The sequence below is a fragment of the Argiope bruennichi genome, chromosome X1, assembly GCF_947563725.1.
Source record: "Argiope bruennichi chromosome X1, qqArgBrue1.1, whole genome shotgun sequence".
NCBI lineage: Eukaryota > Metazoa > Arthropoda > Arachnida > Araneae > Araneidae > Argiope > Argiope bruennichi.
The window spans coordinates 58,914,221-58,986,309 of NC_079162.1; the positions used below are offsets into that span (position 1 = coordinate 58,914,221).

General features: G+C 27.1%; 1 long non-coding RNA gene across 2 annotated transcripts; it reads right to left on the bottom strand.

Moving 5' to 3' along the window:
* Positions 1 to 17,576: 17,576 nt before the first annotated feature.
* LOC129959125 (uncharacterized) lies at positions 17,577 to 28,572 on the bottom strand. 2 transcript variants are annotated; one of them, XR_008783405.1, is made up of 3 exons: positions 28,347 to 28,572; positions 25,063 to 25,170; positions 17,577 to 17,656 (listed from the first exon to the last, which is right to left on the bottom strand). It is a non-coding gene; the product is annotated as an uncharacterized LOC129959125 (long non-coding RNA). The 2 variants fall into 2 exon arrangements; XR_008783406.1 differs by lacking the exon at positions 28,347 to 28,572 and adding an exon at positions 27,068 to 27,131.
* Positions 28,573 to 72,089: the final 43,517 nt, after the last annotated feature.

The window sequence follows — 72,089 nt, forward strand, 5'->3', positions numbered from 1 at the left end:
AAATATATATCAAAGAAACAAGCTAATTGTGCAAGAAAATAAGTATTTCAAATAGTACCTAAATCAAAACCAAAAAAGGGTTTTAAATAATAGGTTAAAGTGTTGGAAAATAGGGAAAATCAATCATTCTGTTTAATCTATTAATTACATAAAGTCCAATTTGATTTTCATGTGAATCATTTATGATTCTTGGTATCATAAAAAACATAACAAATAATAAAATCCATTATAAAAGAGATGAAATCTTAATAAATACTTAACAAGAAAAACACAATTGCCATTTTAAGAGAAAATTTTGACTCCAAACAATATAAATCAGACTCCTTACGATAATAATAAAATGAAATAATAATAATCTGCATGTAATCAATGGCTTTTAACACAAGATTATGTAATGACTGAGTGAAAAAAAGTGAAAGTAAGAAAATATAAATCAATAATTACACAAAGAAAATGTGTGTTGAACATTAGTTATTATTCAAAGTTCATATGAATATAAACCCACTTAGCGATAAAGCATTATATATAAATGGAATAATATAAATGGAATAATTTTCAGAGAAAATTTTGTCTCCAAACAATATAAATCAGACTCCTTACGATAATAATAAAATGAAATAATAATAATCTGCATGTAATCAATGGCTTTTAACACAAGATTATGTAATGACTGAGTGAAAAAAAGTGAAAGTAAGAAAATATAAATCAATAATTACACAAAGAAAATGTGTGTTGAACATTAGTTATTATTCAAAGTTCATATGAATATAAACCCACTTAGCGATAAAGCATTATATATAAATGGAATAATGTTGAATTCTAATGAAATTAAAATCTAAATAAGATTTGACACCAACTGGGCAGTAACTGAAAGGAGAGTGAGATGTGCAATATAATATTATGTAAGTTATCCTTGATATGTGGTACCAAGCAATATATATCAAAGAAACAAGCTAATTGTGCAAGAAAATAAGTATTTCAAATAGTACCTAAATCAAAACCAAAAAAGGGTTTTAAATAATAGGTTAAAGTGTTGGAAAATAGGGAAAATCAATCATTCTGTTTAATCTATTAATTACATAAAGTCCAATTTAATTTTCATGTGAATCATTTATGATTCTTGGTATCATAAAAAACATAACAAATAATAAAATCCATTATAAAAGAGATGAAATCTTAATAAATACTTAACAAGAAAAACACAATTGCCATTTTAAGAGAAAATTTTGACTCCAAACAATATAAATCAGACTCCTTACGATAATAATAAAATGAAATAATAATAATCTGCATGTAATCAATGGCTTTTAACACAAGATTATGTAATGACTGAGTGAAAAAAAGTGAAAGTAAGAAAATATAAATCAATAATTACACAAAGAAAATGTGTGTTGAACATTAGTTATTATTCAAAGTTCATATGAATATAAATCCACTTAGCGATAAAGCATTATATATAAATGGAATAATGTTGAATTCTAATGAAATTAAAACCTAAATAAGATTTGACACCAACTGGGCAGTAACTGAAAGGAGAGTGAGATGTGCAATATAATATTATGTAAGTTATCCTTGATATGTGGTACCAAGCAAAATATATCAAAGAAACAAGCTAATTGTGCAAGAAAATAAGTATTTCAAATAGTACCTAAATCAAAACCAAAAAAGGGTTTTAAATAATAGGTTAAAGTGTTGGAAAATACTGAAAATCAATCATTCTGTTTAAGCTATTAATTACATAAAGTCCAATTTAATTTTCATGTGAATCATTTATGATTCTTGGTATCATAAAAAACATAACAAATAATAAAATCCATTATAAAAGAGATGAAATCTTAATAAATACTTAACAAGAAAAACACAATTGCCATTTTAAGAGAAAATTTTGACTCCAAACAATATAAATCAGACTCCTTACGATAATAATAAAATGAAATAATAATAATCTGCATGTAATCAATGGCTTTTAACACAAGATTATGTAATGACTGAGTGAAAAAAAGTGAAAGTAAGAAAATATAAATCAATAATTACACAAAGAAAATGTGTGTTGAACATTAGTTATTATTCAAAGTTCATATGAATATAAATCCACTTAGCGATAAAGCATTATATATAAATGAAATAATGTTGAATTCTAATGAAATTAAAACCTAAATAAGATTTGACACCAACTGGGCAGTAACTGAAAGGAGAGTGAGATGTGCAATATAATATTATGTAAGTTATCCTTGATATGTGGTACCAAGCAAAATATATCAAAGAAACAAGCTAATTGTGCAAGAAAATAAGTATTTCAAATAGTACCTAAATCAAAACCAAAAAAGGGTTTTAAATAATAGGTTAAAGTGTTGGAAAATACTGAAAATCAATCATTCTGTTTAAGCTATTAATTACATAAAGTCCAATTTAATTTTCATGTGAATCATTTATGATTCTTGGTATCATAAAAAACATAACAAATAATAAAATCCATTATAAAAGAGATGAAATCTTAATAAATACTTAACAAGAAAAACACAATTGCCATTTTAAGAGAAAATTTTGACTCCAAACAATATAAATCAGACTCCTTACGATAATAATAAAATGAAATAATAATAATCTGCATGTAATCAATGGCTTTTAACACAAGATTATGTAATGACTGAGTGAAAAAAAGTGAAAGTAAGAAAATATAAATCAATAATTACACAAAGAAAATGTGTGTTGAACATTAGTTATTATTCAAAGTTCATATGAATATAAACCCACTTAGCTATAAAGCATTATATATAAATGGAATAATGTTGAATTCTAATGAAATTAAAATCTAAATAAGATTTGACACCAACTGGGCAGTAACTGAAAGGAGAGTGAGATGTGCAATATAATATTATGTAAGTTATCCTTGATATGTGGTACCAAGCAATATATATGAAAGAAACAAGCTAATTGTGCAAGAAAATAAGTATTTCAAATAGTACCTAAATCAAAACCAAAAAAGGGTTTTAAATAATAGGATAAAGTGTTGGAAAATAGGGAAAATCAATCATTCTGTTTAATCTATTAATTACATAAAGTCCAATTTAATTTTCATGTGAATCATTTATGATTCTTGGTATCATAAAAAACATAACAAATAATAAAATCCATTATAAAACAGATGAAATCTTCCTAAATACTTAACAAGAAAAACACAATTGCCATTTTAAGAGAAAATTTTGACTCCAAACAATATAAATCAGACTCCTTACGATAATAATAAAATGAAATAATAATAATCTGCTTGTAATCAATGGCTTTTAACACAAGATTATGTAATGACTGAGTGAAAAAAGTGAAAGTAAGAAAATATAAATCAATAATTACACAAAGAAAATGTGTGTTGAACATTACTTATTATTCAAAGTTCATATGAATATAAACCCACTTAGCGATAAAACATTATATATAAATGGAATAATGTTGAATTCTAATGAAATTAAAATCTAAATAAGATTTGACACCAACTGGGCAGTAACTGAAAGGAGAGTGAGATGTGCAATATAATATTATGTAAGTTATCCTTGATATGTGGTACCAAGAAATATATATCAAAGAAACAAGCTAATTGTGCAAGAAAATAAGTATTTCAAATAGTACCTAAATCAAAACCAAAAAAGGGTTTTAAATAATAGGTTAAAGTGTTGGAAAATAGGGAAAATCAATCATTCTGTTTAATCTATTAATTACATAAAGTCCAATTTGATTTTCATGTGAATCATTTATGATTCTTGGTATCATAAAAAACATAACAAATAATAAAATCCATTATAAAAGAGATGAAATCTTAATAAATACTTAACAAGAAAAACACAATTGCCATTTTAAGAGAAAATTTTGACTCCAAACAATATAAATCAGACTCCTTACGATAATAATAAAATGAAATAATAATAATCTGCTTGTAATCAATGGCTTTTAACACAAGATTATGTAATGACTGAGTGAAAAAAGTGAAAGTAAGAAAATATAAATCAATAATTACACAAAGAAAATGTGTGTTGAACATTACTTATTATTCAAAGTTCATATGAATATAAACCCACTTAGCGATAAAACATTATATATAAATGGAATAATGTTGAATTCTAATGAAATTAAAATCTAAATAAGATTTGACACCAACTGGGCAGTAACTGAAAGGAGAGTGAGATGTGCAATATAATATTATGTAAGTTATCCTTGATATGTGGTACCAAGCAAAATATATCAAAGAAACAAGCTAATTGTGCAAGAAAATAAGTATTTCAAATAGTACCTAAATCAAAACCAAAAAAGGGTTTTAAATAATAGGTTAAACTGGTGGAAAATAGGGAAAATTAATCATTCTGTTTAAGCAATCAATTACATAAAGTCCTATTTATTTTGCATGTGAATCATTTATGATCCTTGGTATCATAAAAAACATAACAAATAATAAAATCCATTATAAAAAAGATGAAATCTTCCTAAATACTTAAGAAGAAAAATACAATTGCCATTTTAAGAGAAAATTTTGACTCCAAACAATATAAATCAGACTCCTTACGATAATAATAAAATGAAATAATAATAATCTGCATGTAATCAATGGCTTTTAACACAAGATTATGTAATGACTGAGTGAAAAAAAGTGAAAGTAAGAAAATATAAATCAATAATTACACAAAGAAAATGTGTGTTGAACATTAGTTATTATTCAAAGTTCATATGAATATAAACCCACTTAGCAATAAAGCATTATATATAAATGGAATAATGTTGAATTCTAATGAAATTAAAATCTAAATAAGATTTGACACCAACTGGGCAGTAACTGAAAGGAGAGTGAGATGTGCAATATAATATTATGTAAGTTATCCTTGATATGTGGTACCAAGAAATATATATCAAAGAAACAAGCTAATTGTGCAAGAAAATAAGTATTTCAAATAGTACCTAAATCAAAACCAAAAAAGGGTTTTAAATAATAGGTTAAAGTGTTGGAAAATAGGGAAAATCAATCATTCTGTTTAATCTATTAATTACATAAAGTCCAATTTGATTTTCATGTGAATCATTTATGATTCTTGGTATCATAAAAAACATAACAAATAATAAAATCCATTATAAAAGAGATGAAATCTTAATAAATACTTAACAAGAAAAACACAATTGCCATTTTAAGAGAAAATTTTGACTCCAAACAATATAAATCAGACTCCTTACGATAATAATAAAATGAAATAATAATAATCTGCATGTAATCAATGGCTTTTAACACAAGATTATGTAATGACTGAGTGAAAAAAAGTGAAAGTAAGAAAATATAAATCAATAATTACACAAAGAAAATGTGTGTTGAACATTAGTTATTATTCAAAGTTCATATGAATATAAACCCACTTAGCGATAAAGCATTATATATAAATGGAATAATATAAATGGAATAATTTTCAGAGAAAATTTTGTCTCCAAACAATATAAATCAGACTCCTTACGATAATAATAAAATGAAATAATAATAATCTGCATGTAATCAATGGCTTTTAACACAAGATTATGTAATGACTGAGTGAAAAAAAGTGAAAGTAAGAAAATATAAATCAATAATTACACAAAGAAAATGTGTGTTGAACATTAGTTATTATTCAAAGTTCATATGAATATAAATCCACTTAGCGATAAAGCATTATATATAAATGGAATAATGTTGAATTCTAATGAAATTAAAACCTAAATAAGATTTGACACCAACTGGGCAGTAACTGAAAGGAGAGTGAGATGTGCAATATAATATTATGTAAGTTATCCTTGATATGTGGTACCAAGCAAAATATATCAAAGAAACAAGCTAATTGTGCAAGAAAATAAGTATTTCAAATAGTACCTAAATCAAAACCAAAAAAGGATTTTAAATAATAGGTTAAAGTGTTGGAAAATACTGAAAATCAATCATTCTGTTTAAGCTATTAATTACATAAAGTCCAATTTAATTTTCATGTGAATCATTTATGATTCTTGGTATCATAAAAAACATAACAAATAATAAAATCCATTATAAAAGAGATGAAATCTTAATAAATACTTAACAAGAAAAACACAATTGCCATTTTAAGAGAAAATTTTGACTCCAAACAATATAAATCAGACTCCTTACGATAATAATAAAATGAAATAATAATAATCTGCATGTAATCAATGGCTTTTAACACAAGATTATGTAATGACTGAGTGAAAAAAAGTGAAAGTAAGAAAATATAAATCAATAATTACACAAAGAAAATGTGTGTTGAACATTAGTTATTATTCAAAGTTCATATGAATATAAATCCACTTAGCGATAAAGCATTATATATAAATGGAATAATGTTGAATTCTAATGAAATTAAAACCTAAATAAGATTTGACACCAACTGGGCAGTAACTGAAAGGAGAGTGAGATGTGCAATATAATATTATGTAAGTTATCCTTGATATGTGGTACCAAGCAAAATATATCAAAGAAACAAGCTAATTGTGCAAGAAAATAAGTATTTCAAATAGTACCTAAATCAAAACCAAAAAAGGGCTTTAAATAATAGGTTAAAGTGTTGGAAAATACTGAAAATCAATCATTCTGTTTAAGCTATTAATTACATAAAGTCCAATTTAATTTTCATGTGAATCATTTATGATTCTTGGTATCATAAAAAACATAACAAATAATAAAATCCATTATAAAAGAGATGAAATCTTAATAAATACTTAACAAGAAAAACACAATTGCCATTTTAAGAGAAAATTTTGACTCCAAACAATATAAATCAGACTCCTTACGATAATAATAAAATGAAATAATAATAATCTGCATGTAATCAATGGCTTTTAACACAAGATTATGTAATGACTGAGTGAAAAAAAGTGAAAGTAAGAAAATATAAATCAATAATTACACAAAGAAAATGTGTGTTGAACATTAGTTATTATTCAAAGTTCATATGAATATAAACCCACTTAGCGATAAAACATTATAAATAAATGGAATAATGTTGAATTCTAATGAAATTAAAATCTAAATAAGATTTGACACCAACTGGGCAGTAACTGAAAGGAGAGTGAGATGTGCAATATAATATTATTTAAATTATCCTTGATACGTGGTACCTAGCAAAATGTAACAAAGAAACAAGCTTATTGTGCAATAAATTAAATATTCCAAATATTGAGTAAATCAAAACTTAACAAATATAATAAAATGGTAGATGAATGTACTGACCAAAGAGCAAAATCAATCAGATTGTTGAAGTTACCAATAACAAAAAGTTCAATATTAACTTGAAACTTAAATGTGATGTATGGTACAGTATTAAAAGTTAATTCAAAAAACTAGTATACAATTCAAGAAGAAATTTAGAAGAAAAAAATATACAAACCTTAAATTTCTATGAAAAACTATTTCCTCAGATAAAATGGCTCCAACATTTCATGCTCTAAACAAAAAAATAATAATACTTTGCAAGTAAATTATTAAAAATTCATACAACTATTAAGCAATTGTGTCAAAATAATGTCATAACATAAATTAAAGTCAATAAATAAAAAATGAAAACATATGTTCAATATCAGTTATTGGTACAATATCATAAAACAGACTAAAAACACTTCATATTACAATGGAATAAAGCCGAGTTTTAGTGAAATTAAAACCTAAACATGATATGGCATTAAATGGACAATACATCAAATGTTCAATGAGGATGTGTGAGAAAATAACTACTTGAGTTTTTTATAATGTCTGCTACCAAGCAAAATTTATCCAAGAAACAAGCTTAACGTGCAAGAAAATAAGTATACGAAATACAAACAAACTCAAAACTAAAAAGACGTTTTAAATAATGGATTAAAATTTTGGATAATTGGCAAAATCAATCATTATGTTTAAGCTATTAATTATATAAAGTCCAATTTATTTTGCATGTGAATCATTTATGATTCTTGGTATCATAAAAAACATAACAAATAATAAAATCCATTATAAAACAGATGAAATCTTCCTAAATACTTAACAAGAAAAACACAATTGCCATTTTAAGAGAAAATTTTGACTCCAAACAATATAAATCAGACTCCTTACGATAATTATAAAATGAAATAATAATAATCTGCATGTAATCAATGGCTTTTAACACAAGATTATGTAATGACTGAGTGAAAAAAAGTGAAAGTAAGAAAATATTAATCAATAATTACACAAAGAAAATGTGTGTTGAACATTAGTTATCACTCAAAGTTCATATGAATATAAACCCAATTAGCGATAAAACATTATATATAAATGGAATAATGTTGAATTCTAATGAAATTAAAATCTAAATAAGATTTGACACCAACTGGGCAGTAACTGAAAGGAGAGTGAGATGTGCAATATAATATTATGTAAGTTATCCTTGATATGTGGTACCAAGCAAAATATATCAAAGAAACAAGCTAATTGCGCAAGAAAATAAGTATTTCAAAAAGTACCTAAATCAAAACCAAAAACGAGTTTTAAATAATAGGTTAAAATGGTGGAAAATAGGGAAAATCAATCATTCTGTTTTTGCAATCAATTACATAAAGTCCTATTTATTTTGCATGTGAATCATTTATGATTCTTGGTATCATAAAAAACATAACAAATAATAAAATCCATTATAAAACAGATGAAATCTTCCTAAATAATTTACAAGAAAAACACAATTGCCATTTTAAGAGAAAATTTGGACTCCAAACAATATAAATCAGACTCATTACGATAATAATAAAATGAAATAATAATAATCTGCATGTAATCAATGGCTTTTAACATAAGATTATGTAATAATTGAGTGAAAAAAAGTGAAATTAGGAAAATTCAAATCAATAATTACACAAAGAAAATGTGTGTTGAACATTAGTTATCACTCAAAGTTCATATGAATATAAACCCACTTAGCGATAAAACATTATATTTAAATGGAATAATGTTGAATTCTAATGAAATTAAAATCTAAATAAGATTTGACAACAAATGGGCAGTAACTGAAAGGAGAGTGAGATGTGCAATATAATATTATTTAAGTTATGCTTGATACGTGGTACCTAGCAAAATGTAACAAAGAAAGAAGCTTATTGTGCAATAAATTAAATATTCCAAATATTGTGTAAATCAAAACTTAACAAATATAATAAAATGGTAGATGAATATAATGACCAAAGAGCAAAATCAATCATATTGTTGAAGTTACCAATAACAAAAAGTTCAATATTAACTTGAAACTTAAATGTGATGTATGGTACAATATTAAAAGTTAATACAAAAAACTAGTATACAATTCAAGAATAAATTTAGAAGAATAAAATATACAAACCTTAAATTTCTATGAAAAACAATTTCGTCAGATAAAATGGCTCCAACATTTCATGCTCTAAACAAAAAAATAATAATACTTTGCAATTAAATTATTAAAAATTCATACAACTATTAAGGAATTGTGTCAAAATAATGTCATAACATAAATTAAAGTCAAAAATAAAAAAATGAAAATATATGTTCAATATCAGTTATTAGTAAAATATCATAAAAACAGAGAAAAAACTTCATATTACAATGGAAGAATGCAGAATTTTAGTGAAATTAAAACCTAAACATGATTTGGCATGAAATGGACAATACATCAAATGTTCAATGAGGATATGTGATATAATAACTACTTAAGTTTTCTTTAATATCAGCTACCAAGCAAAATTTATCAAAGAAACAAGCTTAACGTGCAAGAAAATAAGTATTCCAAATATAAACAAAATCAGCACTAAAAAGACGTTTTAAATAAAAGATTAAACTTTTGGATAATGGACAAAATCAAATATTCTGTTTAAGCTATCAATTACATAAAGTCGAATTTCATTTTTATGTGAATCATTAATGATTGTTGGTATCATATAAAACCTAACAAATAATAATAAATCCATTAAAAAAACAAATGAAATCTTCCTTAATACTTAACCAAAAAAAAAACCATAGTAAATTACATTTGCCCAATTTATTTTACGTTTCCTTCTTTAATGATCTTTTTTCAAACAAAATATCAGTACTGTGTAAAATCCATTACTTTTACGTTAGCTTCTTCATTAATCTATCGTATGAACACGAAAAATGTATGTTTCGTAAATCCATGGCTTTTTAAGGCGAAATTCAGCTAAATTTTCGCAATTACGATGGACAAATTTGGCCAATCAAAAGCCTATATTTTTACATATCGCAAAATGCAATGTTTACAAAAATACGGGCGTCTGAATGGTTTAATTGAGCCATTATAACTGCGAAAATTTAGCTGAATTCCGCCCTAATGTCAGCAAGGATATGAATCTTTATGAAAAATGTTTTAGTTCTTTTGAAAAAAAAATTATTTTACTTTACTTAATGCTATGGTATTAGTATGTTTTTTTTTAAATTTTAAAAGAAAATTATTTTCTTATCCCATTATTGACCGTTTTATGTATCTTTAATTCAGTTAATGGAAAGAAAATAATAAATTAGTTACAACAACATTGCTTTTTAAGGTCAAAAAGTAACAAAAGTACGGGGCATTCCTCTCCCACCTTTTAAGTTTTGCATGCAATAATTAATTGAATATAAATCAATAAAATGGACAGAACGATATTTCGTCTGACCATTGGAGGGGAGAGGTCTTTATAGCTATTTTAGGTTCTAGTCAATTTTTCTTGTTATATATCTATAATTAGGTGAAAAATTTAAATACCTCCATAAAGTTCGGTTCTTCATTACTAAAGTAGTGAAACAGAGGGGGCCGCAAAGAAGTTTTTGTCCCGGGCCCCAATTAGGTTAAGTCGGGCCCTGCTTAAAAGGCACTCTTATTTATTTATTTATTTTTACAGAAACAGTGCACATTAGATGTTAATGAAAAATATATCTCCATATTATTCATAAGTCTTCTGTAAAGGAATATAAGTTAAGACAATGTTAATTTTTTTTAAAAAATCAGTAAATCACCTGCTTTGAAGATGTATCAATGGAAACATTCGTTAGGCAAAAAGTACTTTTAAATAATTTCAAGATTCATTAATATCAGGAAATTTAGAACCCTCTAAAAACAGCAATAGAAGTAATAAAAAAGAAAGTGAAAAACAAGTAAAAGCCATCTAAAGAAAATAAATAGCCTAAAATGTTTCGTTTGTACTGAACGAATAACACTATGTCATTTTTCTCCAGCATTCGCTGTAGTGAAATAATATACAAATGAACACTTATAAAAGATGAAAAGGTATTTGCATTAAATAAGTAGAAAGATTACTGAAAAATATGTTTTAAGCTAATATGTCGACACATCGTTTGGAAAAAATACCATTTCTTTTCCCACACCACAGGGAAATTCGTTGTGACTTTGTGATACAACTCAACATATAAATACTAGAGTCAATCGCAACGTTTCAGCTCATTTATCCAAAATAACCCATATTTATAAGTGAAGCGTCAATTTTGAAGAATCAGAATACTAACTTAACATGAAACAGAACCCACATTTTCTTCACCATCAAACATAATTTGATGATTTCGTAGACATATTTTTCTTTTCATACCTAAATTACTTCAACTAATTGTTAGTAAATATTTGGAAAAATTATTTTCAGAAATAAAATTTTACATAAAATATTCCGTCTGGTTATTCTTTCAATATTGGAAGGTTTGCAAATTGTGTTTTTTAATCGATTCTCAAGCGCCTCAACCTGATTGATCTCTCCTCCACTCCACTTCAAAAGGGAAACTGCTCTTCCCAACAGATGGCTCTGTTGGCCTAAACCTGATTGATCTCTCATCTACTCTAGCCTCCACGCCACTTCACTTGGAGAACTGCTCCAACGGCTACCGCCTTTCAATTCTAGGGCGAGTTTTCTACAGTCACCAACAGATGGCTCTGTTTACACATTCTCGCCTTCATATTGTCATTGATTGGTCTCCCTTCAAATATAGCGGTATTAATATCATTTTGAATTCGGAACTCTTTCGTGATGTCACAAGGTGAAAAAGTAAATAAGTGTGGCGGAATGAATGTAACTTAATTAGATATTTTAATAATTCATATTTAACAACAACAGCAGAAAAAGAATCAACAAATAGATAAGAAGTACAATAAGTTGTCTAGCGATTTGTTCTTGAAAGCAGCAAAATTTTATGATTGCATAGTTCATTAACATATCAGGATAAGAAAAATCTGCAATCAGTCAGTCATTACTCTTATCCCCCCCCCCTCAAACAAAAATTTCGCCTTTTACTCATTTGCATACACAAATTTGCTCTCCTTATTACTCATTTACTTTCTTTTTCGGGGGGGGGGCATTTCCGCTTTCATGTTGCTTCGCAGAAAATGCGTTTGATCTAATAAATGTTAATTTTTTTTTTTTTTGTTACAAGTCACTCATCAAAAGAAAACATACGGTAAATTTCTAAATTACAATACAAATTGCAGTAACAAATTTTGGGATATTCTGTGGTAAAGCGGATTTTTTTAAAACTGTTTTTTCTTGAGAATTATTTTTTAAACATTGTCCATTTTTGAGCTGACGAGTTGCCGTTGGTAGTAGAATACTCTGGATATTGTATTTTATCTGTATACCCTTGTGCAGCATAGATATACAATTTCTTTCTCATTATAAAGTTAATATATATAAATATTCTAAGAAGCATTAAGTCTCAAAATGACCTTTGGAATTTAAATTTACTATTACTATCTAAAATTTATATTTACTTATAATAATGATGAATGAGTGTTTGTGTGTGTGTGTGTGTGTGTGTGTGTATTGATGTTCTGCAGGTTAGACAGGTCGACCTATATCTACCAAACTTACCACATATATACTTTGGAAGATGTGAATATGCACCTCAGAGAATCCCCCCCCCCCTGAAAATTAGGCAAAATATTGTCTTGTTTTCCGTGACAACTTCTGAAAGTATAAAAATGCAAAAATAATTTTTACAACATCTTACAATTCAAAAAATTATTTTTCTAATTGATATTAATTTTTTCTATACTTAATGAAATTTTTAAAAACATTTTAATCATGTTTTCTGACAAGAATATGAAGTCGCACAAGAATTTTGAACGAATATTAAATGTATCACGAACGATAAAAATAAATAAATAAAAATTTTGTAAGGATAGCTAAGCTATTCATAAAATTCATTAAATTGAATTGTTTCTTTTTAACAATCAGAATTATCATTGATATTAGTACAAAAAATAATGAAATGTGTAAAAGAGTGAAATTAAATTTCTGTCCTTAAGACGAAACATTGATTCTGAAAAGAATCTGTAAAAGATTTAAATTTATATTTAAAATATACTATTAACATAAAGAAAAATGCTAAATATTACGATGATTTAGTTTAGAAATTAGGTTCTATTGAAAGAAAAAAAAAGCAGAGTATATCCACTTATTAAAAACAGATTTTAGGTAGTTGACAGTTGATGGAAGTACATAGTATAGTAAAAAGAAAAGAAAAAATAACTCTTCTGAAATAGTAAAAATTGTGTATGTATCAAAAGTGTTAACTTAAAAATATTTTGCTAAAGAAATTATTAAGAGCAAGTTACATAAATATTTAATTGGTAACTTTAGCCACCATTAATCCTGGCAAACCAGCTGGTTGCCAAAGTGGCTATAAAGTAAATAAAAAAAAAATGTGCTAAAATTGGAAAGCATTCTTATCAAGCAATTGTATTTGATTTCAGTATGAATTAATTACAGTTCATCATTTAAAACGAATAAATACATTTCACAGAGTACCTTTTATAAAATAAAATCGTTTTTACTAGCATCTTCATAATTTATTAACTTGAAATAGCATAGACATTTCTAAACCTTTAAATACTGATAACCATTACAATTCATGAAGTCCCAACATCAAATCTATATCAAACAAATAATAAATGAATCTCTCATTTCTAAGTTAAACAACTGTTAAAATCTTTACAAATTAAAAATTTCTATAAAAACAATACATAAATGAATATATCTTTTTAAGTATTAAATAATATATGAAATGAAATTTTAAAATAAAAACATTTTTAAATAATTGAAATGCCCAAGCATGACAGAAATATTTTTTACTTAAATAAAGGATTTTAAAGAAAATCTACTATATCTGAGGAGCAAATTAATAAATGCCTCTATAAATGAGTGGATCATCTTTCTAGTAAGAATTTAAGCAGATTATATTTTGTTTTCTAAAAATATTTTCTTTTGGGTTCAATGTCCATAGGGAAAAATACATAGTGGGAAAACCACAAATCACACATCAAACATATAAGATTAGTTTGATGTAAAAATAAGATATATAATATTTGTGAAATACATATATTCAGCACAATGACATCAGAAGAAACTCTTAAAATAAAGATTGTTTTGAAAGGTGAATGCTCAAGAAAAATTAAAATTGCATCATAAAAAGAAAGACCACTTTAGGTGAAATTACAGAAAAAAAAATAATAATTTATACAAAAACTGAAAAATACAACTAAGCACACATGACAAAGTTTTCAAAATAATTGTCTTTGTTTTAACAACATATACAAAATAAAATAAAATGAAATATTTTTAATTATATAAACATCAGGGAATATTACATAAAATTATTAAATTTTTTTAAAGAAATTAAAATGGCAGTTTAAAAAGTTATCTCATTTTGCTTGATTTTAATAAACAACAGAAATAAATACAGAATATATAAAGACATATAACATGCAAAGAAATTTCTTTTATGAAATTTATGAAACCAACTTTGTAAAGAAAGTAACTGGAATCTTTTGCACATGAGGGGGAAATTATCAGATTGTTCAGGAAATTAAACGAAAAAATAATAATCAGTATTATTAACATTAAAACTATTAAGTGCAACTAAGATACAAAAATTAATTTAAAGTTAGAAAAAATAATAAGTAATTCCGAGACAATTCTAGAGTCTAACTATTGCAAATTAAGTTGAGCATTATATAAGCTTCATTAAAAAGAACTAAACACAACAAGTAAATAAAAAAATAACATATAACATGTCATTGAAATTTACTATAAATAAATTAGAAAAAATAGACAAGTATATTATCCATGAAAAGGATATTATTTTTAGAAAAACAACAACAAAAAAAAAACAACTAAATAATTTTAAGAGAACCATTAGCAACAGTGTAAGACCAATAGCATTATTCAAACTAGCAATAAAAAGAATGAATCTTCAATGACAAATCATATGTAAAGTATTCCAATACTTATAGAAATTTGGTGTGAATATAGACACAAACAAAAATTTAATTCTATGATAGGAAAAAGACTATGTGCACTTAAAATCAAATACAAGGTGGAATTACTACTATTTCAGGTTAAATGTATGCAGGAAATATAAACAGAAAAAATTTAATGCAATAAAGTCAAAAATAAATTGATGAACAAATTAACAATCACTAATATTTGATACATACAAAATTATATTAGTTTGATAATACACAGAAGTACTTAATTGCACAAAATTGTTTTGATGGATCTGATGGAACAATAAGTAGAATTATGAAATTTGTCATCTTCATGTCACATTTAACATAATAAAGGCATGAAGAAAATTGTGAGTGTTGTGCATACTTGTAAATGTTTCATTTCTGAACAAATATTTGTCTCAAAATAATATTAATATATGAAATCATTCAAATAAAGATAAAAATTATGTTTACACGAGATCCAAAGAATTGAAAAATTTTGTATAAAACTTGCTATCATGTTAAAATTTGAATTTAGATTGAAAGAAACAGCATATATGATGTTGCTGCATATCTTTCATTTCACAGAGAATCAAAATCTTTTTACATTCCAAAACATCTTACATAGAACAAAAAAAAAAAAAAAAAAAAAAAAAAACGTGACCAAAAATTTTATAATAAACAACAATTATCATGACAAAAAGGCCAGTAAATAGAAAACTGTCCAAAATTAGAGTAAAGATTCTGAGATATTGAGGATAATATGACAGGTTGAGTGAGGAATTTGAATTGAATATTTATAGAGATTATTCTTGAAATTTGCTATAATATAAATTGCATACAATAGACAGGCATATCATAAATGAAAAACATACATATTTTTTTTGGGGGGGGGAGACAAAAAAAAACTTACAATTTTACAAGAATCTTCTGGAAAACAGTAAGACTAGCAGGATTTTTAAATGTATATATATATATATATATATATATATATATATATATATATATATATATATATATATAAAAGAAAGAATCTTCAGAGACACATCATGTGTAAAGTATTCCTACATTTAAAACAATTTGGTGTGATTTAAGAGACAGTCAAAAATTGAATTCTTTGGTAGGAAAAAGAACATGTGCACTTACATTCAAATGAAAGGGGAAATACTCCTATATTCAGTTAAACGTGTGATGGAAATATAAAAAGAATAATTTTAATGCTATAAGGTAAAATCCTAAAAGCAATTAATATAAAAATTATTTATTACTAATCAGAGATACATACACAATCATATTAGTTTAATAATATACACAAGTGCTCAATTGCATAAAATTGTATTGATGGGTTTGATAGAACAATATGTAGAATTATGAAATTTGTTGTTTTCATGTCATATTCAATATAATAATGGAATGAAGAAAATTGTGAGTGTTTTGCATACTTATAAATTTTTCATTTCTGATGAAATTTTGTCTCAAAATAATATTAAAATAAGATATATAAAATAAGATAATTCAAATAAAAATAAAATTATTTATAGGTCAGATGCAAAGAATTGAAAACTTTTGTGTAAAACTTGATGTCATGTAAAAATCTGAATTTAGATTGAAAAAAACATCAGATATGCTGTTGCTGTATATCCTTCATTTCACAGGGAATCAAAATCCTTCTACATTCCAAAACATCTTATAGGGAATAGAATAACTTGATGAAAATTTTTTATAATAAACAACAATTATCATGACAAAAAGGCCAGTAAAAAGAAAACTGTCCAAAATTCGAGTAAACAATAAGAGATATAAAAAAGGCATGAAGAAAATTGTGAGTGCTGTGTATACTTGTAAATTTTTCATTTCTGAACAAATATTTGTCTCAAAATAATATTAATATATGAAATCATTCAAATAAAGATAAAAATTATCTTTAGGTAATATTCAAAGAATTGAAAACTTTTGAGTAAAACCTTGCTGACATGTAAAAATTTGAATTTAGATAGAAAGAAATAACATGTATGCTGTTGCTGCAAGTCTTTCATTTCATAAAGAAACAAAATGTTTCTACATTCCAAAACATCTTACATGGAACAGAACAACTTGACCAAAAATTTTATAATAAACAACAATTATCATGACAAAAAGGCCAGTAAAAAGAAAATGTTCAAAATTATAGTAAGGAATATGAGATATTGAGGATAATATGACAGGTTAAGTGAGGAATTTGAATTGAAAATTCATAGAGATTATTCTTGAAATTTGCTATAATATAAATTACATAAAAGAGACAAGCATATTATAAATGATAAACATATATATATATATATATTGGGGGGGGGAGGACAAAAATAAACAAACCTTAGAATATAACAAGAATCTTCTTCAAAAAAGTAAGACTAGTAGGATTTCAGAAACTATAAAAAAAAAAAAAAGAATCTTAAAAGACAAATCCTGTGTAAAGTATTGCTACATTTATAGCAATTTGGTGGGAATTTAGAGACAGTCAAAAATTAAATTCTATGATGGGGGGAAAAACAAAAACAAAAAACATGTGCACGTAAATTCAAATACAAACAGGAATTACTCCTATTTCAGGTTAAACGTATATTGGAAATATAAAAATAATAATTTTAATGTAATAATGTAAAATAAAAACGAATTTGATATAAAAATTAATTATCACTAATCAGAGATACATACAAAATCATATTAGTTTGATAAAATACAGAAGTACACAATTGCACAAAATTGTTTTGCTGGGTCTGATAGAACAGCACGTAGAATTAAGAAATTTGACATTTTCCTGTCACATTTAACATAATAAAGGCATGAAGAAAGCTATTAGTATTGTGTATACCTGTAAGTTTTCATATCTGATTAAATATTAGTCTCAAAATAATATAGATATAAGTAATTATTTAAATAAAAATTCTCTTGAGTGAGATTCAAAGAATTGAAATCTTTTGTGTAAAACTTTTATTCATTTAAAAACTTGAATTTAGATTGAAAAAAATCATCAGATATGCTGTTGCTGCATATCCTTCAATTCACAGAGAATAAAATGCTTCTACATTCCAAATGATCTTATATGGAGCAGAATAACTTGATGAAAAATTTTATAATAAAGAACAATTATCATGACAAAAAGGCCAGTAAAAAGAAAACTGTCCAAAATCAAAGTAAGAGTCATGAGATATTGACAGTAATATGACCGGCAGAGTGAGGAATTTGAATTGAAAATTCATAGATTATTCTTGAAATTTGCTATAATTTAAATTAAATAAAAGAGAAAAACATATTATAAATGAATTTTTTTTTCTTTTGGAGGGAAAGGACAAAAATAAACAAACATTACAACATTACAAGAATCTTCTGGAAAACAGTAAGACTAGAAGGAGTTTTGAAACAATAAAGGAAAACAAAGAATCTTCAATGACAAATCAAGTATAAAGTATTCCTACATTTATAACAATTTGGTGTGAATTTAGAGACAATCAAAAACTTAATTCTAAGATAGTAAAAAGAAATGTGCGCTTAAATTTAAAAAAAAAAAAAAAGAATTACTCCTATTTCAGGTTAAATGCATGCAGGAAATATAAACAAATTAATTTTAATGCAATAAGGTAAAATCAAAATTAAATGGATATAAAAATTAATTATCACTAATCAGAGATACATACAAAATTATATTATTTTGATAATATACAGAAGTGCTCAACTGCACAAAATTATTTTGATGGGTCTGATAGAAAAATTTGTAGAACTATGAATTTTTTCTTTTTCATGTCACATTTAATATAATAAAGGCAAGAAGAAAATTGTGACTGTTGTGTATACTTGTAAATTTTTCATTTCAGAACAAATATTTGTCTCCAAATAATATTAATATATGAAATCATTCAAATAAAGATAAAAATTATCTTTAGGTGAGATTAAAAGATTTGAAAACTTTTGAGTAAAACTTGCTGTCATGTAAAAATTTGAATTTAGATAGAAAGAAATAGCATGTATGCTGTGGCTGCATGTCTTTCATTTCACAACGAAAAAAAAAATCTTTCTACATTCCAAAACATCTTACATGGAACAGAACAACTTGAATACAAATTTTATAATAAACAACAATTATCATACCAAAAATGTCAGTAAATAGAAAACTGTCCAAATTTGGAGTAAAGAATATGAGATATTGAGGGTAATATGACAGGTTGAGTGAGGAATTTATATTGAAAATTCATAGGGATTATTGTTTAAATTAGCTTTAATATAAATTACATAACATAGACAAGTATCCATGAAAAATCCATGAAAAAGATATTGTTTTTGGAAAAATATTAAAAATAAATAATTTTATGGGAATTTTTAGCAACAGTGTAAGACCTGTAGTATTGTTTGAACTATCAAGAAAAAGAATGAATCTTCATTGACAAATCATGTGTAAATTATTTCAACTTTTATAGTAATTTGGTTTGAATTTAGAGACAATCAAAAATTACATTCTAGAACAGGAAAAAGAACAAGTGTAATTTAATTCAAATACAAGGTGTAACGACTCCTTTTTCTGATGAAACATATGCAGGAAATATAAAGAGAATAAATTTAATGTAATAAAATAAAATCAAAATTAAGTTGAAATAAAAATTAATTATCTCTTATCACAGATACATACAAAGTCATATTAGTCTGTCATTACATATAAGTATTAATTTGCACAAAATTGTTTTGACGGGTCTATTAGAGCAATCTGTAGAATTATAAGTGTTAACAAATCTACCCTTTATGTTACATTAAACATAATAAAGGCTTGAAGAAAATTGAGTATTTTCTGTATACATGTAAATATTTCATTTCTGATGAAATATTTGGCTCAAAATAATAATAATATAAGAAATTATTTAAATATAAATCAAAATTCAGTTTGGTGAGATTCAAGGAATGGAAAAATTTTGTGTAAACTTGCAATCTGAAGAATTATAAAATATGAGAATTTGCAATAAATCCAATCTTCATGTTACATTTAACATAATAAGGTATGAAGAAAATTGTGAGTGTTTTGTTTTCTTGTAAATTTTTCATTTTTAATCATATTTTACTGAAGGAAACATTAATATAAGGAAATATTAAAATAAAAATTCTATTTTGGTGAGATTCAAAGAATTAAAAATTTTTGAATAAATCTCGCTGTGAACCTGAGATATTTGACTCCATTTCTATTGTTCTTTATTTTGAAGTTTAAACTAAATTTAGATTGAAAAAATAGCAGTATCATTTTGCAAAATTTTCTTTATTTTGATAGAGAAATAAAACCATCTTATATTCAAAGAGCTGTCATATTCAACAGAATAATAAGAACGAAAATTTTATGACACACCATAATTCATATAACAAAAAGGCCACAAAAAAGAAAACTGTCCGACTTCAGTGAAAATAATATGAGATCTTGAGGGAAATAATAGAGGTTGAGTGAGGAAGTGTAATTCAAAATCATCGAAATTAGATTAGATATTTGCAATATTTCAAATAAGTCACATGAAATAGGTAAATATACTATCCATGAAAAAAATTTTCTTTTAGAAAACAACAAAAATAAACTAACATTAATAATAAAACATGAATATTCTGCATCAGATGGAAACCAGCAATATTTTCATGCTACAAATAAAAAGAAAGAATCACCATTTACAAATTAGTTTTTTATTCTAACAATTAAAGAAATTTTGTATGAATTCATAGACTTACACAGTTTGGTTCAATTACAGGAAAAAGAACAAATGTGTTTAATGTAAACAAATATCATAGTGTATTACAAATACCACTGACTAGTGCAAAAGTAGATTCAATTTGAAATTAGGTAAATTTGCACAGTTTTTTTTTTTTTGGGGGGGGGGCCTGATAAAACAACCTAAAGAATTATAAATTAAGAAAATTTGTGTGAGATATAACCTTACTGTCATATAAAGCATAATTAAGGTGTGAAGAAAATTTCTGAATTTTTTGTATTTTTAACTTTTCATTTTCACCAAAATTTGGCTCATTGGAGCATTGAGAATTATTACTATAAAGATAGAAATTCTGTTTTTGTGAGATTCGAAGAATGGGGAAATATAATATAAAGCTTACTATCAATTAAAAATTTCAGTTTAAATTGAAAATGAATGGAAAGAAATAGCAAGATATCCTTCATACGACAGAGAATGACAATCAAACTATTTTTAAAGAGCTCTTACATTAAATAGAATAACCTGAAAGAAAATTATACACTGAACAATAACTGATATCATAGATAAGCTATTGAAAAGAAAATTGTTTCACTTCAAAATAAAGAGTAATAGAAACAGAGTCATATATCACAGGTTCAAAGCGATAGTTGAACTGAAAATTCAGAGAAATTATTTCTGATATTTGGCATCAAATAAAATGCATTAAATAGTCAAGTATATTACCCAAGAAAAGAAGCATTTGAAGGAAATAAACAAAATTAAATCAAACTTTACAATTTTACAGTAACTTTTGCTCTAGAGTAAGATCAAAATGTTTGTTCATGCTATAAATAAAATGAAATAATCATCATTTACAAATCAGGCTTTCAGTTTTCCTATAGTTATTTTCCCACATTTGTTTTTGAATTTAGATACAATACAATTTAATTCAATGATAGAAAAAAGAACATGAATGTTTCATGCTAATTCTAAAATCAAATTAACTCCTTATACAGATGAAGCATATGTTCATCTGCACAGAGACAATAATTTTTATTACAAGAGAAAAAAAATAATTTACTTTGAAATAAATAATAAATATGACTAGACATCAAATATACAACAAATGTCATATAAAGACAAATTAAATTTGAACTATTGTAGAAATATTACTTGCACACAAATGTTTGATGGGTCTGATGGGGGAAATAAATGCAGAAACATAAATTTTGAAAATTTGTTGCAAATCTAATTTCAATGTCATATAAAATACAATCAAGGCACAAAGAAAATTCTAAATGATTTTTATTGTTGCAGACTTTACATTTTTGTTCCAAAATTTGGCTGAAAGGGACATTAAGGGAACATTAAAATAAAGCAAAAAAAAAAAAATTCTTTTGGATTAATTTTGATACATGGAAAAGCATAGAATAAAGGTTACTGTCACTCAAAAAATTTCAATGCATATTGGAAACAACTGGAAGAAAAAAAATTGCAGGAATATTTTAACAAGATATTTTTCATAAGACAAACGATGAAAATAATATTTTCAAATGTCTTATATTAAACAGAATAATTTGAAAGGAAACTATGTATTAAACAATAATTCATATTGCAAATAAGCCAATGAAAAGTAAACTGCTCCCACTTCAGAGTAAAGAATATTAGAACTGGAGGCAAATATGACAGATTCAAATATATAGTTGAAATGGAAATTCTTGGAAATTATTTCTAATATTTAGAGATAGGTAAAATTCATCAAATAGTCAAGAATAATACTCAAGAAAAGAAATTTTTCAAGGAGAATCAAAAACAAATAAAAATTTGTAATATTAAGTGTTAATTAAAAATTTATAAATTTATATTATTAATATTTATAATGTAATATTTATAATAATGCAGCAGTGATAAACCAGTATGTCTGTTCATACTATAAATAAAATTAAATAATCATTATTTGCAAATCATGTTTCATGTATGTATTCTAATAATTATAGCAATATTGTGTGAATATAGATAATATACAATTGAATTCAATGATGGCAAAAACAACATGTATGTTAGATAAAACAGAATATAATAATAATTATGTAATTATAAATAGAATAATTTATAAATAATAATAAATAAAGGTAAATATATGTTGAAAGAAAAATTAAATATGAACTTTATATAAATACACATCAAATGCTCCAGATTATTATAAAATTTTATTAGATTTGAAATTACATAGAACTATAATTTTCACAAAATATTTTTATTGGGACTCATGAAACAACCTGAAGAAACATAAATTATTAGGATTTGTCAGAAATCTAATCTTAATGTCACATAAAACATAATTAAGGCAAGAAGAAAATTCTTAGTGTTCTGGAATGTTGTAAACTTTTGATTCCTTTTAAAAATTTAGCTTATAAGAATATATGCACCTATCGAAATAAAGCTAAAAACTCTGTGTGGATCTGACATGGAACTCAACACATGGAAAAATAATCTGACGGTCAACACATAATAAGAATGAATCTGACTGACAGTTACAAATTTCAGGTTCAATCAGAAAAAAAAAAAAAAAAAAAGTAGGAATGTTTTTACATGATATTATTCATATGATAGAGAATGAAAAAATCATTATTTTGTAAGGGCACTTAAATAAAACAGAATAATCTGAAAGAACTTTATACTGAATATTAACTCATGTCACAAATAAACCACAGAAAAGAAAATTGTCCCATTTCATAGTAAACAATGCAAGAATTCAAATAAGATAGATTCAGGGAGGAAGTTGAATTCAAAATTCAGGTACAATGTTTCTAATTATTGGTATTAAATAAAATGTATTAAATAGTCAAGTCCATTTTTCACGAAAAGAATTCTTTCAAGAAGGAAAAAAATAAACAAACCTTTAAAATGTGTTGAGAATTCTTTGAGACCATGATGATTTTCATGTTATAAATCAAATGAAATAATTAGCATATGAAATCATGTTTACTTTCATATGTCATATGAATGAATATGAATTTTGTCAGAATAAGCAAATTATACATAATTTAATTCAGTGATAGAAAAAAGAACATGTATATTCAATGTCAATTATAGAATCAAATTATTCCTATCCTAATTAAGATTAATCTTCTGTGTGCTAAAAAGAGAGAATTTTTATTCCAATATAATGAAGGTAAATATAAGTTGAAATAATGGCTAGATATGACTAGATATAAAAAATATGACAGATTGTTAAAAAGATATATTAGATTTGAAATTATGTAGAACTGTCATTTGTCTAAAAAAATTTGTTGGATATAAAAAAAAAGAACCGGTAGAAACAGAAGCGATGAAAATTTATTACTAATCTATCTTAATGTCATATAAAAATAATGAAGGCAAAAACAAAATTCTTAATATTTTACAATGTTATAAATTTTTTTATCTCTATTCAAAAATTTGGCAAAAATGAAATTTCAAAATAAACAGAAAATGTAAAATAAAGTAAAACATTCTGTTTTATAGAGTTTTCATATGAACAAAATTCTAGAGGAAAGGTAACTGTCATTAAATAATTTTAACTGAAACTGATGGCAAAATTTTTATTAGTAAATAGTCTATATTTGTAAGAGAATCAAAGCTTTTCTTATTTGAAGAGTTTTTCAACAAAATATATTAAGCAAAATACAATTAATAATAAATTTTAGCAGAAAAAAAAAGGCCAATTTAAAGAAAATTATGAAAGCCAATTTCAATTTAGAATATGACTAATCAAAACATAAATGGCAGGTCCAAATAGGAAGTCTAATTAAAAATTCATGTACATTATTTCTCATATTTGAATTAAGAAAAAAGTTTAAGAATTGATAGTCTTGTTATAAATGAAAAGAAATTGTTAAAAAGAATATAAAGAACAAAAATTAATCCACCTTATTTATATGATCAGATAATTATTATTTCTTTTTGTCTAGTAATAGTAGTATTTTGATCAAATGCAAGGAGAGGATGTATAGATGCAAAGGATGCCAGTTTTATGAGGTACCAGCAAGACAAAACAGTAGTGAACTTATATCATTCTTGAAATGAAATATCATGAAAGGGTAAAAAGGTAATAGAATGGCCCAAATGCCTTTGATACTTACTGAATCACTAATGATGACTTGTAAGCAAAAAAATTATATTATCTCTCAGGTATCTGTTACTCTCGCTATGACACAGCTGGGTAAAGGATCACATATTATTTCTGATGTCTATAAAGGGAAATAGCACCAATGAGTGAAAAGTTTTTACAATATTTTTACAGTAAGAAAAAAAATTATAAAAAAGGATTAAAAATTAATATTTAGAAATATATAATCCTATTCTAAAGTCAAATTCTAACAATTTAGATTATAATTAACCACATGCTGCAGAGTAAGACAAGATTTATTTAGTAATAAATATGAAAGAGAAATTTGAAATAGCAAATAAAATTCTTGTGTAATGAAACTTATCGTGCATGTTTTGTTTATACACGGAAACATTTTCGAAAAATTTTTAGGGGTGTCATAAAGAAGAAATGTGTTTTTAGTGAAATAATCTTCAGAAAAATAATTGATGAAAAAGAGAAACAAATCCTTTCTTAATATCAGTAATTTAATTTTTTTCAAATATTAAATTTATGAAATTATACTAATTTTTGATCTTTGTGGATAAAAAAAATTATTGTTAAATGAATGACTGATGAAACACTGTACTGTAAAAAATAAAATATGAGACTCGTTAACCAGAGGACGCTTGAACCCCCCCCCCACTAGAAGTTCAAAGGGGGGGAGCATTAGAAGCGATGGGGGGAGTAACACGGGAGGACGGGTTTCCTTCCGGTTGTGATGGAAATGAGGGAAAGATGCAATAGATGCATGGTTGCTTGCGGAAAAGCTTTTTTGCGCCAAAAGGTGAAAATTTATTTACACGCCAAGGAAGCGCATTTTTGGAATGCTTAGTGTGAACTGTGGACGACTGTTGGTTAGGGCGTACTAGATCTATGAAGAAGGCAGATCTTATTTATACACGATCTTTCTTAATAAAAGGATAATACCATGATACAATTAATATATATTTGCTCATAATTAAGTTTTATAAATCTAATTTTTAACTAGAAATGAATGTTGACTGTGACTGAGAGCTTGGGAAAGCTGAATCACAGAGAAGGAGATCCACAGGCGCACACTATTTATTATTAATTAAATGACAAGAAACTAATTTGTTAGCTCATAATTAAATTCTATCTTCTATTGATTTATTAAATGAAATTTAATGTTTTCACTGAGTAATGCAATGAGCTTACAAGTTTCATTTAAATTTTTAATGGAAGCTAAAAATGCTGCTTTATTTGGAATACAAATTCGATGTTTTAATTTTATTTCTTGCAATTTGGCTGTATGCATTAGTAAGTATTTTAATTTTTTTATACAATTAATTATTAATTTTAATGCTCATATTTTTTTTAACATATAGGGTTAAATGTTTTTAAAAAATCAGCTAAAATTTTTAAAGTGTGGACAATTTTATTTCTTTTTTTATCTAATTAAGTAATAAATTAGTCTTATAGAACATTTAAAACATTTTTTATAACTGCAGGCATGCTTTGATTTTGTTATTTGCTAGCATTTCTATTAGCAATAAAGCATTTATATTTCTGTGGTCTAAAAATTCCAATTATAAAAATCTATAATCTCTTCCTTGCAGTTTTGTCCATTCTTTTTTTTAATGCTGATAATGTGCATAATAAACTCTTAAAATTTGTTTTAAAATTGAATAATTCATACTTGTAAAAATATGCATTGTAAAACAATACATATATATATATATTTGAATTCTTTTCACTATATATATAATTTTTGCTTTGATAAAATATGGTTTATTCTCGGTTAAGAAAGTCTGATAACCAAAAATCTTCAAAAGAATCATCAAAATATTCAATATTTTCTATTTAATCAAAACTAATTTCTGTTTTATTAAAATCAGATTTATATTGTATTAAAAATCAATATATGCATAAGCTTATAAATATTTCATGATTTTAAAAAAGCACATTTTCAATACATATATTTCTTATTCCAAATTTATTTTGTTTCATAAATGCTTAATAAATATATTTATGCATACCAGAATTTAATTTCTCTATTGATGCTCAAAATTAGAATTTTGATAGAAAGTAGCAAAACTAAATCTGAAAAGGTAATAGAATCAATTCTTTCTAATTATATAGCTACTGTAATAACATTTTTTAAAAAAAGTAAAAACTTTTAAAGAAAGTTTGGAATGTGATTTTTAATTTCAAAAAATAAAAATAATTTTTGAATTTAATGTAATAATATTAGTTTTTTCTAAATTAGTACAACAGAAATTTCAACAAAATTGTAAAAAAATTATTTGTTAATTTTTGCATAATATTTAAGTCATATTTTATTTAACAATTACATTTTTCAAAGAATTTTTTCTTTTTTCTCAGTTTATTGAAACATAATATCTTCTCATTTTGATTTTGAAATAATAATTCATGACATAAAAGTGATTTGCTTCACAAGCATTCATTATTGTAATATACTAATGTAGATTACCTAAACAAACCATCAAGAAAATAAAAAACATTTGCTCCATCTTAAAAATACTATACTAATATTGCTTTAACAAATTCACATGATGAGTGGATAAATACTGAGTGGTGAATATTTTTGAGGCATTATGTAAAAAAAATTATGGAGGATGATGAAAATCCTTAAAATCTATAAAACTTATATAGCTTATATACCTACTTTATCTTTTAAAATTAATATTTTGATTAAGGGTACAATGGACGTTGAAACCAAAATTTCTCAATTTTTGAGATATTGTTTTGAAATTTATATGGTAATTGTATGATATCAATCTAATGCTTAAAAAAATTTCATCAAAATTTATTTATAACTTTTTGATTTTTTTTTTGGCAAAAAATGGGGAAAAAAATTAAATATTCTTAAATTTTAAATTGTTCCATGTGTATTAAAATAGAGCATAAATTAATTATTTCTATTTTTTTTCAGATACATTTTTTAATTCTACAAAATATTTTGCATACTTAAATTTATTGAAAATATAATTTTCACTTCAAAACTTGAAATATTTGACATTTCTTGAAAAATTTTAAAAAATCAGTGCAGTAATAATACAAGAGGCCTTCAATAAAAATTTTTAAGACTCATAATTCATCTATAAATGCAAAATTGTATTATTTTATGTTTTTACAGCATAACAGAAAAGTTTCAGAGTTGTAACTAAAAATATGATGCACATAGAGTATTTAAAAGATCATCATAAAATTTCATTTTGAGAAAAAGCTAAAAATACATTTAAATGATCCCTACAGAAAAGAAACAAAATTAAAACAACTTAAAATAAACAATACCTTAATAAATATACAAGTTTATTAAAATAAACTTGTATATTTATTAAAAATATCTATTTTAGCCCAGATAACTGTTTTTGTATTCAATTTCAAAGAAAAAGAAACGAATAATTTGAATATGCAATGAGGTTTGTTTTCCGGCGTATGCTCCTGAACGGATTCTTAGCTTGTGCCGGGTTAACAAAAATCAGAACTCGAATATCACAAAAATTTGAATATGAAACGAACGAATCAACAAACCCAAAACAAACAAGAGGAAAGAAGAAGTAGAAGTTTTTAACATCTGTCATTGTAAAAACAACAGGATAAAATAAAAATTGCGAATAAGGCTCACTAGTAGCGCTTGACGGAAAACGAAACTATGCCATACTGCAGCTGTCTAAATGTAAACAAGTGGGCTTGGAATCCTAATATCAATAATAAAAACGCTAATATGGGGTCAATTCACGGTCACGTACCAAACAAACCGCTTCTGCTCAATTTTCAACCGTTCTTCGCATGTCATGATGTCTGCCGATAACGTTGACGAAACCATTGTTTAGTAAATATCACGCTAGCCGATCAATTATTAAAAACTTCTGATTCTTTTTTAAAGATATTATTTTGAAATTATTTTCTCCAAATTTTCTTAGTTATATAATTTTATTTCTTATATTAAAATTTTAATTAGTATTTTCAATGGAATTGTTTTTGCATAATTAATTAACATAGCTTTTTAATTCGTTTGGTGCCGCTTTATCCTTTCCTCCCCCCCCCTTTTTTTTATCCAAATGATACATTTTGACAAATGACTATGGCAGTGTTTTTGAAAAATTACATATGTTCTTTTTTACATATTTTTTAAATATTATTGAATGTTGAATCTTATGAATATAGTTCTCCCAGTTAGTTCTTTTAAAAAATAATTATTACTCTTAGATAAGTTAATATTTTAAAGTTTACTAATAAAATTATTATATATTTTTTTCTTATGTAATTACTTTTATAAATATTGAGACTTAAATATTTTTCAGTTTGCTCAGAGGGCAGAACATGAAACTCAAATTAGTATATATTGAATAAATTATGTTTACAATTTTAAATTATGAAATATAAAAGGTATGGATACCATATTTTAAATCTATTTCAAATTATGAAATATAAAATGTATGGATACCTTTTTTTTAAATCTATGCAACTTATGAATAAATAATTTCATTTTAATTTGTAGAAATCATTAAAGGAAAACAAACAAAATCACGTTTTTATAATTTTTATTTACACATTACAAATATATATATATATATATAGAGAGAGAGAGAGAGATAAAATATATGTGATAATTATTTGAAAAAATATGATCAAATGTATGTTTCAATGTACTCACTAATTCAAAAAACTAAAAAAAACTATTTACTATTTATCAACATTTATTTTTCTACACTTAGAAATAATATAAACACAGTATGACAAGAATGTCAATGTAAATGATGAAATCAATTTTATTCAACAGAAACATCCTAGATACTAAAGAACAATTTTCTTTTATTACTAATAAAAACATAATGTTGAACAATATACTTTTAAAGCAGAACATTTATGAAATTTTTTTAAATGCTAAAGTTACATTGAATGAATATCATAAAATAAAACAAAAACATACAATACAGTAAATTTAATAAACAAGAATAAGGTCATGATATACAGAGAGAAAAAAGTTAAATAGGATATAAAGAGGAGTTGAAAGAAACACTTTTATGCTTTCGCAGAATTTTATAATTCAAAATTGATATGTTAATGAAATAGAAAAAGAAAAAAAGTGAAGCATGCATGTAATATTGAATTTGGGAATAAAAATTATATAATAAATGCTGATATGGAAATTGATTTTCAATGAAAAGACCTTCATTTATTAAAACAGAAATCACTGAGGTGCACAGTGTTATAATAAGATATTATGGTAACAGTCAGTGAAATACAATAAACTATTGACGTTTCATTTTTAACAATAGAAAAGTTGTTTGATATAAATTCACTTTGAATCCATCACAAATCTGCAAATGTAATTAGAAAACTAGTAATATTCACTTCCACTTAAGTTTAGCATTATAGCAGTTATTTTTGCAACAGAAGTTTGTTTACTTACATTAATTAAATTTAGATAAAATTTTGTAAAAAAATGCAATGTAATATTTATGTAAACATTTTAAAACCTTCTAAGCATATTCAAAATTATCAGAAATTTCATCAAATGTGAATAAAGTAAATTAGAAATGTACTCACGATTTTGTTTGATTTTTTTTTTTTTTTTTGACGGTAAATCGCTTACCGATTTTTTTTTCTTCGAAGAGATTTTCTAACAAATTACTGGAACAGCTATACTTAATAAATGGACACACACACTGAATGAATTCTTCAAAATGATCGGAGCATATCAACGACTTCGAAGGCTTGAAAAAATCTATACCAAAGCTATCAACCCAAGTCAGGATTGTTGAAAGGAAAATAAGAAAACATTTTATCATGACAGTCACTCTTGTGTTTCGCATTAAAGCATGCATCCCTCAGCACACCAGAAAATGACTCTGTTAACACATAATAAGAGGAAAGAAAATGACTCAAAAATAAAATCAAATGTAAACAAAAAAATCCGCTTCATACTTGGCGGAGAACGTTAATGGCAGACTGATCGACGAAAGCGGTGCGGATGAAACTTAAATGCCATGTGCAAGAAGTACATGACGACATGTGACTTATACGTCAGATGAATTGACCCCATTGCGCAAACTAATTAAGGTGTCATAATAATTCTTTTTGCAAACGATAGCTTACACTCTAAATATGGATAAAAATATAAAAAAAATCCCAGATTTCATCGCTTTTTAACATTTTTATCGTCCATAGTACCCATAAATTATTCAAAAATTGACAATTTCTATGAGGATATAGAAACAAAAATATTGTAGAAAAATGAAATGGAAGGATAATTTTTATTTTTTTAAAATAATGATAATTACAAAGGAATAATGAATTTTAACACTGTTTATGTTAAGTTGAAAAAATTATTTACATTTTATAATCAATAATAAAATTAATCATAATCCCTGAATCAAATTATTTGCAAATTCATTTCTTCAATAGGCAATTTAATAACTTCGAGAATATCTTTTTAAACAACTTCCTTTGTCCCCATTACAAAAATGTGAAAAAAAAGCTAATTTCCAAAACTAATTTAGTATTCATCCAATTCACGTTCAGTAAAAATTTTAAAGCTAATGACACAAATAGGTAAAAACTGTCTGAATGGTTTAACTTACATTTATCAATTGGACCAATAAAAAAAAATAGATGGCAATCAACTGAAGACAGATTTTATTCATTACAGAAAAAGGATGGACAGTGAATAAAAATATGAGAATAATCACAAAATATGTTTTATTCACTATTTTGATGAAGGAGTTTGCATGAAACCAGTAATTTAAAAATCAAAGCAGTTTTATACATTTTAAATGCAACTGAAAGAACTTTTTGTGCTATTGTATTCACAAAAGAAGAAAAACGAAATCTTTTAGCATATGAAAGAACTGTTGATCTTGGATATATATCATTTAATTAGAAACTTCTAAAGAGATAAAGAGAACTTGAAAGAAAAAAAATTAAACTTAATGAACAAAGAGAAAGCACAATCATTTACAAGTGGAATATATGATATAATATATTCCACAAGACATTGTATAAAAGCCAATAATCTATGCAACTCCTCTCAAAATTCAAATTGTGCCTCTAAAACATCATTCTTATCAATGCTTAAATCACAGCCTAAAAATTGGAAGAAAAAAAAACTGTAAACAATATCTTTCACTTTTGTTTCCAACATCATTTAACCCTGCCGTTCTGTTCGTATTTACTTCACGTATGTAGCGTTCGGGTCAATATGACCCGACTGAGAAAACTAACCTTTCTTGCAGCAATTAACAGGTGTCATTTAAGAAATGGTTTAAACAATAGCAATATAAGTTTAAAAATAAATCTAATAATATAAAGCATCTATAAATATAACAAAAAATATTTGAAATTTAAACTTACAATAATATGAAGTTAAAATAAAAAATAACAGATATAACAATAATATAAAAATATTCGAAACTGAAACTTACCTTTATTTACAATTTGAACAATAATATTTTACATGAGATTTGCAAATGTGACTCTTACAATTGCAACATACATATTAGTTTTGCTGTCATTGCTTGATGAACAGAGCTTGCACCTTGCTCATTTGACACACAATGAAGTATTCTCACCAAATCCCGATGGTACTTTTTCCCTTTTTCTCTGTATTCATTTCACTATTTTTATTGAGTTCTCACTTCTTGGTAGGTATGGCCTTACTTCAACTTGTGAAAAAACGAGTGATTTTCCCAGCTCTTTCAATTGAAATTACGATTGCATATCTGTATGTTGACCTAATGTTTTTCTTTTGATTTGATATCCATTACAAAAGATAAAGAAAAGAACTATCTGGAATGCAGCGTCTTGTAAAATTTTTATTCATCTATTATTCTATTTAAAAGTGAAGGGATTTTTTTATCAAATAATTTTAATAAACATTATTTTAATATTTCTCCATTTCTACTTTAGCATTTTAATCATCAAAATAAAATTGATTAAATGTAGTTTCTCAAAGAAAATTTATTTTCAGAGAAGTATTTCTCAGATAGGGCAGTAACAGATGCTTTTAGGGATATCAAGAAAGAAAATAGATACGTATGACAGTTCTGTAATTGATTCCTCCATTTCTGTCTAGGCACCTATCTCTGCTGCTTTTGAAAAGCTACCCCAATTTGACTACGGCAAGAAAACCATCTGGTGATCATATGGCAGATGCGCTCTTAACTAGTATCATATGTACTGAAGTTCTAGGATTATGGAATTTAATCACCTTTTAGAAGAAAACTTGGTAAACAGTTAGAAAAGCTGTAAGGAATGCATATTTCTTATTCTTATAATGAGAGTGATTGATGGATAATGATTCTTTTTTATGGGATAATCAAAAATTTTCCCATGCGAAATTTCATAATTACACTTTAACCCATGCCTGGGAAATTTCAGTGAACTCATGGTCTAATTTCCTTCAAATAAATGCCTTTATTTTATAAAGGCTAATGAATAAATTTTTATAGAATTTTTTTAAAAAATGAAAAATTAAGAACAGATTAAACAAACAGTTATTTGTTTACACAAATAATATAACAAAGTATTTGACATTCGCATTGGTCAGTGAATATCTATTATAAATGGATGTTTTTAAAGAATCTTACAAGTAAAATTGATTAAACTGAATCTATTTTACCCTTGTAGCATATAAATATTGCAAATACTTAATAAAGAATATTGGAATTATGATAATTACGATGAAAGAATTTAAACTTTTTTTTTCTTCATATATATGAATTATAGCTTTCTGAATCAGTTATACTATACAGAGATTCCAAGTTTTCATTTCGAGTCAATGTTTCAATAATTTATTTCTTATTTATACTTTTAATCGATACATTTTAGTCAGTTTTTGAGTTTACTGTTTTGAATTGAATTTTAATATAGTTAATGTTTTGAGAGCAAGAATGGAGAAAACCATTTTTTTTATACAACTATGTCAAATGAGTTTTATTTCATATTATATATATATTAAAATTATAGTTATAAATTTTGATAAATTGGCTAAAAGTACACATTTTTAACCTCTAAATCATGTTTGCTAAATGCGCCAAGCTTTTGGGCGGCATTCTTTTTTGCAACTCATGTTAACGTATATATAAACACATTAGCAAATATATTATTCTTCAATAAGATTGGAATTACGAACGTGTATCAGCATCTTACTATAATGTTATTCTTTTGATTTAATATTCATTAAAGAGTTTTGTTCATAATTTGAATAACAGATGTTCACTAAGAGATGCTTTTAAAATTTTAAATAGGTTTTTATTTTAAAAATGTACTAACGTTTTAATCTTTTGTCTCAATAACTTCGGAGCATATTGTTGCATAGAAGCCATTCTTATGCCATTTTAAAATTCAAAATATTAATTATTCAGTGATATCAATTTTATTGCTGTATAATTTCTTTTCATATTTTAACTAAATATTTTATAATTATAGTTCCTAGTACCTTAGTTATAGGGTTGGTATTAGAAGGCGCGAGTCCAGTGTTGAAACTATTTTTGATAATACTTATTTCAAACCAATTTTTACTAGGAATATAAAATAATAATAAAAAAATACACATTTTAAAAGATATGATGATTAATGAATTAAAAGTAGATTTTAAAAAATTTAATTGATTTTTTTAATTTTTAAATCATTGTTACTATCCCCCTTTGGCAATTAGCTGGTTTGCCAGAATTAACACTTGTTAAAATTTTCAATTAAATATTTTATGTAACTTGATCTCTTAATAGATTCTCAAGTAAAATATTTTTAAGCTTCAAATTTTTACAAACATATCACTGATACTATTACAGAAGCCTTACCTTATTCTGTTCATTCTACGATGCATTTCTTTAATTTTCTATCAGCTCTCGTAAAATTTGAACTTGAACTTGAAATTGAAACGGAAGTGATAAAACTTCAATAAATAATTTTTTTAAAACCAAACATGTCTTTTTAAAAAAATGAGTTCAGAATTAAAATCTTATTTCTATTACAGAAAATTTTTATAATTTATGAATTATATAAAAAAACATTATTCAATAATATTTTCTTTGGAAAATTTTATTTTTAATTTTGCTTTCTAAAATATTTAAATGACGTAATATTTTATTTCAACTTTTTTTTCAACAATAAAATATGTATTGTTGCAAAATACGTTTAAAATATTTCAAAAAATTTATTAAATATAGTAAGAAAATTTGTATGGTAAAAAATTTGGTATCGTTAAAAAGATATGTATTTTTTTTTTTTTTTTTAATTTATGATACTATAAAAACTATTTTTCTACTGTAAACTTTTAAAAAGTTATCCCGAATAAAGGCCATTATTTTGCTTAAGTTTTAATTAATTAAAATTTTTTAAAAATCGCTCTGAAAAACACATTTTCACCCACCAAACTATATATTTGCCAAATTTGATTGATACATGTCAAAAGAGCTGGTTTGTAGAGTCAACACATGCACCAAACAGACAGAAGCCTTTCCCGTATGTTTAAGTATCAAAATTTAGTTAAAATACCAATACATTTTCTCACCAAACATTCTTGTCAGCAGGCTTATATGTTTTTAGCAAACCAAGACTAATCACTCCCTAGCCCCTTTTTTCAATGAGCTAAGAATGATTTATTGGACGTTTGACCCGTACGGAAATGTCCGGTCCCAATATCCTTCCCGTGTCACTTTCCCCCCCACTAAATAGACAAAGTAGCTATAAATTTTATGTTACGAACATACAACACCTTCCGTAAAAAGACTTCTAGGATTCTTTTATGTTTGCGAAGGTCCATGGCAAGGCGGAAGAAAAATTAGTTTTTGTATGCAGGAAATATGAAAGAGACCTTATGAGCAATCTGAAAGAGACCTTACGATCACCTGTTGCTGAAATTATTAGAAAAATTAAACCATTTGTATTATACATGAATGGGGAGCTAAGATTCTTATCCCTGATTCAGAATACTCCGGAAAAGAATAATCATTTTACTCATCCAGTTTTCACCTCTTCGGTAATGAATATTCAAATTTTTCTAATCTATTACGCTAATTTCATTAGGATAATTCTCTGACTAAAATCTGGTTAATGTTTAAAGTAAGTTTAATAAAACATAGGCATTTATTTCCGACACCTTTTTTCAACATGCATGCTAAGAAGAGTTGCTTTGCTGTTGCCAAATTAAGGGATTTCATTATAAATCAATGAGATAAAGTGAGTAATTATGAATTAGGTTTATTTAACAGCAAAATCTTTGTGTTTTTTTTTTAAATCTATTAACCTGCAACTATCTCATTGATGAAATTTTAGTGACTGTAGTTGATGACAAAATAAATAAATAAATGGATACATTAGCTTTTTAGCTACACTAACAGAACTTTTCCAAGAGCGTAATAAACATGTTGAAAGAATTAGTTCCTAAAATTTTCAGATTCTATGTTCAATACTATAACTGTGCGATGGGGCAATGTATTTTTTTTTCTTTTCCAATTTTTCGCTCAAATTACTCTTCACGACAAAAACTATATAATTAATTGCAAGTGCATTTAAATTTTGAATAAATTTTGGATAAAGAAATCTTAATTAAATGATGATTAAGTAGGTCATTCATAGAATATTCATATATTCTATGAACAACATTTCACCGACAGTTTGAGGGAAACTCCCGACATCCTCAGGTGTAGTAACAGGAGTCGGGCGGGAGTGGTTCTACGACTGGCCGGATGGCAGATTTACGACCATATTCGTAAGGTATGGAGCCAAGGGAACAAGGCTTAAGGCAACCGGCCATGGGAGCGGGGCTTTAAACCCTGTTCCCGAGTTGGGATTCCCTTCCCTCCCAAATAATCTTTCCAGGAGTATTATAAATTTCCTATAAAATTCCGTTTCTATTTTGTCGTATCCCATAGGGTCAGAAGATTTCGGTTAGGGGATGTTAAAATCATTGTTGACGATAATCAGTTCTGTGAACCATATTTTGTCGACATCAGGATATATGGCATGAGTAAGTTTAATTTCATTCATGAGTTATACTCAACCAATACTTTTATATTCATTTTACAAATTTTTTTATACCCTTTCTCGTATTAATAAAACTAATTTCCAGTAATGCTGACCTATATAGAGGATTTCATACAGTGAAGAGAGCTATACGATGAAATTTTTAGAAATAAAGCAATTTCACTTTTAGAAATAAAGCAAAAGCAGCGTAATATTATCGCAACTATAATATTACACTGGAAAGTAATAGTTATAAAATATCGATTTATAAACATGATTTTTACGTATAGGTGATAATTAACATCTGTATATCAACTTCTAAATAAATTATGACTAGTTTTATTTTGTTGAATTACATTTTTAAAATCTGATAATTGTTTGCATTTTGGAATTTTTTTCCTTATTATAATTCAGTTAGGGATTTATGTAAAACCCTAAGAATATTTTCAAAAATGCGATACACATAATAAGCAATTGAAATTCTCAGAAAAAAATTAAATTGTCAACACACATTATAAGTGTTAATAATATTGTGAGAAATTTTACTTTTTGTTTATATTGCAAAAATTTCGAACTACGTTAAGTAAAAATGTAATTGACTATGTATGATTTGAAGACAGCATTTTAATATTCCAACTTTCAATTACATTTTTAATGTATGGAATAAAATGTTTATTCATTTTTAATGTATGGAACTTGTATGATACACAAGAAAAGAAATGAACATTTTGAAATAAAAAAAAGAAATCAATTGGAATCTTAAAATATTATAAATAAATTTCTACATTGTTTATAAAAAATTTATTTCCTAGAAATATAAAAACATGAAGTTCACATTGCAATGATCAAGCTTTAAAAAAGCCAATCTCATAGTTTCACCAATCATTTAGGATTCTTTTAAATTTCAATTAATTTTCATATTTCAAAATAATCACAGTGCAGGTTTTTATTTGTATTATCTATATCCTGTGACTGGAGACGGGAGTGAAAATGATTCCGCATTGTTCATAAGCTCTGATTATCACGTGGTTTTTTTTTGTCTTTGAATACAATTCCTTTCATCATTGAAGGACTGTGATAGCCTGGCGATTAAGTTTCACACGTCATCTCTTTATATCAAAATGTCATATGTCAATTCTGCTAAGGCATTTTATTAATATGAAACACATCTATGAGTTAGTTACATCTAGTCTCAAGTTGTATGCGATTTGTGATTGTTGAATGTTGTCACAAAATGCCAAAATTCTTTAGTGGTGCACATCAAAATACTATACATTCTACGGAATGTGATTTTCGATATACTATGCTTTGATAAAATAACAACAACAACAAACAAACAAACAAAACAAAAACAACAACAATGATAATAGTCTGAGAATCGCGGATTTGAGACCCAGCATCACAGAATATCTATCGTGTATGCAGGTACAGCACATTTCACATCTGCATGCCCTAGTGTTGCCCGGGCGTAGATGCTCGGAGAGTGAGGTGTTGGTAGGCTTCTTAAAATTATTTCATTAATTTGACTATTTTTCTATAGAGGCATTGCGTTGATTGTAAGCTCGAAAATGTTGGGCTTTCGCCTTTATCCAAGATTGCTCATCACTATAAGAAAAAAAAAAGCTGTTTGAAATTTACTAGATATACAATTTTATTTATCTAAATAATGCTTGTAATAAATGATGACAAATATTCATAACCGAGATGTGTTCATCCTGGTTGAAGAAGTTCGTCAGAGCCAACTAAATTAGTTCAATTATATTTACACACAGTTTAGAAACAACTCTAGAGATTTTGGAACTAACCCCAAAATTCCAAAGCGTGATCAGATGAACGGGATGGCACCTGAGCCGACAGATTTTGTCGAAACTTCCATGTTACACCATAAGGCGCACATTCGGTTCTACCAGCTTCAACTCTCCTTCCGCACACGTTCATCGGTTGAATACAGTTTTGAACCTAAACCCTCACGTTTCGAAACAGAGACATTACCAATAGACTGTCGTGGGCCGTAGAAGTTTCCAGCATTAGTGAATCGGATTGGGATGATCCTTCTTCTTGATAATTCTAGACGTCATTCGGCGAAAGCGACAGTGGAAGTGTTCGTTTCACTTGGATGATAGATTTAACCTCATCCTCCTTACTCACCAGAGTTTTCCCATCCGACTATCCCCTGTTTTTGGCCAAATGCGTGAGCAACAATTCTATTACCAAGATAATGCGCCTCAGAAATAATCCAATTTGTGCTTAGAGAGACAAGAATTTTCACAAATGTGAGAGATATAAGCTTGTAATTAGTTGGAAATCCATAATTCAAGCTGTAGGAGATTATTTTGCTGAATAAAATACGTTTGCACGGAATTACTTGATCGTTATATAACGATAAAATAAATAAAATTACATGGTTTTTTTTAGATAGATGGTATTTATTTAGCAAACAGTAGTTTCCTGTTTCGGTTCATTTCATTTTAATTATTGTCTTCTAATCAATATCGTCTAAACAAGAATTGGTTATATAATAAATTGCCTTTTTTTCAATTATAATTCGAGAAACTCGGCGGCCTGATTATAAGGACTCGACTTTAGAAACTTCTTGATTTGCATCAAGATTTGATTCCACAGTAAAACTGTCATGTACCTGAAGCTGATAAACACGAAATCTGCCGCCGCCATTGGCCAAATATCCTCTCTTTCCTGTAGAACTGAGATTTGGATTATCAGGTGCTAGTTCAAGTGTCTTATCGTATCTGATCAAAGCTCAAAATAGCGAGGTTTCTCTTAAATCAGTCCCCGAGTAGCGGTAAAACAGGAAGATTACTCCGATTACGTTACAACAAATCTTCTTCAATCTCATAATAGCCATTGCTCCAAGCAAACAACTGTCTACAAAGAATCTGATTAAATCCTTTGGCGATACATTGATTTTGAATGAACACCCATGTCAACATACCTTATCAGTCAGGAATAGCCATTTGGGTGGTGAATCATTAAGGCTAGTCGAAGGATGTCTTTTGCTCGTATTTTGATATTTTCTGACTTATCCTGCTTCTAAATATTTCTTTTCCGTTATCAGAACGGAAATAAATTAATTACGGTTTACCCCATTCTATATTTTGTATTTAGTGTAAGTTTCTTTCATAAGTTCCATTTTTTATCTCGCATAATTTTTCATGGTTCTATTATCTCTCCTTAAATTATCATTCATGACACCGTATCTTAAATTAAAAAAAAAAAAAAAAAGACCTCTCTTTGCAAATTCGAGAATCGAGCTTTTCAATCGAAGTTCTTCAATCTACTGTAAATAATAATAAAAAAGTAATAAATAAATAACTATAGAAAGTATCTTCTTTCATTTGAACTATTATGTAAAAGCAAGAAATTAGATTTACATTTTTCTTTAGCAATGATCAATGATTCGTTTTATTTACACATTTGAATTCTACATGTAGATCAGCATTAGGGATCACAGAAAAGACATTCTAGCAAAATTTGGATTAGGGAATTAAAAACAAAAGCATTAAAAAAGATCTGAAGCGAAAACAGTTCCATAAGCTTTGGATCTGAATTTATCTTCCAACCATCTCTTATTTTAAATGCATTCTCTGGCTTGATTTTAAAATAATTATAAGAGTTATTGTTAACTTAAATGATTCTCTGCAATGAATCGTAAAGTGAATATAGCGTGCCTTGCAAAATTTGCTCGCTATGCTCCCTCCAGGCACCTAGCCAGTAATATACCATTTCAAGAAACATGAGGAGTATTTCGAGGCTGGCTGTGTAATTTTAAACAGTGATGAGATGATGAAATACTTACATCAAAATTTACTCCGACTCACAAAGCTTACAGAAATGCTTCCTGCATATTCATTCAGTAAAAGGTATTATTTGAACTACCTTATTTCAATTGCATGATTTACAGCTGAATGAATCAGTTTCTAGATGAAAGACAATTAATTAAACAACTCGGATGTCTTAGGTAAAGTAAATTGCCAACAATTGTTTTCTAAAAGCACGTGATGTTACAAGTCAGGTTAAATCAATTTGGAATGACTACTACAAAAGACCAGAATGTCTTTGATAAGCATTTAGATATATAACTACACTGTAGATGCAAAACATTTATTCTGCACATTGTCAACGATTTTGTTTAGTGTCAAGCTACTTATTTTGAAAAGCAAGGCAATTTTCCAAAAGATTTTTGTGATGAAATGGAACGGATACATATGCCAGATGCAAGAAATGTATCTCCAAGGGTTTACCTGCCTCCAAAATATAAGACAGATGTAAAAGTTGCATGAAATAGAAGATATGTAAAAGTTCCAAATCATTCGAATATTCCATTAGCTTGCACTTGAAACCATATTATATGTGAAAAAAAATAATTTTAAACCCTTTTCCACACTGAATTTGAAGACCCGTAATTTCATGAATAGTATGTATGCCATATAAAGAACGAGGAGATGAAAAAGAATACATTTTGTTTTTGTTGCATGACTATTGCGGGGTTCATTTGATTAATCGCTTCAAAATAAGAGTGACAGTGTTGTTTATCGTACAAAGCTGCCCAGTCGATCGATTCCACCTCTTCTTCTAGGCACTTTTGTTATGTTTTATACGTTTTTTCAAATAAATGATTGTTCTTTCTTGTATCATCTCGGTTTTTTTTTGAACAATTTGTTTTCTACTAAATCTCTTCTGGGTTTCTGACAGATTTTGAAGAAATAGGTACTCTTTTCATGATTCGAGATAAAGAGAATGAACTGATTTTTCGTATTTAAAAATATGAACTCAAAAAATATTGCTAGCAATCAGGACTGGAACGAAGCGTTTAAAGCTTTGATAAAATCAACGTGATATAGTAATATCTATTTGACATGAACAACTAAGCCAAACTGAACTCTGATGGATAAATTAAAAAAATTAATAACTTCTGTATAAAACAACGGTTTTTATCTTCTCATTAACATGATTTTTTTGCATCCATCAGAACATTTACACGAGTCTAAGACCCCCCTCCCCCATATTTTCTGAGTTATACTTGTCGCTCGGTCTGTGAATGCTATAAATTAAATATCAGCTTGGTGAATGAAATTTGATATACGCCCCTTGCACTAAAACCGTGAATTTGTAGTAAATTTTAGACGAAATCCATAAATGGGGAGACTGTTTGCCTGTCTGTCCATGAGTATATGCATAATATAACAGAAAAATGCAATGAGATTGATAAAGGAAATTAATCTTATGGTTCTATCTTCATAATATTATATTCATATAAAATTTTAGCCCAAGTCGTGAAAATGATGACTGTTTTTCATGTTGGATATTCATTTGAATTTGAAAACGATAATACAAAAATAGAAGGAAACTGGATAAATAAAATACGGTTCAATTTTCATCTATCATGACTTGATAAATATGAACTGCCTTCAAATAGCACGAATTTGTCCTTCATATCCCATATATTTATTACGAATTTGTCTCGTTTATTACGGTTTTGGTACAACATGGAATTAATAAACCGTGTTGCTGCAGGATTAGATGTTTACAAATCATTAAAGGTAGTTGGTAGTGTAGAAGAAGAAATGTAATCAGTATTTAAAAACAACACTGGATGTGAAAAAATAACTCCACGAAATTTCATATCATCTAAAACACAGAAATGAAGTCTCGGAAGAGGTTAGATTTGCAGCTTAGTAAGATCGTGAAATAAAAGATCTTGTAAAAAAATGATATTTCTCGACTAAGCAAACATTTTAAAAAAACATAGCCCAAAATTTTCTAAATTATCAGATTACTCTACATGATAAAAATGAACGGTATTTATCCGTATATTATCCGAAATTCAGCTCATTTATCTGTATATTATCCGAAATTCAGCTCCAAGATAGAAAAACTATTTTTTAAAACTTAAAGAAAGCAATGATAAAAAATCAGACATAAAATAAGATTTTATGTCTGATACTTTGCAATTGAACATAATTTATCTATGAAAGGTAATTGATGGTGTAAAAGAAGAAATGTAATCAGTTTTTAAAAATAATCCTGGATGAGAAAAAAGAACTCAACGAAGTTTCATATCGTCTAGGATTGAGAAATGAAGTTTCGAAAGAGGTTTTATTTGAAGCATAGTAAAATCATGAAACGAAAGATCTTTTAAAAAATTGACATTTCTCAACTAAGCAAACATTCCCCCATCCCCCCCCCCAAAAAAAAAACATTCCTAATCCAAAATTATCAGATTACTCTACATGACAAAAATGAAACATATTTATCTTCATATTATACGAAATTCAGCACGAAGATAGAAAAAAGTTATTTATTTTTAAAACTTAAAGAAAGCAACTACATAAAATAAAATAATTTACTTTGTTACTAAACATAATTTACGTTACAAATCTGGACTGATAAAAATAAAACTTAATTATAGCAGGTATAATTAATAAAAAGCACAAATTGATGATTTGCGTGAGGAAAAAAAATATCTTTCGTCGAAAGTTTTTCTTGTTTTTTGAGCACTTCATTTTTTAATAATTTATTTGAATTTTTCTGTCACTCATTCGTTACTTCTTCCATTGTTTTGATCTCAAATAATAAAGGTAAACCCATTTTTAGTTGATTATGAAATTATTTTCAAAATGTCAAACGATTAGAAAAAAATGAAATAAATTGATGACGCATTTTATTTCATCTGAAAACTGAGAAAGAGGCAAAAAAACGAGGGAAAGCAGATCAATTCAGATATTTTTTCCCTCCATGTCTTTTTCTTTGTTTGGCCGTTCAACCACTCCTTAATGATGTCTTTAATTTAATTTAAATTGTTTTTACATCATTAACGTGTTTATCATTAGGAAATTCTTTTTTTTCCTATAAAAATGTTGATATTTAACCTTGCTGTTTAATCCTAAAATCCGACATGATGCATATATTTAATAACTCCCATTTTTATGCTTTAATTTGAATATTTTTCCATTAATTCATTTAATAAAACAATAGTTATATTTTCGACTTGAAATAGAAAATCTTTTCAACAATTTTAATTATAGTGATTTCCTCGAAACAATATCACGCACTCTCTTATAAACATACTTGTGTTATTAACGGTATGCCACTGGTGAACAATAGTTACGAAAGAAATTATTAGTCTGCTATCATTAGTAACTTTTTGGCGATTTATCGCTTTCATGCAGTTCTAAAATGCTAGAAAATAGAATATATATTTTGGACATCTTTTTTCCGATAGATTGAAACAAAAATTTGGCGCAGAACTATAACTGTAGTCACAAGGTAACATCCAAATTTCAAATATTCAAGTCATGCTTTTAAAAGCACAGACCGACAAATGGTCAACTCTTTGACAAATATGGTTCAAAATTAGACAAGGATTTGTAAATTCTTATCCAATTTTTAAAAACATTAGTCAGAGACTTTAGATGGTGAAATTGTGAATTAAACTTCGTTTATCTAAACTATTACTTTTTTAAATTATTGCAATTATATGCATGCAGATGTACTAAATAAGACAATGCCAATCCCTTGACATAATTTGTTTTGAATTTGATAAATATATATACTTTAGATGTTGAAAATGAGTACTAGCTTTCTTCGATTTATAGTTATTCTGTTTACTTATATTCGGACAAATGAACATACAGAATTTTTCTGAATGGATTTTATTCAAAATTTGACAGAAATCTAGATATTTTTGTGTAAAGACCATATACCAAATTTCATCTATTTAGTTCAAAGCTTTTTTGAGTTATCGTGTTCACAGATAGACAGAAATTTCCAAGATAGTGTTTCTCAACTCAGGGAATTCTGAAATTTTGAAGCTCTTGAGCTCAATTTTTTCGAAATTGCAATACTTTGTGTATTTCGTATTAAAAATTAATTATTTCGTAAGTAAAAACTGAGATTTTCTAGTTAAATGAATTTAATAAATTTTTTTAAATAAAATAATTTTTTAAATGTTTTTTTATTTTACTTCTAATACTTTTTTTGTTTATATTTATATGGTAGAGAGTGAACAACATTAAAAAATATTTTGTTGTCGGCTAATGTTAGTTAGGAACTAGGCTAAGTTTTCTTAATTTTTTTTCGAAGCATAATTATTAGGCTTGGACTGAAAACAAAATTTAAACTTGAACTCCATCATTGAAATTTGCTCTGTGTTTATACTACATACAGATGAAGAAATCACTCATTTGTGAAACCATTTGTGTTATTTCAATCGAAGAAAAAAAAAAACCTTAGTCGTCGACAAGGAAAATCAAGACATGACGAAATGATTTCAAATCTTAACCATTTTTTTCATAAATTCTTGAAATGAACTGCCAAATAACTCGAATCAGTTTCTGAAATTAAAAGCATTAATCTCTAATTATAATTAGATTTAAAAATGAAACTTTCTAGCAGACCTGCGTGAATGAATCTACATTACTAGATGCATGTAATGAGTATTCTTTCTTGAAGAGTAAAAAGGCGTAAATGATGATTTCCTTGACGGGGGAGGGGAAAGGAAAGAAAGAGAGGGAAAAAAAAAAAAGAAACATATTTAATAACCACACATTGCAATTAAATGTATTTAAGTGTAACCGCCAATTAAGTGTACTTAATACAGGATTAGTAAATTTTAAAATGCATTTAAACGCACTAGCAGGAAATGGAAAATAAATATATAGTGTTGTTTTTAAAAACTCATATTTTTTTCTCCAGAGATTATTTTTGAAGTGAACAATCACAGCAGACCATTTTTATAATGATACCTTAGAATCAAATCATTTCGACTGTTTTAGAATTCTTAAAAAGAATTTTTTGCAGTGAAAGCAATCAGTTTATAACTCATAATTCTTAAATAAGTCAAAGATTCTTTTGGTTTTGGACCTCAAATGGGCTCACCGAAAAGTGGAAGTAATAGCTTGTGTGCCATCTTCAATAATAGTTAATAAAAATAATTTAAACAAATGCACATTTTAATAATTAAAAAATATTTCATTAAGATTTTATACAATTCTAATGAACTGATTATGTTTTTAAATTGTTAATTTTAATTTAACATACAAAAATGAATTTTTGTTTCTTCATATTTTATGCGCTTCCTTACCGTTCATCTGATTGCGATAAAACTTTGACAACTTATTGTTTTGAACCTAGAAAATCCATGTTTTTCACATGGCCGTTTGTATGCTGGATGCTCACGAATCAGACAGCCAAGAAATGTAATGGTTTTTGTTGAAGACGGAAAGACAAAAAAATATTGTCTATTTTAAAATATACTTGAATAATAAAGCCAAAAAATTCAAATAAATATTCTTTATATTTCTCCTTTATATGTTATTCAATTTCATTGAATGTATTCATTTTCGACAAGAAAATAAATATCCTTCTTTCTATCACTCCTAATTAAACAAGATAGCTATTTCAAATTTCAAGCGATATTTCCAAAATTATTTCTTCTCCGCCAGCAACTTTAGTTTCTGATAAATCACTTTACTTTCTTACTTTGATTCCTTAAACTCAAAAAAAAAAAAAAAAAAAATTGAAAATGTTTAAAAAATGAAGAAGAATTTGGTAGGGGGTAGAAATGGGGGTAATAAATGGTAGAAAAAGATTAAGTTTTCAATGTCTTGTGTTTTAAAATCGCTATTTTGATTAAATACTTTAAAGTAGGTCCAACCACTTTTCAAATAAAGCAAACTGTTATTTGGTAGCAACGACAAAGTAATGCAGTGTAATTTAACTCGTTGAAATAAATACGCTGAAATAGTCACGGGGTGTAGCGGAAATTAGACCTACTTCCCACTCCCTTCAATCACGAGCCGGCAGCTGTAGAATTAAATGTTCTAGCATTGACTGAACCCATAGAGCTGACAGAACCCCTCCTCCGGAGGGATTACAAAGGGGGGAGGGTGACCAGAAAGGAGAGCGAAATGAGAGCGAATTAAGGACTTCCTCCTCGATTCGCCGTTGTTTGATGGTTATTACACTTGCCAATAGATGGCGCTGACTAAACAGTGAGCGATGTGAAAATACGGAGTGTTGGTTATTTAATGGCTACTTTTACAAAGATAGGTTTTTATGGAGAGGGGTAAAAATAATTGTATTTAAATGGAAGATAAGTGCTTACTGTAATGTAAAATCGAACTTTGTAGAATTCGTATTTCATTGTTGATTATAACTGAACTATTAGAAAAGGGAATTCATTGATTTTTTAAAACATTGATTTAATTTGCTACACGACAAGGAGAGACAGAGGAATAGGGATAAAGTATACACATGAGGCTTTAATAAATTAAATAAAAAAAGAAGAAATCGTGTGTGCGTTTTTTACTGTTTTGTAAAAGGCAAAAAATATTTTTTTTATGATTAAACTAATTAGTCAATTTTATCTGGCTATGAATATTTCTGAATTAAATATTTTCTGATGGCAATAAATACTACCATCCTTTCGTCTAAGGAAAGATTCGCAATTATCAAGAATATGAGACTTTAAATATTATATAAATATTGTAATTCAGATAATATTTATAGATTTATTAGAGAGGGCTTTCATAGATGTTGGAAAAAACTAATGTTGATTGGGCCGATTCATTTAATGAAACCAAATTTTGCCGACAAGTTTTGCCTTTCAAAATCACAATAATTTATATTTATTTAAAAACGTATATAATTAGTAAACATAATATAGTTAATATATTTATTTAAAAATAATCTATTTGAATCATATTCCATTTTTTTATTGTTCCGAAAATTTTAATAATTTAAGCAATTTTCATCCAATTTGATGGAAGATCTTTTTTAAGATTGAAAGGTATAAAGAACTATTTCAGATATGGCATTAACCAAGAACGATTTACCTCCTCGACTATTTCATTTAAAGAATTCTAATTAGCCAAAAACTAAATTATGCTGATATTAAAAAACGTATTTGTTATCAAACATGTAAAAAATTGAGATAAAAACATCATAGAGAAACCTTAGCATTCAAACCTTAGCAGCACCTGTGCATTTCAAATTGTATTCTATCTATTGATGAAACAATTATTTTTGTGGTTTCAGTTGCTAATGGTTTTCAGGTGACAGAAATATTAAATAGTCAATTTGCTTTTATAAAATCATTTTCATGCATTTATCGAGCTCTTACAGTACCAATTTATGCAATATTGAACAATATAATAAATTAATATTTAGTTGTACGAAATTTGAACACCTTGCAAATCACCTACGCGCCTAGACCTGCTTTTGTTCGAGTCAATCTTATACAGAAAACTAGCTAGCCATCTACAATTATTTAAAATTATATATAATGTTTGTCAACTTTTCCACACTAAGATTTCAATGACCAAAGACAAAAATCATTTGTTAATTATATCTTATAACCGCAATTGAATTGTGAAAATCAATTAACAATTCGAAAGCTCAATAGAAAATGCGCTAAGAGCTTTCAATGCAGAGCTGTAACTCAGAATTATTCAAATTCGTGTTCGAAATCGTATATGCTTTGTCTTCTTTTTTCTATCATTCTGCTTATGTATTTAATAAATTATCAGCCGTTCTTTACAATATCCGAGTTAATGCTGTTCTGTAGAATTATTAAAATGAATGATTTGTAACTATTAAAATCCAATAATTAAAATACTTTAATGATTTTAAGATTATAAAAGGTAATTTAAACTATTATTTATCATCACTAAAGTTACATTTATAATTAGTTGTTATTTAAAAATCAAATTTTATTTATAATTCATCATGTGATTGGACACTCATTTTTATATAAAATGTACAACATAGTAATTAAAAATATTTGCAAATGGGCAATTTAATTTGAAAAAATCTAAGCTCGAAGTGGCGCATTGCCAAATTGCGGAATTACATATTAACAAGGAAAAATGTTGTTTATAGGTTATTTTGGAGACTATTAATGCTCTCAAACCATTCTAGATTCACCTTTTATTTATAGAGAAAAATCGGAGCTCAGCATTCTTCCAATCTGGCCTATGATGTTTTTTCTTTCTTTTTTATAGAAATTTTTTTCGGTGAATTTAGTTTTAACTATTTCACTTTAATATTCGTGACAATAAACATTTCCGGACTATTTAATTTTTCTTGTTTTTGCTGTCATGTTAGTGAAAATAGAATTTAATCGAATTTTCTATATTCTATATTTTTAACATTCTATGGAGTTGTGTTTCGATGGCAATGTAATATTTTTATATTTTCAGAACTTAATTATGAATAAGTCTCGTACCTTAATTTAATTTTGATTTCATATAACATGAGTTATCTTGTAAAGAATCTCAAAAAACATGATTATAAGATTCCATACTAATTTTAATATAAATTTATAAAATGTATTAAATATTGAAAATTAAAAAATAGCAATAAATAAAGAAGTTTTGATAAAATACGCTTTTATTTGTATATTAATGCGCAGAAATTAACTTATTTTAATTAAAAATCTGAAGGTTAATAAAATTCGGACGCTTTTATTAACATCCCATTCCGAAGCAACACGCGAGTTATTTTGTAAATGGAGCTCATAATTTTTAATTTCACTCAGATGCCGAGGAGGATGTACGATCTGGTGCACTTTCGCTCATCTTTCGCTCCATATGGGAGGAGTTGGTCAATGACGTAGGTTATGGAGTTCACCAGATCCACATACATGACTGGGCTTTAGTGGAATTGGGTCGAACCTGGAACTCTGAGGTCTCGATGGCGAGACCTTACTACTATGTCAGAGTAGCCCACGTTCTGTCATTACCCCTTTCAGCATCTTTAATTTCTATTTTCATGTGTCGCATTGACCTTGCATCAAACAATATTTCGATATAAATCGTATGGACTATAACTTTAATATTTCTAAATATTTTCAACGAAAAATATGGACTTGAATGGGTATTATTTATTCTAAGAGAACATCTCAAATTAACCCTTAACTGGGGAGGTGAAATTTTAGGACTTAACTGGGGAGATGCGGTCTACGAGACCGCATTTCATTTAAACTCGAATTAAATTTTCTAATGAATGTATTATTATGAAAAACTGCCAATATATTTTTCAGATATTTTTCTTGATAGATATGTTTTAGAAATTTTTCAAAATATATTGTCATTGAAAAAAGTAAATGCGTCGGAATATACATTTTCTTCTCAAATTACATGTTACAATAAATAATATTCTTAAAAAAAGCATATTACTTTTTACTTTTTAAATCATATTTATTTTTACAGTATATGGAGGTATATAGAAGATAATATAATTAAAATTCACCAATTATATGAAAAAAAAAATGACAACGGGTAAAATTGGCCCCCCTTTTTTTTTTATCAGCTTGTGTGATTTTCATAGCACGGTTTTCTAGGGCTTTTTAAACATACATGTTAAGAACTAGTATAAAACTCAACCTATAAATTCTGTATATATATCTCTTGGTATATAAATATATTTTATAAATTTTTCAAAATACATTATCACTAGAAAAATTGATTATGTTTGAAAATACATATCAGAATCAGTTGAATGCGAACTTTCATCGAAAAACTCTTCTGTACAATTATCCTTATCAGTAAAATCACTTTCTGCTTCATTTAAAAGTGTCTGGAGCACTGCTTCATTATAGGATCAGTAAATTGGATGATATTTCGGGCCCCAAGTTTAAGCGCCATCTGCTAAGCCATGTTTATCACTGGACCGGGAGATAACAGGGAGATGCGGTCTTAGAGACCGCGCTCGAAGAAATAACTGAATTATTTTAAAATACATCTGCTGAAATCTGTTGAAAAAGTACACGCGTATTGAAGGTCACAAAACAGGAAGCTACAGGGTCAATCCATTCAATTGAGCTAAAAATAGAATAGGGGTGATAGAAAATCCATCACTAGCGGTCTCACAGACCGCACGTCCCCAGTTAAGGGTTAAAAGCTTAATATTTATCAAAATTTTTACAATGCCATTGAAATGGTTTCAGTTTGTGTATGCATGCCATTTTATTCTAAGTATCATTTCTTATTAAAATAATATTTCATGTAAATATATTTCCATTATTCGAATCATTTGACGGTACATGCTTTGTTCAAATATTCTAACTAAATGAGTGAATATGTAAAATGATATTAATGAATATCCTAACGTCTAGAAATTCTAATCAATGCTGCAATGCATAAATCATAATTACCTTCGAGTATCGAATATTATTGAGATTTAAGCTTCTTTAGTGCTCTTATTTCATAACAGGGGAGATAAATGACGCTTGGATTATCGGAAACCAGAGAAAGCTTTATAAATCCACATCGCAGCGTGAGATATTTCGTGTTGGAAGCCTAAATCGATCGATTTTTGTTGGTTTTATAGTGGTGAAACTTCCTAATTAGATTGAATCAGCAGAGCGTTGACGATTCCTAATTAAGTTGGCCGAAGATAAAAGTATTCTGCTTTTTACGAAGTTTTCCTTATTGGTGATTCTGATGTTTGCATGGAAGCATATTCTATGCACTCTATATTTAGAATTCCTATCTAAACTTCATTGGCTTTAATCTTTATTTTTCTTCATAACCGCGTAACGGAATTGAGCAGCTTCAGCAGATCCGAGTTTCCTTTTTTCTTTTTTACTGCGTGTTTCTCTTGGACCCATGCAATATTAATGTGAACTGAACATTACTTACAACCTTGTGCTTCTTTATTCACTCGGGCTTTAGAGGTACGAATTAGAACTGAGCAACTGTTCTCCAAAGTTTTATCTTAATTCAGCCCAAATTAACTTCATTCTAAAATGTTCTCTTATTTCTTGATCCCATTCGACCTTTTTTTATTTAATTAATGCGCCAAGAACTCTTTAAAAATGCTCAGTGGTTCACACGCTCCAAGTGAAGGGATACAAATTTGTCGATCTAAACAAATTCTTTTAAAAGATACCTAGATTTCCAATTTCTTATTTTTTTATATTCAATTTCTTAGTTATTTTATTTTCAGTTTAAAATTATAAAGAGTCTCGTGTATAAGTTTTTGTTCATTCTCATTTCAAAATATCACAAACCTTACATGTTTGTTTTGTATCATTCAAATGCTTTCTTTTTATCTATATTTCCTAAAGAATTAATAATTTGTGATTCTTAATAAACTGTTCATACCCATATAAGTAACCATAATTGTTACTCGCGAGGAGTGTCAAGAGGTGTTCCACGAAAACTTCAAGGGCGATTGTTTCATTTCACAAAACTGAAATGGTGTAAAAGTATAACATAATCTCAAACAAATAAAAATATTAACATGATGCTCATTTATGTATGAATATTAGTGTGTTTTCAGATAAATTCATAAATAAACAACAAGTGTACTTTTTAAAAAAAATTATTAAAAGTTTAGAGTTACAAGAGTAAACTTTGTTAAATTGAAAAAAAACTTTATTTACAGTTCATTAGAGCATTCACATTAGCTTCTTCATTAGAATTCTTTTGTATTATTTAAAGGACTACGAAGTATTAATTACGTTTTCCACATTATAAAGAATCGATTATAAAAAATATATCGATATAAAAAAAAAGTCTAATTTTTTGACACTTACCACGGTTACCACTTTTTATTTTCAATGACTTTATGTTTCACTAAATAATTTAGTTAATTGTTTAATTTCTATGCGTTTAAGCAAGTATATATATTACTTAATTTATATTTTTATGTTTGAAGGAAGGGGGAGGGGTAAATATATATATATATTATTCTTTGCTGTTTTTTGAAAGCCTAATATGATTAGCAAGACACATTGGTGAAGTTAATGACATCTCTCTGAATTTTTCAGTTATTCGAAACGAGCCTATAAACAACATTTTAGCAAATTTCTAGAATAAAAAACTGCTAATAAGAAAAAAAAATCCTGGAATATAAAAAATATCACTATTCAATGGTCCTTTACCAATACTATGGAGAAAAATGTTTTTAACCAAAATATAAATTTGTATGCTTCTTTATTGAGAATAAAGAATCATACAATACTTATTTATTGAGAATAAAGAATATTTCTTAGTTTTTTCAGCTTATTCACAGTGTACCCGTGTAAGAATGCTTTAGATCTCTGATATTTGTAGAGTATTCTACTATACCTGATAATAACCTGATGGGAAAGCCCGATTTGTTATAGATGCTTTTGCAAATTACGTTAAGTTTAGTTATATAAACGTCCTGGGGCTATTTTAGGACGCACCTCCTAATTTTGAACCACGGTCAGATGATGAGGACGACTTCTGAGCTGGCACCCCTGTCCAAATTTCCGCACCACGCCAGCGGGAGGACGTTTGGCCCCGGCGGATTTAAGGTGCATCAGACCCGCTTACACGGCAGTTTTTCGATGGAATCGGGTCTCGAACTTGAAAACCCCCTGTTCTGAAGGCCCCTTGCAAATTATAACACACTCATTTCGATTAGCATGTGAACAATCTTAATACAGCATAAAACACTGACAGCACTAACAAACGTTTACAGTTATCAATTGCATATTTGCGAATGGAAGAAAAAGTAAAACAGACGGAGAGCAAGGGAAAAGAATAAAATATATAGAGAACACCCGGGTTCGAAACCGCAGGACACTGCATATCTGTTTTAAAACTAAATTAAAAAAAATGAGATCCCAAATCTCGATTCGTTGTTATATCCGCTCCTAAGTCTTTGCCAAAACATGTATATACTTACAAAGCAAGCTTATTTTAAACTTGGAAAAAAAATTATATATAGTATACTCATTATAAGCATGCGAAGCTTACAGTTAAATTTAATATATAGTTGACATATTGACATATTAATCACATTATTAAATGCAGTTGACAATATTTAGTGCATCGACGTTTTATAATCAGTCAGTTTTATGTTACTTATACAATACTGATCGATTTAATTCACGTAAGGATACGATAGGGGTAAATATGTGAAAAATTGACCAAAAAAAATATCTTTTAAAAAGTTATCTTTTATCACCAAGCAGATAACCAATCATAACCTTGATAATATTTTTGATGCATTTATTAATTTACTCAATTTACTCATTTTTTTAACATTTTCATATGTATATAAATACGTATGAAAATCTGAAACTGGAATTTCGTGAAGATCATAATGCTTCTTTTCTTTATACTTAGAGGAGCTAGAGGCTCATTGTAACACTTAGAGTAACTAACTAGGAATTTTGCTAGTTGTAACGAGGGTACATTGTAAAACGCGCTTTACGCAGCGATTTTTAAACTTTTTGAGCAGAAATTTTTTAAATATTTATTAAAATCTGAATATGGAATTGTTTGAAGATTATAATGTTTCCTGTCTTTATGCTTAGAGGAGTTAGGGGCTAGTTGTAACAAGAGTAAATTAAAACACCCACTTTATGCAGCTATTTTTTAAATTTTTGAACAGAAATTTCATTAAAGATGAGTTTTATGACTGAACCGATTAAATAAACATAGTGAGAAACTGTGCGAACGTGCTCTATTTTAGCTCATTAATAGAAAAAAGAATATTTCGTTACATTTTGATTTAAGATAAATTAATTGATCTCGTAAAAAAGTTTTTACTAATTTATTTAATCGATGTATCAGACTATAAACACAGTTTAAAAATTTTAAATAAGTGCAATATTAATTTAAAAATCAGCATAAATATCCAAAACCATACGATGGGACCGATTGTAATAAAATATTGGAGCAAGTTATAAAACGTGTTTTCTTCGTATTTGTGTAGTTAGACTTTCTGTTTCAATTGATATCATACCAATTACTTATTCTTGTTAAAATAATTCGTGAACAGTTGCTGATCGAAAGAAAGAAAAAAATTCCAAAGAGATGACCGAATGTAAAGGAAACACACATATACATACATATCCAGCAGATGTTATCTAATGGCATTAAAACAGAGTACGTAGTTGCGTCACACATAGCAGAAAGTAACATAGCAGAGGAAATGAAAGTGATTACGAAGCAAATTATATATCTGAGAAATTCTATCTAGTTATTTTCTTGCTTTAGAATGAGAAACTATAAAAGAAATTTTGAACCGCCTACACAAAGTCGAGATGTATAGAATCTAAGTCAGCAACAATCTAGATCCTTAAACAGATATTAAATATTCAGAAATGCAGTTGTGTTATTCAGTGTTCGTTGCATGTCTTTGCATAAAAATATTAAAAAGAAAAAGCAAAACGTCCGTCTTTCAGTTGGCTATGTTAAATCAAGGTTAGTATTTATATTTACTGAAGAAAGAAAACGTCTTGCTATTTGCTGAAATGCTGATATTTACTTCGGATTGTTACCTCTGGAAGTAAGAAAGTTGGCTTGTCAGAGTGATCAATTTTGATAATGTAGAATGTTTGTAATATTTAATTTTGAAATCTGTGAAAAATAACGATCTGTAATTTGTTTACTTCAATTGTAATTCTGTTAAAGGTTGCCTTTTATGTTGATTATTTAAATAATTTTATCATTTTTTTTGTTGCCATAAACTACTTGAATCATTCATTGTCTCTATGCCAAATGATAATAATTAGCAGATGTCTTTTTTTATTTCAATTGATAAAAGAATGCTAACGAAAAAATATTTTTAAATATTAAATATTTTATCTCATATTGTTACAACTTGCCCCACGTGTAACAATTTGCCAACTGATTTGTTTTAAAAAATAATTATTGTACTAAAATTATTAAAACTTCCAAAAGTTTCTTTTTTGCATGTGATGAACGAATAGCACTATATGACTATAAAAAAAGCAGCTGCAAGTGAGAAATCTTTAATATTTTTAAAAATATAAACGTTTTTCTAAATATTGCTACAACTAGCCCCCAGATGCCCAACATTATCTCTTTATACTTCCTTTCTTTTATCTTGTATACAAGTAGGTAATAATTTTGAAAAAATAATCTTATGTCTTACTGTATATTTTTCTAGAAAATATCTATATTTTATATGTACAAAAAATGACTGTATAGATATCGAAATCATGAACATTACGCTCTTGCGAAAACGATATCAGTTCGATAACGATATAAACTAAGATATAATCTTAAGAAAATTTTATACTAAATTTCTGTATTTTCTACAATTAACCCCCCCCCCCCAAAAAAAAAAAAACTGCAGTTTTGCTCACTGAAAAACCCATATCTGAAAAGTCACATGTAGTATTGTATATATATAGTATGTAAACAATATATATAGTATGTAAACAATATATAAAGTATGTAAACAAAATATTTATTAAAAATTTTCTTACTCTGTCTTAAAAGATCGGATGGTTTCAAGAAAACAGGTATAAGTAAAAAAAATAATATTTATCTTAATATTAATAAAGTAAGAGTAAATTTTGAGTTGTATTATAAAAAAAAAATGAAATAATCTGCACACGTCCCCCTGCAATGAGGATTTAAACTTTAAATAACAACATTTTTTTATTTGACGAAAATTGAAAGATTTTCAAATAATCGCCGCTTACAGATTCAAGTTTCAATAAAAATATTTTCGTACCTTGCTATCTCATTTTTCTAATAACTGTCTCTTGGATTCTAAATCTATTTTTTTTTTTTGGAAATATGAAATTTTAAGATACTGTTTCACGCTCTTTTTTTTTTTTTCTGTTTACTGTCCAAGGAGATGAAATTTCCTCATTATTATTAAGGAAAAGCTTTAAAGCCCGGGATGATGTTTCTCTTAGTGACTATTTTTAAGAGGCAACATTTTTTATAAGTTTACATGAAGTTCTTATAAAGACATGTTTTCCAATCGCTAACTTTTTTCGACCATCTCGAATTTCGTTAATTTAGAATAGTGAACGATTTAAGGGGCTGCTTATTTCTCGTGGTTATAAAAGACGGCAGCGTTTCTTGGAAGACAGAATTTAGATGTAACAAAAAAAAAAATCTTTTGCCTAGTTGCTTCGAAAATCTCATATTTCAGTATTTCTATTTAATTGATGGTTGCAACTTGTTATTGCAAAAGTTTTTTTTTTTTTTTTTTTTTTTTTTTTTTTTTTTTTTTACTATAGCAGAAACGGCGTTTAACTCAAAATACGAAATAATCTCTCTTTTTTTTTCACAGCTTTAAGGAGAATTTTCCTCAACTCATTTTTTAAACTTCTGAAATAAGATAGAGTTTCATTTTTAACGAGTTTTAAAATAGACAATTTTAAATGATAAAGATGTATTTAGTCAGGCAAAAATGACAAACCATCTGTAATAGAAGTTTTTTTAAACGTTTTTAAATTAATGCAGCTTTATAAACGGTGATTTTTTTTAAAATAAATATCTGAATGGGCTAAATTATATCTGTGCATATTAATTTTCATTAGTTAATGTTAAAGATCACCACTGAAAAAACTAGTAGAAAATTGTTTATAATTTTTATTCGTTTTTTTCAGGTTTGAAATTTGATAGTTTTGAAAAAAATTACCAAATCTATAGAGTTAAATCCGTTTTATGAAAGCGTGTGTGCTTTTTATAAACTTTTACGTCACACTCATGTGTATTATAGTTAAAATTATAAAACAGCTTATATGTCCATATGATGTATTAAATACCAATTTAATTTGAGTTTTTACAGTTTAATTTAAGATATACCTCATAGAAAATTTACTGCCAAGTGTTTGGAATAAAGTGCTTTTGGAATGTTATGAAATCTATGAATTTATAAAGAAAAAAATATTAATGATTTTCTTTTATTTCAGTTATGAAATAGAGAGATTAAATTCGAGTTCATTTGCATAATTTATGAAATTGTCATTATTTTTGTTGGATGAACATTTTAAGTTTTGAAGGCTTTTGATGTAATTTTTTTTATACCGAAGGATAAATGGTAAAAGTCTTTTTAAAGAAAGTGTCATGAAGCTTGTTGTTTTATGAGTAACTAGCCTAAAGTTAGGTTTGTTTCTACCGAAAATTTGAAGGATGCAATATTGTAAGCTATGTTAGTACATCATAAATGTTACATCAGCATTTCGGTAATCGATAAGTCGTATATCTGATTTGGGGAAACATGACCGAAATTTTTACAATAAATAGTACACATTTTATTCTCTGAAGAATTTGGACGAAATCTAATTAGAGGAAGTCTGCCTATCGGGTTTTGGATAATGACAAAACGTAAATAATTAGGTAAATAAAATGTGGTGCATAGGTTTAGCATCTAAAACGTAGATTCCAATTTGAAATTAAATCCATATAAGAGTTGACTGTCTGTAGGTCTGTGCCTTTGCATGCGTGTAAATGAAATAACTCAAAAACAAAAAGACTTTAAAAAAATGAAATTTAATATGTGATCATGCAACTACAATTGTAGTTTTATGTTTAGTTTCCAATCTGACGGAAAAAAAAGGAGACCAAAATACAAATTCGAGTTTCTGGTACTTATGTATTTACCACAAGTCAGCGATTAATCGCCAAAAAATCGCAAGAGATTTTAAAACGCTAGGTTGAAGCAAAAGATCAATATTTCATAACTAATTTTTGTCAGTGCCATACAATTAATAAACAAGTACAGGTTTCCTTTATTACATTATGAGGCACATACTCCTTTCTGTGGGATGAGACCACTGCCGCTAGTTTTAATTTAACCTCCATTAATCCGGTGCTTTCGTTAATCTTGCAGTTAATCTTTTAGCCTGTTATCGGCAGGATTATTGAGAGAGTGCTGCATTTATGAATCTTTTGCTTTCAGTTACTTAAAATAATGGCTAAATTACTCTGGCAAAATGTGGTCATATTTAGCGGTACTCACTTTTTAAGGTAGTTGTGGCAGCACATTTAATGTCCTATTTGTTGAAAATATCAAAATCGTTTATTTTTAAAGCAGTTTTTAAAACCAATTTGATCATTCAGAAACTTGTGTAAGTTATTTACCGCTTTTTAATTTTAAACTCAAACATTGTTTTCTTATAATCATCAAAAAGTAATTAAATCTGGTAAATTAAACACTAGAGGTTGATCGTTTTTCAAAACAAAACCGAAAAAAATTTATAATTGCGTAACAGTAAAAATAAATTGATGCAAAAAAAAAAAATTCTTCCAAAAGAATTACTAACAATTTTTTCGGAGTTAAGAAAAGAGATTTAAGATTTGCAATTTAATGTCCTGAAAGATAGATAAAATCGATTTCGGTTTCCGGGGGAAAAATCTTTTCGAAGTGAATTTTTTTCAATGGGCTATAATAAATTACCTGGATAAATTTTATTTTTATGGCAGTAATTTAAGAGCAAATGTGCTAGTTAATATAAAATAAAAGCAAAAGTTTTTAGTTTTGCAGCTGCTATCCTTTTTTTTATTTATATATTTTAATGGAAATTCAATTTTTCCTGTTCGATCGTGCAAACGATTAAAATATAAAAACAAAATAATTTTCTTCTTCAGCCATTCTATTTTTTTTATTTTTTTTTTGTCGTTATGAGTATACATTTTTTTAAAATTTATTATTGGAAAGCAAAGATTGAAAGTTTGTTTACTTGAAAGGCATTCGCCTTATAAATCACATATCTTTTATCTATCCAAGCGTAAAATGTTTTAATTAAACCAAGAGTTTTAACATTTCTCCATTAGCCAGCATTTAGGTTTGAAGAAAATAATTTTTTTCCCTTGAAGAACTGAGAACGCAAATTTAAAAAATAAATAATACTCATGAGAAATTTGTAAACAATACAGTGCTTTAAATCTAAGTTGTATAAACCGATAGAAAGCATTAAAATATTGAAAAAATAGTTTTTAAAAATGTTTTTTGACTGAAATCTCAATTGAAAATAATGAAATAAATATTGTAATTTTTAATAAAATTTTATTCATGAAAAACTCTTTTGTTTCAAGTAAAAATCTAGTATCATGAACACATTATTTCGTTTATTAATTTTTAAATTATATGAAATCATTTCAAAAAGTTCAAATGTAGGTAATAGGAATGTATATTACTATACGAGTGAGAAATATATATATAAAAAAATGTATGAGCATGTTCACTGATGTGAATACTAAAGTATTCACCTTCATTCTTATGCTATGACACGAAAACTATTAAGTTCATATTTATAAGCCATACCATCACGGATTCATTTCATACACTCTTAATTTTTTTCAGTTGATAAACAATTTAATTTTTTGTCTTATCTATTCTACTGGCAATAAATGTCTTATATATATTTTTTACTGAAAAAATTAAATAATATTATCAAAACTGTTTTCTTAATTACATTCGTTTAAATTTGGAGCTGTTGAAGTTGGCCTACTTGAGAAGGCTTCGGCTTTGGGTATAGATGGCTCCACATTCGAGGGCCGATCCCAATAAGGAATCATCGAGGATACCGGTCTGGTATATGCTAGATACATGGTGCGATACGGAAATATGGTGGTGTCAGCCCCAGTGTTGCGAGCTTCATGTTACGAAGTCCGCTCATATATAGCCCTCGTATTGCTTCAAAGTGTTAATGCAAGTTAATTAATTCAAACTAATTAACTTTAATATAACTCTACACATTAATAAAGTTTAGTTAAATTTATTTTGGCAAATCTCTGGAAAATCTCAGATTCTGTGCGATCCATTCGTTTGTGTTTCATTGCTAATTTTGATAAAAGCCTATCTCCTACTGAGTACATTATTAAAGATCAGGTGTTGCCATCCTTCATTGATCAAACTTTCTAAATTACTCAATCTGTCCTCAAATAAACCTCGCGTAACTTCAAAATGAAACAATATAAATAAGCAATAACTACAAAAAATATACCGCTAGTTTTATGTAGTTTTAAAGATGTAAATGCATTCTTTTGTGTGTTAGTTAACAACAGTGCCGCTAATTTCCCTTAAAGCATTTTTGGGACCATTCAGAGGAATAATTTATTCTAATGACTCAATGATCGCTCTCATTATCGTTTTAGGCTTGCTTAGCGTTTTTTAATTGATTTTTTTGTTAAAAAAATTTATCTTTACGAGTGCAACACTTCAAAAGTTTTTTAAAAATTTTAAAAAAATTTATAATTTGCCTACAGGCCTTATGCCATTATTAGAATTAAGAGTTATGATTGAGCAATTTGAACAAACTGGATTATTAGCAATTAAATTTTTAGAAGATGAGATATATGGAATGTGAAATTTTAGATGAATAAGTTTGTACATGAATGAATTTCACATCCAGAGGACATTTTTTTATCAGATTTACATCAAGTTGAAAGCCACATAAAGAATTTAATAATTTTTATTCATGGGGAATTGAATATGTAATGTTCTATTATAGTAATGTAATAAGTGATAATGTTCTATTTTAATGTGAATAGAACATTATAATGTTCTAATTATGGTGAACTGAATAGGTAATCTATTATAACAATGTAATGTATAATGATACAATGAATGATAATTAGGTTATGTCTATTATAATAAGGTAATGAGTGATAATGAAATTATGTCCACTATAATAAAATAATGAATGATAATCAAATTATGTCTATTATAATAAGGTAATAAGTGATAATATTGTATAATATAGTGTATAGAGCATTTTAATCTTCTGTTCACATAACATAGACGAGACATACGAAATCTAAATTTTAAATGAATCATTTTATACATTTTCACATGCAAATGACATTTTAAAAGTTAGATTTGATCAAATCTAAAACTACAAGGAAAGTAGTTATTCCGAATTTGAAGAGAATGGCATTATAATGTTCAATCATCAGCATAATGGCACCTGATCCACGACGGCTTAGTATGTTTTGTTTAGAATTACATCCAGTTTTAAAAGTTTCAAGAGAGCTAGTTTACAGAGCTAGGTTATCTTCTATTATAATAATGTAATTTATGATAAAGCAATGAATGAAAATTAGATTATGTCTATTATAGAAAGGCCATGAGTGATTATCAGATTATGTCCATTGTAATAAGATAATGAGTGATAATCAAATTATGTCCGTTATAATAAGATAATGAGATTATGTCTATTATAATAAGGAAATGAGTGACAATATTCTATTATAAAATTCATATAGCAGAGGCGAGACATACGAAATCTGAATTTTAAATAAATCAGTTTGTATATGAATGAGTTTCATATGCAAATGATATTTTTAAAATTAGATTTGATCAAATCTAAAACTACAAGGAATTTAGTAATTCCGAATTTGAAGCGGACTACATTATAATTTTCTATTGTCAGCATAATGGCACTTGCTCTACGACATCATAGTTTGATTTGTTTAGAATTATATCCCATCTTAAAATTCCAGAAGAGCTAGTTTGGAACGTCCCTTAGACTAGAGGCTATATTCGCAACACAGCAAAAGAAAGCAATCGAATAATTTTATATGAGCTTTTATGCAATAATTAAGGATATCGTATTTAAAAAAAACGTAGAGGATTTTAAAAAATACACGAAATAATATATTCAATGAGGAAATAATAATAACAGCTACCAAAAGAAAATACATTTTCTCAATATATATGTTAAAATGTATACCCCTAATGTTTTATCAGCTGTCGTTTAAATAAACTTCTCGTTGAACAACCGGAATGATTTTCGTAAACAATTTATTGCACTGTTATTGAAAACCGTTAACATCGTACTACAACGACGGCAGCTCTTTCCTAACGTACCAAAGAGTGTGAAAGAGACGGATTATCGTGTGATGAAAAACTCAAACCCCAAAATGAAAATGGGTCTATGTTTTATGCTCCGTGGAAAAAGAAAGTTTAATTTGGATGGCCCTGACGGTTCGTTTTATTGTTGGCACGATCAGGGAAGGGAATGACGTTCATTTTATAGTAGGTAGAAAATTGAGAGGAATGAAGTTAACGAGGGAGGGGGTTGAGCGATGATTTTGGCAGCCTTCTCCTTCAATGAATGAACAAAAATTCTGGAATTACTTTAGTCTGCGTATGTTGAGATAAAAGGTATTGATGAAAATCTTGTCTTTTCTGTGAAAATCTTTTCATACAATTCTAATGGTCCGGACAAGGTTATTAAATAGGAATTTATCCAGGGGACTCCGACTCCTCTAGAATTTTTTGCAATATTTTGGAAATTATTTAATTTTCCGCTTTCATTTAACTATAAAAGCCATCCAATCGAACTTATTCAAATCAAAATAAAGTATTGTTTCAATATATTTTAAAGAATCTTGATTTTAATTTAAATAAATAATTAAGTTTTTAATTTGAATAATTAATTATGTTTTAATTTGAATAATTAATTATGTTTTAATTTGAATAATTAATTTAACTTTAAAAAATACGAAATATAAATTTATATTTAGTCCCCCAGTCCTATTATTTTTATTTAGCAAATTATTCTTGACACACTAAAGAAAAATGTTCCACACTTTTACGATCAAAACTGACAAAGATATGAAGTTTGAATTTCACTATTTTTTTATTTAATCCTCCTCAAGTAAGCGGTGCCCGTTGACACTTAAATCCTCTTCTAAGTCGCTTTGAAATGCGTAAAATCTTCTAAAAATGATATCCAAAGTTTCTTAACTCCATCAATTTTAATCGCAGAAAAGTGAAACACTTTTTTTTGTTTAAAATATTAGGGCGTTAAAATTATGTAACTAAATATAACGAAAGGACAGGAGACTGTATAAAAAATTAGAATTCCTGACTTTTTAAGGAGTACATTTATTAACTGAAATGATATAAAATCTAACTCTATGCAATTTATAGCAATTTTTTTTAACTGGATGTCAAAACTTATCTATAACGGTTGTGAAATTAGCTATTGGGCATGATTAGAAAGGATACTCTGCATTTAATTTCTTATCTGTTTTGATTTCTTTACTATCTAATTAGATGACACCTGCAGCTTCGGAAATGTACTGTTTTATGGATTCAATTATGAATCCTCATAGTACTTGAGGTGTTATATATAATGTTTATATTAAACTAAAACATCTTTGAATGATTTATTTTCAGCTTTTCAGTTTAAGAAACGATAATTCGATGCCCGTGTGACGTACGAACACGACAATTGAGGGGTTCAGTTATAATTTTCAATTACATATGTATAAAGAGGAACTTTGTCTTGAGCTTGAATCCTTGATGTATAGAATTTAAATCATACGTATTTGTAATTAAGTTATTTCTCTTATGATGTGTTGTTTTAATTGGTATACATTATTTTCCTTCAGTTTTAAGTGAGAAGATTAAATACGTATAATCAGCATATATAATCATCCATTGCTATCTGTAATACTGAGCGAGTTTAAAAATATCCCAGCCCTTTTTATTTGCGTCAGTATTGGATGCGCAAATCCCAATTTTGTTTTGGCATCAAGCAAATTCAGAGATTTTTTTCATGTTTAAAGGGGCTGATCTATTTGTGTGTGGATAAAGATAGCATGAATAGAAATTAGTATGGGATCATAAACTTCAAGCTTTATGGTAACAAGGGTCAATGGTTAAGTTCTGCAATTTTTATTATTTTAAATTTATGCTAGTTCATTGTATTCTCCTCTCGCGGACGAACTGGAATTATTGCTAATATTTTCTTTCAGTATTTTTAAAATTTTGTATTTAGCATTGCATTTTTTCTGTCAGTGGATTGCTATTAGTTTCAGTCCGTTTTTATAGATTAGCTTTGATTTAAGTATTCGTAAAATTTTTTAGTTCATAGAATTGCAGGCCTTCAATATTTACTTTTAATGTTATTATATATTTATATATAAAGTGCAGCGCAAATTATATATATATTTTTTATATCTTAGAAACTTTGCCAATATTCATCAGATTTTCTGCAATAAACAGCTAATTTTTGACAAACAAATCCGAGATATTGCTATCAGAAAAACAGCTTTTCCAGTGATCACATCTTCCAATGATTAAAATAAATATTTAACTTCAGCATTAATTTTATAATGGATGTGCAGCTATTCAAAATACAAGGAGAAATTTATAAAAGTTTAATTTCAACAAAAATAAATACAATGATGTCACTATATTAAACGAACATGAATTGAGCCACATTAAAAATATTAATGTAGCAGAATTGCTAATTTTAACATACGTTTTAATCTAAACGGTTATGTCGAAAAGATAAGTTAGTGAATAGTTAAAACCATATAGCTCTGAGTATCATAGATTATCTTTGAGGCTCATAATTACGAATTCTGCCAAATGCAGTGCTATGATTGCATAGAATTCAACAACTGGAATCAATCTGCCAAATCACCCTGCATTTACTACGAAAATTTATGGCATCTCCATTTGCATTGCAAGGCGATGTGAGGAATTAAATTTGATAATTCTATTGTGGATTTTATGCAGTAAACTAGAAAATGTTCTTGTCTAGACGGGTTGTTATCCTGTTAATAATATCTCGGATCTAATTATCAAAAATTAACTAACAAAAGTTGTAGTAGAAAATCTCATACACATTAGTACAATGTTTAGGAAAGAAAAAAACCCTATTATTTGCTGTACACTTTAGATATAAAGATATAATAGCATCAGTTTTAGTTCTTCACATTGGAATATTCTCAATCCATAATGTTCATGAATTCTCAAATAAAATTAATCACTGAAATCGGATTGAAATAAACAGTGATCCACTAACAGGAAAAAAAAAGCAATGCCGAATACAAAATAAAAAATAATTACAAAAGAAAATACTAGTAATAACCTTCAGTTTGGCCTGTGGAAGAAGTCTATAATGAATCATCATAAATATAAAATAATAAAAATCTCAGACTTCAGCTGATTGACTTTTGTTATTTATTAATGCTTAGGTTTATTCGTACACTAAAAATAAATGAAATAAACATTTGACTTCTAGCAAATGAAATAAAACTTTCTCAATTGCTAGACGCAAAAACAAAAGTCTTTCTGGCGGCCTGGCATAGGGGTAGCACGTCTTCCCCGTGATGTGGGCGTCCCGGGTTCGAGTCCCGGTTTGGGCATGGTTGTTCTATATGTGAGATGTGTGAATGTGTCCTCTTGTAAAAAGGGGCTGTGCAAGCGAATGAGTGATGCGTGAGTAGCTAAGTCATACACTTGGCCTTAGTTGGCGCTACTATAAAAACAAGAGACGCTCCCCCTCAGGCTTAAATCGGCTGTCTTCGAACATCGGGCTTGTCCACGGCAAGTGCCATAAGAAATAACAAAAGTCTTGATTTAGCATCCGATAATGACATAGACGAATAGAGTGGGGCATTTTTAACCTTGTGGAGTGTTACGGTCCAGACGACGATGGACAATTATATATAATGATATTTTGCACTTTGTGAATAGTTTTGCAACTGGAATTGGATGAAATAATTTGAGTGGGGGTACTTTTTATTTTTTTGTTAGCAAGTGTAAAAAGTTAAGGAGATGTCGTCATCAAAAAATTCAACCTCAAGATTTTGATAAATTGCTTCAATGATTAAAAAAAGTTCTAAAATTTTCTAAATTTAAATAAACCATTTTTGAAACTATATCTGCCAGGGAAAAGGGTAACTGAGGAGCGAAACGTGCTGGATTAATGAAATTTAGAATGTGGTCTGATTTGTGGTCCCCCTGCTGATTTGTAGTAAGTGCAGGTGAGATTACCAAGATATTCAATGAGCTTGATGCATGAAATTTGGTAGACAACTTCATTGCCATAATTGTAGATCTGTATATGGTTTTTGCCCAAATTAATTGAATGGTTGGCATTCTGTCATTTTTTTTTTGTATATGGTTGTGATATCAAAATTGTAGATCTGCACATATCTTGAACCTAATCTGTCAATGTGAAGAAATTCAAAATTCATCATAATTTTTCTAGACTGCTTAACAAAGCTAAATACAAAGCGCATTATATTGTGGAAGTAATTAAAATATCGGGAGGAAAACATACACATTGCCTTTATTTTCTTTTATAAACTATTGAGTTGACACTATAAACATTAGAAACTAGTTATCAACCAAATTATAATTATAGGGTATACCATTTTACCTCATTAAATTTATATCCTTTGAAATTCATATAATTACAACAACGTGAAAAAAATTAGTTTAATTATTTATGCGAACGTCACAACAACCATTTTAAAAAAAGTGTCTAATTTTTATTACTTTCTCCCGTAAATGGGAAAATCTAAGATTCATTTAAATACCTTTTACGTGATGTAAATTATAATCTTTTTGAAGAGCATTAACGAAATTATTGAAATAAAACAAGCCAACGGGAATAAAAATAAATAAATAAATAAAAAAAAAATACACACATTTAAAAAAATGAATTTATAGAAAAACCAAGAATTTTTTATCTGTGTTACATCGGATTCTCATTCATACTCTTATAACTCAGATTTTAAGGCAAGAAGAAATAAAAATAAACCTCGGTAATTATTTAATTAATTAATAACAAAAACCATTACAATTAATCAAAAAGATAATTTTTTTATCATTTAATAATGCAGTATGGGAAACTCTTAGTCTTTCATGAAATTATCCAGTGCGGACAAAGAAGAAAAGGGGAAAAAAGGGAGAAAAAAAGAACAATTGAACTAGAGTACTGCTGAGTGACCACATTCCCACTAATGAATCCGTAATTACATAATAACTAGTTGCTCTATAGATCAAGGAAGAGGGTTGATAAGGTTTGCCAGATAATGGCTAGCTAATGAGTGTGATCAATTAATGTATCTTTCATCAAACTGCGAACATTCTCCAGGCAGAATGAAATATCCCCCAGGAAACGAGGGTAACATTTCTGTAATTAGTCTCTCGCACTCTTTGTTTAGCTTCCCCTCACTCCACCCTGAGTTGTGGGGAGTACAAGGAGAGGTTGAAATTTCGAAGAGAAGGGAAGATTAGATTCTAGGGAATACCACTATATTCACTTGGATTAGCATGGATACGATTTGATTAAACAAATAAAAAAGAACAGTTTCTAAAATCACACTTTAACATATTTTTCCAACATATTTTTTAATTTTTAATTTATAAATAGCTATTATAAATAACAGGGAATCATTTAATCATCTTTTTCTGAAATCCTGTATCAGATGGCACTATTAATAAGTAATCAAAATTTAATTTATTTATTAAAAGAAAACGCATATTGCAGAGAAACTCCATTTACAATGTGCATTATAAAATAAGCAACAAACACACTGAAAGTAAAAGTTAAAAGTAACGAATGACAAAATTATAAAACATATTAATAAATGTATACAGTCAATCTAAAAACATTAAAAATGTATACTGAAACCATTTTAAATATAAAGAGATTTAAAAACTAACGATATTCAATTTCAAAAACTTTAAATAATGCATTATAAATTTAAAAGTTGAATATTGAATTGTTATATGTAAATATTAAAATCTTGGTATTTTTAACAAGCATATCCAATAGTGAAATATTTCAAAGCTATAGAACATCAAGAAATGAGTGACAATTGATTAACAGAATTCTATTTTTACAAATATGAAACAAGTCAAACTAATAAAAGAATTTAAAAATATGTAAATTAATAATATACGACCATAGATTTAATTTTTTTCTGAGTTACTAATTGATACTATAAAGGCCAGGCCACAAAAATCGAAAAAACAAATATGCGACCACTATCTAAAACTACAGTAGAAAAACATCATTTGTATGTCATTTTGGAAACAACCGTGTTATTTTCAATTTTCAGAAATATTTGATTCTAAAGATAATTAAGAAATGATTATGACACATTTTCATATAAAAGTCATTATTTAAGTGAAATTAAAACAATGACCTAAATATTTGCTTTATCAGCCGAGAAATACAAGCTCTCACGCAGTCTAACAAAGTAAATATTCAAATTTATTTCAGATAATCAATAAGGATACTCGATATTATTTATTGCCAATTATTGAGATAAGTTCGAAATAATATTTACTTAATAATAAATATTTACTTTCTTTGAGGAAGTGAATAGGTAATACACAAACGTCAAGACTAAGATATTTATTATTTTTCATGGTGGGATCCTCTTTTTCTTTTTATATGAATAACAAATGAGATTTATCTTTCGAGGTTGAATCCGAGTAATAAGGCTTCCAAATATGTGAAATAAGGAACTTCATTAATTCATGTATGATAGCATTACAAATAATAATTTTTCTTATCCCAATTATTAAGCCAACGGGACTGGTCTCCAATAAGACTTTAGCGCATATTATCCAATAGATGTCTTATTTGATTCATTGCCTTTATGAGTTATTTCGTTTACATGCATGTAGAATTACACAAGATCAGCTCTTTGACAGATTTAGTTCAAATTTGATAGGAATCTACATTTTAGATGGTAAGCTTAGATGACAAGCTTTAGATGGTAAGAATTTACATTTAAGATGGTACTTAACTCTGTGTGTTTTGGAGTCCCTTTGTGCTTGCACAGAACGATAGACAGATTTTATCAAAATGGATTTCGTTCAAAATTTGATTGAAACATACAAATTTTCTGTAAAACTCATATATTAAATTTTATCCGTCTATCTCGAAGCGGGTTTGAGTTATAGTGTTTACAGACAGATAGACAGACATAATGCTAAAAAAACGCACTCTTCGAACTCAGGAAAGTCTGAAGGATGAAGTTCTGTCATTCGAATTTTTAGACGATTGCAGTATCTCTTCTATACTTCCTATAGAGAACGTAAAAAATATATTGAAAGTAATTGTTAAATCATATGTCAAGAAATATGTTAGAATGATCCAGGTTTAAAAATTTATGTTTCAGGCCCTATGAAAATTTTATTTTATAAAGATATTTAAAACGACATATATAAAAACAAAATTTTCGGCATAGGTATACACAATGCGAAGTAAAGAAGCAATATTTTTTTAAAAAAAAGAACTAAATGAAAAATGTTAGTATACTAAACAATCACCGAATCTTAAATACGTAAATGCCTTTTGAAAATATCAGTTTAAATAATATTCAGAAAAGCTGAATAATTTAACAAACTAAATTTCTCCGAGATGATATCTAATGCTTTTTACAACTGCTGTTCGGTGTTAAATTTCAATTTCAATTTGTTGGAAAAAAGGCCTCCGAAATATGTATTATATTTTCTGGTACGTATGAATTAACCTCGTTTCGGCGAATAATCGCCCAAATGAAATCGCTAATTATTGCATGATGGATGCTAGATTCACGCCGCAGATCGATTTTTCGTAACTACTGATTTCCAGTGGCAGGCACAAATACACAAGTACTGGCTCTTTTCTTCTATATACTACGAAGTGAAAAATTTTCAAATGTGAAAATAAAAAAATCTGAGAATTAGTGACATTCATGGGGTTGCCTATGGTCCAGAACTTAATGGTAAAAAAATTCATTTTTATCTTCTTAAAATTTTGCCAAATTCCGATGAATATTTTCCAGTAACGGAGATTAAAAAAACAAAGCAACTTTTGCATGCTTTATTTAATTTGACTTATTTCATGTTTGAGAAGATGCAAATTGAAATCAATTTTTTACTCTCGTTTTGATTAAACAAGAGTTTCGAAATTCTATACGCTTACATGTTTCTAATGGCATATGCTATTTTAATATCTTCATAGTTGGATTTTTAATTAATTGTTTAATTTTAGCAAAATTTTAATTCCGTATAGGTACAAGTGAATTTTAGGGGGAAAAAAAGAATTGACTTCAATATTCCAAAATGTTTCCAAGATTAAAATGTGAACTAACAGTAAAAGTTAAAAAAATATTTGAAAAAATTCTATTTGTATGAATATTATTCATAGCGTGTTTTTATAACTAAATTTTATTTAATTTATTGATCCTTTTATTGAAGAAAAAGTCATAAATAGACGTTATTATAGTTGTCGTATTTTTTGATTCATTGTTAGATAACATTTATGTAATAGTATACATTCGTAATAACTACAAATTTTGAGTATTTGATTTTGGCTGCAACTCATATTTACTGAAACTGACTCAAAGAAAACAAGTCATGTTCACGTGATAAACACCCAATATACGCTCTATATTGCTAATAAGATTCGTTTTGCATTTTGTTTGGAGGAAAAAAAGACTCTCATAAAATAACTCTCATAAAGACTCAATAAAGATGACATCTGTTTATTAAGCTGAATTCAAAACCATGTGTGTTTTCTAAAACAGTCATAAAAAGTAGTCTCCAACTAGTCGTTTTATTTAACATCTGTCTTTGATATCTTTGACTGCATTAATAAACAGACAAGGGAACTTAAATGGCGCCATTTATGAGTAGCGATATTTTATTTGCTGCTCCAATTACTTTTATCATTTTAATTCTGATATTTTTTTTATCAAGTTTAAATCCTTACATTCAACCCATGAAAAAGACCAAGAGAAAGTTTTTATAAAAAAAATAAAAGTAAAAAACTGAAATGGAATCATAAAATCCCCCCTCCCCCGCCCAAAAGGGAATGATGCAGTATACAATAAATTCTTAGATAAGAGAAACAATTTTTATCTCTTCTCTTTCTATCTTGTTACACATTGGTGGAAATTTTGCCATTATTGAGGAAGCATTTTCGAATTTGTGTTACGCTAAATAAAAGATGATATAGAACTATTGATTTCCAGCAGTTTTATTTTTTTCAATGAACTTTTAATAAGGTTGTTTAAACAATGGATAAACGAAGTCGAATAAATATGCATTGCGCTTGGCGAAATTAGTGTATTTGCATTAAAAATCCAAGTTTTGAATGTTAAAAAATGATATCTTAAAGTATGTTTCTTAACTTGTAAAAGCTTTCTACAATGAATGAATTTTAGATATCAACAAAAATTTCAAATTGCAATTATAGTTTCAGAGAATTTTAATATAGTTACAATGGAAAGTATAAATAAGAGCACTCGGAATAAACTGATGATTTAAGGCGACACGATACCACAAAAATGTTTCTTTTGAATTTTAATGTTTAAAATTATATTTTACTTGTATTTTATGTAAAATAGTACTATATAACTCTCCCCTAAAAGTTTTTTAAAAAATTTAAATTTTTAAAAAAATTTAAGTTTAAAAACTTTTTTTGAGCTTTTGTTAAAACCCTAACTCTTTTTTTAAATATGAAGATTTTTCTCCAAATTTTTTTCCAGGTAGCTATTAATATATTACATAAAATTTAATATGGATTTCCTCTTG